At 41.8% G+C, this 72,089-nt stretch overlaps 1 protein-coding gene and 1 pseudogene across 20 annotated transcripts; both read right to left on the reverse strand.

Moving 5' to 3' along the window:
• Positions 1–322: 322 nt before the first annotated feature.
• On the reverse strand, positions 323–58,467 carry LOC128115851 (zinc finger protein OZF-like). Of its 20 annotated transcripts, none has more exons than XM_052746966.1 (14): positions 58,322–58,462; positions 55,255–55,315; positions 54,400–54,524; positions 48,431–48,672; positions 47,882–48,055; positions 46,781–46,941; positions 45,471–45,646; positions 36,491–43,852; positions 19,559–19,633; positions 19,082–19,193; positions 17,624–17,720; positions 4,419–4,545; positions 4,161–4,221; positions 323–3,610 (listed from the first exon to the last, which is right to left on the reverse strand). In XM_052746966.1, exons 12-14 carry the CDS (start codon positions 4,450–4,452, stop codon positions 2,143–2,145), a joined length of 1,563 nt encoding a protein of 520 aa, XP_052602926.1. In that variant the 5' UTR covers positions 4,453–4,545; positions 17,624–17,720; positions 19,082–19,193; positions 19,559–19,633; positions 36,491–43,852; positions 45,471–45,646; positions 46,781–46,941; positions 47,882–48,055; positions 48,431–48,672; positions 54,400–54,524; positions 55,255–55,315; positions 58,322–58,462; the 3' UTR covers positions 323–2,142. The 20 variants fall into 20 exon arrangements, 16 of the variants coding, with proteins under 16 accessions (XP_052602926.1, XP_052602920.1, XP_052602917.1 ...); XM_052746960.1 differs by lacking the exons at positions 17,624–17,720; positions 19,082–19,193 and adding exons at positions 51,960–52,124; positions 53,348–53,485; XM_052746957.1 differs by lacking the exons at positions 17,624–17,720; positions 19,082–19,193 and adding exons at positions 51,960–52,124; positions 53,348–53,489.
• On the reverse strand, positions 30,700–36,292 carry LOC128116051 (TLE family member 5-like; annotated as a pseudogene).
• Positions 58,468–72,089: the final 13,622 nt, after the last annotated feature.

Genomic DNA, 72,089 nt, shown 5'->3' on the forward strand with positions numbered 1-72,089 from the left:
AGTTAAGGAAAGTCACAAAAGTAAAGTTCTCATGAGTTCAAGCTGTATACAATGATAAAAACAAGCCACATGGGAGAAAAAAATGTTCCATAGAGCCATACAAAGGCTAGCTTAACATTTAAAGGAATAAAAACAGCAAGCAATAAGAAGTAATATGAAATATCCTCTCACTCCTTTTTGCTATATTAGGAGGGGCACAAAACCACATTCCAAGAATAATTCTATGTTTTGAAGAAACTGAGGTCACATGACCCTTGATTTCATTGCTTGGCATGTTCAAGCATTCAAAATTCTCCTCACATGACTCCATTCCAGGACAGTATTCTGACAACGCACACAAAAATTAATTTTATTTTAATTAAAAAATAACACATACATGAAGAAATCCTTTTTTAAAATATGGAGTTGCAACACATACAAACATATAAATACATACATACACATATACATGATTTTATATAAATATATGTATATCTACATTTACATCATTAGCATATCTGGTTCCAAGAAGACAGAAAAGTGCATCAAACATCCTAGACTAAGATTTGCAGGTATTTTTCACCACTGATGTGGGTACTAGGAACCAAACTTAGGTACTGAATGACAGCTATACTACTGACTCAAATCTACAGCTCCCAAAGATGCTACTATAATGCAAAAATTAAAGATGTCCCATTACTTCTTCTGTCTTTTATCACTAGCATGATGGAAGTCCCTGCTACAAGGTGAATGAAGAATTGAGTGGATTTCTATACCTCTGTGAATGGACTCTATACATTGCTTCTCATTGTCATTGTTAACACAAGGAAAAATTTAAGTAGAGATGAGTCCAAATTATGTTAGAGAAAGTTCAATAATGTGATATATGGTTTTTAAAGTTGATCACTTTTATTTCATGTGCAAAGATGTTTTGCCTACATTTGTGTCTCTGTGAAGGTGTTGGATCGTTGGAACTGGAGTTACAGTTGTGAGCTTCCATGAGTTATAGGAATTGAACCTGGGACCTCTGGAAGAGAAACCAATGTCCTTAACCACTAAGCCATCTTTCTAGACCCCCTTTTTAGTTTTTTGAGAAAGGTTGTCTCTACATAGATATAGCCATCCAAACTCACTATGTGGACAAGGCTACCCTCAAACTCAGAGAAATCCACCTGCCTCTGTCTCTCAAGAGCTGGATTACAAGTGTGCACCACTCCGCCCAGCAGAGAGATGTTTTAAATATTACCCATCTTTGAATCAGCCAATGAAAGGATAAGAGTTAAATAGGAACCATCATTATTTTCATGAACAATAATAGTTCTTAAAATTTTCCAATGTATTAACTTCAACTATGTTCTCAGCATTTTGGTTGAGTTTTTTTCTTCTTTAATTTTATCTTTTTAAAAAATTTTAATGGTGTATATACACTTGTGTCATGATGTTCATATTACCAGTCAGAGCACAAGTTACAGATGTTTGTTCTCTAGTTCTTCTATGTGAGTACTAGAGATCATACCAAGCTAGTCTCCTAAGCTGGTGTCCTAGTCATTTCATTATCAAACATTTTTATGCATGTGCTGGTGTAATGGTATGTGTATGCCATAATCCAAGTGTAGTATTAAAAAAAAAATTCTATGAGGAATATTGTTCTCACAGAGAATGAAATCAAGCTTAGCGGTAACTACCTTTAGCCACTGAGACAATTCTCTGCCATTCATTTGTGTTTCTGAGAAAGTGTTAGGAACAAGTATTTAGTCCTCAGAATAAATTACCATAATAAAAGGATGAAAACATGAATACCATTTTCATTTGTAAATAGGTTTTATTATTCAAACCATCCTATATTCCTATATTCTTGGATGACACTATGTTTACAATTTGAAAAAGAGACAATATTTTAAGATGGAGTGCTTCTACTAATCTTAATCAAGGACCAGTATGATAGCTCAGTGAGAAAAATATATGTGGAGTGTAAGGTTTTACCTTATTTATTAGCATCATGGGGTTTTTCACAATTGTAAATTCTGTCATGCTTTCTAAGTTGCTACAACATGCAAAGTCTCTACCACATTGCTTCCATCCATTGGGTTTCTCTACAGTATGACTTCTGTCATGCATTTGAAGATTACTTTTACATGCAAAGGCTTTACCACATTAATTACATTAATTGGGTTTCTCTTTAGTATGCCCTCTTTCATGCCTGTGAAGATCACTTTTACGTGTAAATGATTTACAACATTTTTTACATTCATAGGGTTTCTCTCCAGTGTGACTTATTTCATGCCGGTGAAGATGACTGTTCTGTGCAAAGGCTTTACCACATTGTTTACATTTATAAGGTTTCTCTCCAGTATGACTTCTTTCATGCCTTTGAAGATTACTGCTACGTCCAAAGGCTTTACCACATTGACTACATCCATAGGGTTTCTCTTCAGAAAGATTTCCTTCATGACTTAAAAGATGATTGTTCTTTGCAAAGGCTTTATCACACTGATTAGATTCATGGGAATTTTGTCCAGTAAGACTTTTTTCATGACTATGAAAATGACTGTTCTGTCCAAAGGCTTTATCACATTGATTACACTCATAAGGTTTCTCTTTAGCATGATTTCTTTCATGGCTTTGACAATTACTATTACGTCCAAAGGCTTTACCACATTGCTTACATCGATATGGTTTCTCTCCAGTATGACCTCTTTCATGCCTGTGAAGATGACTGTTACGTGTAAAGGTTTTACCACATTGCTTACATCGATATGGTTTCTCTCCCGTATGAGTTCGTTCATGCATTTGAAGATGACAGTTACGTGCAAAGGCTTTACCACATTGCTTACATCGATATGGTTTCTCTCCTGTATGAGTTCGTTCATGCATTTGAAGATGACAGTTACGTGCAAAGGCTTTACCACATTGTTTACATCGATATGGTTTCTCTCCTGAATGACTTCTTTTATGCCTGTGAAGATGACTTTTATATGCATAGGCTTTACCACATTGATTACATTCAAAGGGTTTCTCTCCAGTATGAACTCTTTCATCTCTTTGAAGATAGCCAGGTCGGGCTTTACCATGTTGATGATGTCCATGCCTTTTCTCTCTAGAATGAGTTCTGGGTATTTGATGAGGACTATGAGATACAGAGTCTTTATCACTTTCATTAGATTCATGGGATTTTGTTTCCAAATGAGTTCTTTGTTGTAATTGTAAAGAGGAATCAGATCCGAAGGTTTTATCACGTTCATTACGTTCATTGAGATCCTCTTCATTATTGGTTGTTTTGCGTGTTTGAAGATACCTGTGATGGTTAAAGCCCTTCATACGTAGCCCACATTTATCACTTCCTTTTCCCATATGAGTATTTTCATGTCTTTTAAAAGAACTGGAAGAACTCAGAATTTTACCATACTTATTGCGTTTATAACATTTTCTTTTACTGAGAGTCAGACTACGTGTGTAAAATGAACCAGTTGGAAAACCAGTTAATTGTAAACCTGTCTCACATTCACCTTGTCTTCTTATAGTGGGGACTGTTACACATCTTCTAATTGTTTTGGTAGAGACAGATGGACATTGCTTCTTTCCATATCCCTCACGATCACATGGCTTGTATCTAGAGTGACCGATGATATACCTATTAATGGGAGAATAATATACAGAAGGTTTTCACATTGCACTCACACAGTTGAACCTTTTTGTTATTCATAGAGATGTGGTATAGGGATTGAGGGCTCTCTGACAATAACCTTTTTGACTCTCACAAACTGCCCCTCTCAATAAAATATGGTAAGTCAATACAAGTGTATCAGTAACAATAGATTTAACATGGACGATTTGCTTAGAAAAGGTCTTGGACATATACTAAATCCCTAATCAATGTGTGTGACTTTTACAATACTTGAATCGTGTGAAAGTAAGTGGATGGACAGCTCTACAAAATGGCTCTCATGGGGCCATGATTAAAACTGCGTCATCTGTTAAAGTGTTGTTTCCTTGTCTTGTTTCTTAAAGGAATATTTTGTAAACACTGATCAGCTACCTGACACTGAGGTATATGCTGTTGTGAGAATTTAATAATCATCACAAAGTTGTGCTTATTTACACTGCTACTTTTCATTAAAACTTCAGGGCACAGTAAAATTTCATCAGAGGTGCACTTGCATCAGTTTACACATGAAATTTACCTTTTAAGTCTTCTAGAACTTTGACAATGTTCTTCAATATTGAGGTCTTCCCATTTGTAACCTAAAATACAGTGCCAGAAAATGTATATTACTGGAAATTGTGCAAAATTTAAATGACTATTTTCAGTGAACCTTAGAACAATGCCTGATTCATTTACTATATTCTTCCTCTTACACAGTCGAAATCACAGAAGAACATGTCTCCAAAAATGGCTTGGCACCTTAAGTTTAAAAGTGAAGGAAAATTCACATTCTTACCTATAGAAGTGAGGTTCCGGTAGGTTTCCAGCATCACTTCTTTGTATAGACTCTTCTGGGAAGAATCCAGCAAAGCCCACTCTTCAGGAGTGAAGTTCACATGCACATCCTCATAGGTCACTGCATCCTAAAATGTCCCATATATGTTCATAATTGAAATGGTGAGACTGACTGAATTGCAAATGTACACTTCATTGAGAATATATTTCCATAATTCTACATGGTCATTATATTAATTCCATATCACAGAATTTCAAATACAGTCATCAACTCATTTTACAAGGAAACATAAATGTAGGATAACACCTTCCATTTCTATGCCAATTGAATAGAATATGTCATTGAAGGAGAAATGCCTATCAACCTATACAGAGAGACATACAAACAGAGCAACACTATTGAGTATACATAAACAAGATTGTATCAAAATTATTAACTCCAGAAAATAATAGACAATATGGGTATGGTACTGCAAACCTTCTCAGGAGAAGAGACAGGTGAACCTCTGTGATTTCCAGGACAGCCAAGTATACATAGTGAGACCCTGTCTCAAACAAACAAACACACAAATACAAAAACAAACAAAAAATAGATAGCACTCAGGGGCTTGTTCAAAATTCCTCCAAAAAAGGTAAACATTCTGTATTTGTCTATCAAAAAACTGGAGTGACTCCATTTAAACTCTAAGACTAATATGACATTCCTACAAAAGAATGCATTTTTAAGAAGTTACTGACTGACAGATCAAAGAGTTCTCAAAAGCATCAGTAAAGTAAATGCTGATCCTAAAACAATAAAACAGCAGCAACAGCAACAACAACAATGAGGTCTATAAAGATGGGCCAACAGGTAAGAAAACCTGTTGCTTTTGAAAAGGACCTGGATCAATCATCAGCACTCACTTGGAGACTCACAACCATTCAAACCTCTAGTTCAAGAGAATCCAATGCTCTCAACTTATTTCAATAAACAGCAGGCACAGAAGTGGTGTATATCCATATATATAGGCAAAAGATTCATATACGTATTACAAAAATTTAAAATAAATCAAAAACATATACACAAACATAGGAAGAATGTGACATGCCTACAATCCAGTGATTTAAGAGATCAATAGTAATGTCATGAATGCATGCCATCTTGGTTTGAAAAATGATACCTGATGGGTTCACAACACACCCTCACGGTTGGGCATGTTTGCATATGCCCGGCGGACCTGGACACTTCTGCCTAGCCAGTTCCAGGTCAAAATAGCCATTTCCAGGTCAAGGCATCTCACATAACCAGGATCCGTGACTTTGCATGGTTCCGTAAGCGCGCAAAGTAGCCATGTGATCTACACGCATGCGTGGAGTAGTTACGTTGACCTGTGTACGCATCTATGCCACCCAGCCTTTATAAGCCGGCACCATATTCCCAGCTCCTTCTTCTTCTTCTCTACACATGTGTCTTCCACAGGCCTGGGCACTCTCTGTCCCTTTCATCTTAATAAAACTCTTATTAGCGGATTCTGTCGTGTTTCGTGACATTTCCTCGCAGGGTAAGAGCACCGCAAAATAACTAACAATACCCTCTATCAAAGTTCAGAAGACATGATGAAGGTAAGTCTCAGCACAAGAGCAAATGCTTGACATGAACAAAAATCCAATTCAATCAGCCAAAAATATAAACACAAAATATCAGGCCAGAAAAATGGATTACCAAGGAAAAGCAATTGTTTCTATTTTACCTTACATTATTTAGGGATGGTGTATCTAATAGTGGTGATGACATGGTTATATGAGAAGGGAAGGGACTGATCAGTTTCAAACACACAAACAAGTATGTTGAGGGTATAAACATTCAACGTCCTTTCCCAGGTTCCAACTTCCTCCAGAAAGGCTCCTCCTCCAAAGGGTTCCATTAGCACCCCAGTGAAGGCCACAAACCAGAGACAAATGCTCAAATACATTATCATTTCTGGGAGATTTTTTTTCATTCAACCCACATTTTGACACAGGTCATGATAGTACCACAGTCAACCCATAATGCAAATGCATTTATTCTAATTTCAAAAATCTCCATATTATAAAACAGTCCCAGCACTGTTTCAATGTCTAAAGTTTCTTCTGATACTCAAGGCAATCTCTTGACTGTAATATTTTGTAAAATTAACACAAATTATATACTCCCAACACACAATGGTACAGAATACAAATTTCCATTTCACAGAAATTAGCCAAGTTTGGACCAAGGCAAACCTGAAACCTGCAGGGCAAACACCCAACCCTGCAACTCTGTGTCAGACACCCGAAGCTTCAGTTTCAAAGGGCGTAGATGACTCTTTCTCACTGAAACTTTTCATACATCTCTCTTGTTGCCTACTTCCACTTCCGACATTCAGCTTTTCATGTCAATTATCTCAAAGCTTGGGTATCTCAACATATTGTGACCTCAAAATGCAACCCATGCTTCATTTTCATGGCTTTACGCAGTGCAGTCTGACAGTCTCCCCAGTGGAGCAATGACTCTGCCAAGCAGATGGCTACAACAGAGCTGAACCATAGAGGAAGACTTCATGACCTTTAAATGTTGCATCTTTCTTCTTTTAAGAAAAAGTACCACACAGATGACACCACCAATGGGGTTCTAGCTTGGAATGGACTTGGCCCCAGTATAGAGCAGCAGAAAGTTTTGTATGGAGTAGCCTCCAGGGACTAGGAATCACCTTGACTTTTCCTTTCATATTTAAACACTTTGCTGGGTGGTATAGGGCCCTTACAATACCTCTTCTGCATTTCCAAAGAAAAGCAGGTACCTTCTCCTTAATGGCCCCAATCTCCCTGATACTTACTGACTATGTTTCAGCACAGGACTGCAGTCCAAATCTACCTAATGTTGTTTTTCTTTCCAAACAAACAGGTTTCGTTAATTTCTGCCCCTATTGTGGCTACTTTTCTCTATGGATCTGCATTAGCCATCAGTAATAATCATGCCAGAGACTGACTATTTTGTAAGTCCATCACTCTTTCATCTATTCTTATTCAACTACACAGGAAGCAGACCAAATTCAGAGAAATAATATGCAAAAATATTACTGAAATAACCTATTTTAGGGACTGTTTTATTGCTATGAAGAAGCACTATGACCAAGGCAACTCCTGTAATGGAACACTTTTGAGGATTGATTAAAGTGAGAGAGGGTTAATCCATTATCATCTTGAAAGGATACATTACTACAGGCAGGCACGGGGCTGAGAGTTACATCCTGATACACAGGCAGGTGCCCAGAAAGAAACACTTGCCATTCACTGGTCTTTTGAAACCTCAAGGCCCACCTACTGTAGGTAGAGTTTTCCTGCCTGGCCCACAGTCAGGGCAAATCTCTCTCACCTGCCAGTCCCACAGCCGTCAGACCCGACCAAGTAAACACAGAGACTTGTATTGGTTTCAAACTGTATGGCCATGGCAGGCTTCTTGCTAACTGTTCTTTCAGCTTAAATTAATCCATTTTTATAAATCTATACCTTGCCACATGGCTCGTGGCTTACCGGCATCTTCACATGCTGTTTCTCATCGTGGCGGCTGGCAGTGTCTCTCTGACTCAGCCTTCCACTTCCCAGCTTTATTCTCCTCCTTGCCCCGCCTACACTTCCTGCCTAGCCAATGGCCAATCAGTGTTTTAATTATTGACTAATCAGCAACACATTTGACATACAGAACATCCCACAGCAACCTACAGTGTCATACCTTAATAAACAAGACTAACTTACCCCAACAAGGGCATAGCTCCCAATTTTATACAATTAGTTCCACTAATTTGGGACCAAGCATTCAAAGATAGGTGCATGAGGAGACTGAGAAAATATAAACCATGACAGGAGTATAACCTAAGTAGAAAGAACTCTGAAGGAACAGTGGATGATTTTTTTAGGGAAACAGAGAAAGAGAAAGAGGAAGAGAGGGAGAAGTAAGACAAAAGGATAAAAATATTTCTTCCAAAGGCGGGGGGAGGGGCAGATCCTCCGGCTGGGTTAAAGGACTTCTTAATATAACATTCTCTACCCCATCTAAGATGAAATTTAAAAAATCAAGGCCTCCAAACTCAGGTTTAAACACTGTCTGAGCTGGCTTGATGCAAAAGTTTTACATTCAGTATATTCAACCAATACACTGAAATAGGTGGATTAGAAAGGAGTGCTATGAGAGGAACCAGCTAGTAGGCTCAGTGAGTAAAGGCACTTGCAACCCCAGGGTCTGAGTTGATGTCCATGACCCCCTTTACTGATGAGGACTCTGCAGATGCCCAGGGTCTGGTCAGCTACCTGAGACTGTGCTGGTGTCTGAGGGCCATACTGATCTGGGTAGCCTGTGCCGCCACCAGGGCCATAGTGATGCCCAGGCCCCAGCTGCTGCCATGGGCCATGCCTGGGTCTGTGATCCTGCTGTGGCTGGGGTCTGTGTTGACGTCCATGGCCTCTGTTACCATGGTGGGGGTCACAGGAACCAAGTTTGTTGAAACCTGAGGGCCATGCTGAGCTGGCCCTGCCCCTCAGTGGCCCTGGGATAAGTGACCTGCCCCCTTGCTGGATACTGACTGCAGCAGGAGAGCTGCCCCACCCTCTGCAATAGGAAAGATGCCCTCACCTCTCACCATAGGTGTGCATCTCACCTGGGCAGCACACTAGAGCAGACCCTGTTGTCAGAGACACAGGTAAGCTGTCCCTGAGGGTGTGAGAAGGTACGGGCAGAACTGAATGCCCACCTCTGTCTGCAGTGAGGAAAAGATGCCCTTCTTCTCCCACCCCTTGCTATCTGCAATCAGGCAATAGATCTGGCCCCAGGATCATGAAGAGTGGGAGAACTATCCCTCCTCCTCACCAGCTTTAACATACAGAAGAGTGGACCCTGCACCCTGCCAGGGCAGCACACTAGAGCTAACCCTGTTGTGGGGGAATGCAGGTGAGCCATCCCTGAGGGCATGAGAGTAGGAGAGATGACTCCCCTCCCCATGCTCCCCCTTACAACAATACGGGGGGTGGGGCTTGCACCTTGCCTGGGTAAGACAGTGGAGCTGGTGCTGGTGGTGTGAGTGTGGAGAAGCCAGACCCGAGGGCCTGGGAGCGAGAGAACTGGCCTCAATCCTTGCTGCAGGCTGCGTTGGGTGAGCTGACTGAGGCTGTGCTGGAGAGCTCACCCAGGTGGTGACAGTTGGGGAAAGCTGGTGGACTGACCAGCCAAGCTACCATCACCCAAGCCCAGAAGCAGGGCTCTGTTGGCTCACCCCAACATCCACCTCATCAATGAACTGTTGCAACAGGTGATGGAGACAAACCAACAGATACAAAACTGTAGGATCCCCATGACACAGAATAACAACCGGATATCCAAGAGGAGCTCCAGCGAGAGTCCATTATCAAATGTGTAGCAGAAGCCAGAAGCCTCGAAAGAGACCAATGACCCATGGCAAGGAACACTTACAGGTGAAGACGAAGGGACTAAGGGTAAACTGTGTGGCTCAACAGGCCACACTACAGCGTCCATAATGAGATTTCTTTTTGTTTGTTTTGTTTTGGTTGTTTGTCTTCTGTTTTTGTTTTGTTTCCTTTGTTTAGTTCTTGCTTTTTCTTTCAAATTTTATTTTGTTTGGTGGGGAAGGTTGCAAAGGCAGATGCTGGGGGATGGGGAGATCAGTGGGATCAAGATACATGATGTGAAATCTGAGAAGAATCAATAAAAGTTAAAAGAAAAAGATACTTGCAATCAATTCTGAGAACCTGAGGTCGATATTCAGGAAGGAATTCACTCCTCCAACTTGTCCTGGCCTCCACACATCTACTTTGACATGTGTGTTCATGCACATCGCAATGGCCCAAATTCAGAATCTTGAAAACTCAAAATAAACAATAACAAAAATGCACCAAAATAGGGCTGGAGAAATGGCTCAGAGGTTAAGAGCACTGACTGTTCTTCCAGAGGTCCTGAGTTCAATTCCCAGCAACCACATGGTGGCTCACAACCACTTGTAATGAGATCTGGTGCCCTCTTCTGGCCTGCAGTCATATATGCTGTATACATAATAAATAAATAAATCTTTAAAAAAAATGCACCAAAATTAAAAAAAAAAATCCAGCAAAAGAGCTAGCTATGTAGTAGTACAAAAACTGACCAACATGGAACTCCTTTCATCACTATGCCGGGATGGCAGCAGCAAGCAAAGGACTCATAGCTAACTTTCCTACCAAATCATTAAGTTCTCTCTGCACACCTTCCTCAGGGGAAGTGGAAACAAATGAAGAGTTCTTCATGGAAATACATACCTCCTGGGCACTTTCTTTTGGGTTAAAAAACTAACTCTACTCTTAAGTTGGTAAAGAAAAGAAAATCAAAGAAAGACAAAAAGCAAAGAAATTTGTAATCAAGTGAATAATTTTAATATAGGGGCTGCTCAATCAACCCCTTAGCAGGATGCACCAAGGCCTGCCTCTGTGTATGGACGTTGTCTCAGGCCTGTTCAGGCAGTGCTTACACAGCATCCAGGCTGAAGACTGAGTCTGCTCTACTGTCACCAGCCCACTCCTGACCACATTTGTGACAGGAACAGTTTATTGTGGGCACTTCTCACCTCTGAGAAGCTGGGATCTCAAAAGCCACTGGGCAGTGGCATTCCCCCAAGGAAAGGTGTCGAGTGTCACACGAATCCTCCACACTGCTGTCCTGCAATACTTACCTATGCTACTGGGATCTCCACACAAGTGCTGTGTGTATGACAACCATCCATGGCCAACCTCCTACTGTCATGTAGTATACATGTGGGACAGGTGCCAGAGCATTTGCCTGCATGCCTTCCATTTGAAAGACCCCACCCTGAAGTCCTGAGGTTACTACCAGGAATCATAATCATGCTGCACTGTATTACAGCCTCTGTCTTCTGGACGGTTAAAACTCAGGACAGGCTACCATTTCCTGAAGGCTTTCCAAGTAAACCACTAAGGGACCTTTCTTGTGCGGCAGGTGATACCTTGATCCTTTTCCCAGCCCTGCTGTGCTCCTAGATCTGATTCTTTAACAACTGGGAATACAAAGTAGTGAGTGGTAGAAGGAACTGGTTTGTTTTTTAACATTATTATACATGTATGGGTACTTTGCCTGCATGTACGTCTGTCCTCCACATCTGTGAAGTGTCCTTGCAAGCCAGAAGAGGCTTATTGGAACTCCTGGGACTGAAATGACAGACAGTTGATAGCCACCATGTAGAGTCTGGGAATTGAACACAATCCTCTGGAAAAACCACCAGTGCTTTTAACTGCAAAGACATCTTTTCATCCCCAGTAGAAATGATCTTTAAACCAACCTGAAAGGGAATGTTTTGGCTGTTGGGAATAAAAAAAAAATATTATTAAGTCTCTGAATAAAGGGCTGGAGACATGATTCACTGGGTTCACAGCACTGGCTGTTCTTGAAGGGGAGCAAATATCAATTCCTTGCATTCAAATGGCAGCTCAAAACCATTTGTATCTGCAGTCCCTGAGGACCTGACACCCTCTTCTAGCTTCTTCAGGGCCTTGCATGCACATGCTGCACACACGTATATGTAGGAAAAATACCCATAGCATAAATAAAATTTAAGATCTTAAGAAACACATGATCACATCTGGATTTGAGGTGCAGAGGCACACATTGCAACTCAATGTAAGCCCCGCCTGAGCTAGAAGCAATGCTAGATCAGCCTGTTACACATTTAAAAAACCTGATTATTGAGTTTCTGTGAGGTGTGTAGTGGGGGCATGGGCATGTCATGGTGCTTTGGGGGATTAAAAGGCAACATTGTGGAGTCTCTCCTTACCGGTTTTATGTGGGTTTAGGGGATCAAATTCAGGTGGTCATGTGCTTCATACACCTGAAAACACTTTCACTAGCTGAGCCATCTCATTGGCCCAGCCTATCCAGTTACATGCGCCTTTAGTGTTGGTTGTTTGGTTGTGTTGTTGAGACAGTAACACACTGTGTATGTATTCTTGCTGGCTTGAAACTCAGCATAAAGCCTGGGTGACCCAGAACTCAGAGGACTCTGCCTGTCTCTGCCTCCAGAGTGCTGGAATTAAAGGGATTGTTAGAAACGCTGGGCTGTGAGACAAGAATTTATACAGTGACCTTGACACTCTAGTAGTCTTAACCAAAAATGGCCACAGGTAAACCTGAACTGTGAGGGTGATGTCAAGATGCTGGTACCCACTGTCTTAAAATCTTAGAGTCATGAAAAGCCATTTCAAGGTTGAAATCTGGAAGATGCCAGGATTAGATTTGTGTTTGGAAAACTATAACCCTATAGAGTTGATTGGGAGTTGGAAAGTGTCAAAAGTAAAGCCAAACTCTGGGGAAAATCATTAAGACAGATCTTAGTACACTATTGAAATGGGAAAAAAAGAATAAAATAAGACTGAACTTAGCCTGAAATTGTAGACTAGGAGAATTAAGGATATTAACAGGGTGTGAAGGCCCAGTAAAGTGAAGGAACTGAAAATGTATGTATAAAGGTGGTTAAAAAATGATGGGCTTGCTGTCCTCAGACTTGATCTTCCTATCCAGCTTCCTGATGGCTGGGAATTCTGACTTTGTTTGATCTCCAGGACCCACATAGTGGAAAGAAAGAACCAACTCACATAAGTTGTTCTCTGGGTTCCACATGGGGACTATGACATGGGCATACCCTTTCCCATACAAGCTAGTAAACAAATATTTAAAAATTAAAATGTATCTAGGTTCTCATAAGGAAAGCCACCCATTCCCTCAAACTTGGTAAGAATCCTGCCCCAGTTCACTTCTCCATTGCTGACATGTAAGGTATGCTCCATGCTCTGCTTCAGGATATTTGGTCACACTGTAAACCCCAAGATTGAGTTATTTACTGGAAAAATATGTTTCTAGTTGTGGCTCAGCTCTAGCACACACCTTTAATCCAAGAGACTTCTGCTTATTTTAAACAGGATTAAATAAAGTCAATCATAGGTCAAGAGGCAGAGCAAGCAACCAGTTGACAGGAAGTGAACATAGGATTATTTAGAAAAAAATAGAGAGTAAAAAGGAGTCAATAGGATGGAGAGACACACACAGGAAGGGGAAAGGAGGGACATGGGGTTAAAAAGGAGAGTTGTTTGAGATGGCAGAGGAGGAAGAAGTATTTTCTGAGATGTCAACTGAAGAGGAAGGTCAGCTGGGTACTTTCTCTGCCTCTGAGCTAGGAGGCTTTCATCTGGCTTCTGAGTCTTTATTGATAAAATTGAATGGCTGAGATCTGGATAAAAGCAACATTAAGCACCCAACATGGGACTCAAATCCTGTTTACAATATTCAAGCCCAAATCTCTAGGATTAAAGGTGTGTGCTAGGGCTGAGCCACACCACAACTAGAAACAGATTTTTCCAGTAAATAATGAAATCTCGGGGTTCACAGTATGATCAAATATCCTGCAACAACATTCCCCTAACCCTACCTTAGAATTCAGCTTAATGATCATCTGTTTCATTCAAGGCACCTAGTAACTGAATACTCAAGAAAACAGAGATCCAGTTCATCTATAATATGCAGATATTTTGGTGTTCGTGCTGGGTACAACACTCATGTTAGAGACCACTGTCCAGTTGTGTGTATTTATACCATCTAGATAGTGTATAAATATTACTTTTTCTTGTAAATACTGTCTAGATATATTTAGAATTTTGATAAGCCAATCCTATGGCACATGATGGAATGTTGTATGATGAAACATTTCAATATTAGTTTTAAAGTTGCACAGTAGTATTTGAGAACACAAAACAACACTGGGCCCAGTATTTCAGCATCATCATAACATTAATATTTCAACCTTTTATATATTAATTAATTCTTTATTTATTCAATTATGAGACAAGGTGTCATGTATCTCATGATGGCCTCAAGCTCTCTCTGTGGTCAATGATGTCCACAAACATTTGAATGGATTTGGTTGGTTGATGTTGTGATATATATGTGTATATATATCACATACATATGACAAGTTCTCTTAGTGTAGTCCATACTGGCCTATAATTTGTCACCTCATTGTTTCAACCTCCTAAGTGCTGGCATTGTAGCTGTTGACCCAGTGTATGCTACACAAAGGACCAAATCAAAGGCTGGTACAATGCTAAGCCAACACTCGACCTACTGAGCTTCAAGCCTACCTTTGATGTTTTATGTAAAGTGTAGATTTTTGTGTTTAAAAAAAGGAAAGATGTATTTATGAAGAAGATACAGCCACCAAGTGTAAGTAAAGTGATTCCCTAGTTAAAGTCATGTCACACCACTGCTACCATAACCACTGTGAGCTGTCTTAAAAGTTATGCAGAGGAGAAGGTCACCAAAACCCACAGTTGATTAATAGCTGATTGATCAGTGTGGGAGGCATGGATATATAATGGATATCCAAGTGAGGGCTCCTCTGAGTCTGAACTCTTTACTTTGTAGGATCTAACTTTTTCCAGCTAATGTCAGAAGGGGATTAAATTACAAACAGATAGGCTGTGTCAAGAGAACTGATGGTGTGAGGGAAATCATATCTAGTGTCTGAAGAATATGTAGATAAACTGTGCTTCAAGGACTGAAGGTGTAGCTTATTTGGTGGAGTGCTTGTAGCATGAAACAAACACTGGATTCAATTACTAGTACTACATAAAACATCTGTGATGGTGCATGCCTATTATTTCAGCAACTGACAAATGGAAGCAGGAAGATTGACATGTCATCCTGGAATACATGAAGTTCTAGGTCAGCCTGGAAGACATTAGACCCACCTACCCATACAAACTGCAGATTGGAGGGGGAGACTAATTTTCTCCAAAATCAGTCCTGTTAGCCATCATATCATCACAACACATATATTCAGCTCCCACTGTTCAGTCATGGAGATCAGGATCTTTCTTTCTACTGGTAAATACAACGTCTGTCCTGCCACAATGACTCATCCTTGTAATTTCAACATTCCATAGGCTGAGGCTAAAGGATTTTGATTACCAGGTTTTCTTAGGATACATAGCAGAAAGGTTTTAAAAGAAAGGGGCTGGGTGTAATAGAGAGAGAACTTTGTGCATTTGTAGAATTCTGTTTTAAAAGTGATCTGCAATCCCAGTACTTGGAGGCTGAGGTGGGAAAACTAAATTCAAGATCAGGCTGGGCTAAGTGTGTAAAGTAGTTCCTGGCCAGCTTGGGCTACAAAGACAATTCAAAGTATATCTCTGAAAGATAAAGCCTCTTTTAAAAATAAAGCAGTGGGCCAGTGATTTGGACTAGCAGGCCAAGATAAAGTTATTTGTCATACCAATATAAGCCAAAGGACCTGAATTTGAACACTGGTATACATGCGAAAGTGGAAAGAAAGAACAACCTCAGGAAATTTGTCCTCAGACCCCACCACATATGTGCCCTAGTGCCTGTCACAATGCAGGAGGACTGTGTTTACTAGCAGGGAAAAGAGGGAGGTAGGTCAGTGCTGGAGGCTCTAGCAGCCCTCCTGCCTCAGGCTCCCAAATTACTGGTCCTAGATGCATGCATCAGGAGACTTCTGAATCAACATTATTTATTAAACAGTCACACAACACAGAAAACTCTCTGCTACAACATGGAAATTGCTCAAATCAATCAGTTCCTTGGACATTTTCAGGATTTCTCCAGAATGTCTATACAGTCCTGCTTCTGTCAGCTGCCACTTGACCTTTCTGAAAGGTAGCTCTTCCTGTCCCTGCACCTTAAGGTCTCCTTCCTTCTTCATAAGGTCTGTTGGGGCCAGTGAGCTCAGTACCCTGCTTATGCTTCAGTATAACCTGAATGAAGACAAACACACTTTCCACAGTTATATTCTCTGTGACAGAAGTGATATTGAGGCTGAGGGACAAAAGGTCAGTTAGGCAACCCAGGCTTCCTTATAGAAGCATGTAGTGTGGAAGGACCCCCTGGACCTTCAAGTAAAGGAGAGATGTCTAACAGCTAAGTAGTGCTGCTAGAGCAGAGAAGCCAATACAGCTCCACTGATTGAAATGGAAACCACTTGAGGAGGAGCAGGTGTGGGGAGGAGTGGGTAATGGGATCTAGAAAGCCAGCTAAGGTTCCAGGATGGATCCTGATCACACTGCCAGGGGCCACTCAGACAGACCCAGCTACATAACTATCTCCCATATTCAGAGGGTCTAATCCAGTCCCATACAGGTTCCACAGCTGTCAGTTCAATTTTTGTGAGTTCCTATGAGCTTGGTTCAGTTGTCTCTGTAGATTTCCTCATCCATGACCTCCCTCGATCATACAATCCCTCTTCTCTCTCTTGCCCTGGACTCCCAGAGCTTGGCCTGGTGCTTGGTTGTGGATTTCTGCATCTGCTTTCACCAGATACTGGATGAAGGCTCTGTGATGACAGTTAGGGTATTCACCAATCTGCTTACCAGGGTAGGTCAACTCAGGCACCCTCACCACTATTGCTAGTAGTCTAATTTGGGATCATACTTGTGGATTCCTGGGAATTTCCCTAGCACCAGGTTTTTTCCTTACTCCATAATGTCTCCCTGGACCCTAAGAGGAACATACAGATCACCTTGGGAAGGGGGAACAGAGGAGATCTCCATGAGTAAACTAGGGATGGGTGGGTAGTGGAGGGGAGAGGATGGGGATGAGAACCTGAGGGAATGGGATGGTCAAACTAGGGGAGGGACGGAATAAGAGAGCAATGAAAGTTTGTTCTGTTTCTTCAATTTTTATTAACATTTATTTTCCATGCATGTGTATGTGTGCCTGTGTACACATGTATCATAAAGTGGGTGTGTCAATCACAGGACAAAATGTGGGTCCCTGGGACTGAAATCAGATCATCAGGCTTAGCACCTTTACCTTATGAATAGGTTTATGTTTTCAGATTGGGTTTCATATAGTCCAGGCTGGCCTCAAAATCAGCTGTGTCTCTAAAGATGACCTTGAGTAGGATGTCTTTGTCTCCATCTCTACCTAAGATTAAAGATGTGCCTCACCAAACCATGCAGGGGTTCATTTTTATTTGTGTATTAAGGGTTATCTGTCTTCTGGGTTTTTACTTTACAAGGTATTCTGTGGCACATTTAACTATAAAGTAACAAACATGAAAAATTAAAATCAACTAGTGTCCAGATTTTTCTATTAAAAAAAAGAAAAGAAAAGTGAAAGGTTATAGTAAGATTATCCTTATTTACCTGAATCCAAAGTATGGCTGGTGGTTGGGATACAACTAGATCCTTGATGTAACTCCTGCTTAGCCCAAGCAAGGCTCAGTGGTTCATTTCTAGCATCCTTAAAACAAAAGACCCACCCAGCAGTATGTGGACTTAATCCCAGCACTTAGGAGGCTGAAACAAATGACATTGCTTCAAATTTCATGCAATTCTGGGCTGTCTGTATACATGGGGAATCCCAGGTCATCCTTGGCTACAGTATGAAACTCCGTCAAAAGATCCAAACTGAGCCTAATGGTGCATGCTTTAATCCCAGCACTTGGGATGCAGAGGCAGGTGGATCTCTGTGAGTTTGAGTCCAGCCTGGTCTACATAGTGAGTTTCAAGACAGCTGGAGCTACATAGTGACACTGTCTTGAAAACAAAAACCAAGAATTAAAACTAAGCAAAACCAAACAACAAAAAACAAAACAAAATATGGGCTAGGGACCTAGCTCAGTTTGTAGAGCGCTTGCTTAGCATGCTTGTGGCCCTGGGATTGATCCCCAGCAGGACTCCTGTAATCCCAGCCATCTAATTTCAGCTCTTGGCAGGTGGAAGCAGGGGGATCAAGAGTTACAGAGAAATTTAATCAAGTCTGTGCTCTGCCTTGTTTATTGTCAGTCTGCCTTGGGGCTCTCTCCTTCCCCCACTCCTGCTGTGGGGGCAGGCAAATAGGCAGAGGAACTATGGCTCCATATTACAGGCTTGGGAACAACAGACTGGGACATGTGATGCTGCTCTGAGTTTGACTGGAGTTGGGCATTGAGTGTAAACATCCAAAGTAAACTTTTTTAAGAAAGTTATTTTTATGCAACCCAACTGTGAGTTGCCAGAGTCCAGAACAGTAGCTGTCCACCTGAGCTGTCACTGGCTGTGGGCCCAGTTGACAACTGGAATTAGAGTCTAAAATCTCAAAGGCCTCAAGGCTTCCATCACTGAGGGAAACACAAGAGACATCACTGGGTCCACAGCTGTTTCCAGGAGGAACTGTGAGAACTGTAGGGCAATTGAGTCTGCTTGTTCCTGCTGAGTACCCAGAGACAATCCTCAGAAAGAAGCCTACCTGGGTCCAGATGGGCTTCATTCCCAGCCAAATGGCACTGGTGGTGACCTTGGAAAGTCTCCAGGCAGAGGACAAATTCCCCTTGTGTCTGGATGAGCTGACAGACCCAGTCACCATCAAATGTGCACACAACTTCAGTCAGTCCTGTATCAAGGACTTACGGGCAGATCTACAAGGCAAGCTCTACTGTCCTGTCCGTTGACAGCAATTCCAAGAGGGGAATTTCAGAAGCAATGCCCAGCTTAGAAGGATGGTTGGGATTACCCAGGAGCTCCATAGCAGGAAGAGCAAGAGCAAAAGCAAGAGGCAGGAGACCAGGCCCAGCGATGTGAAGCACAATCAAGTCTTGACCCACTTCTGTGAGGACTACTTACAACTACTGTGTGATCAGTGCATCTGCCTGCTCTAGAAGACTGACATCAGGTGACATCCATTGCTCAGGCTCCATATCATCACAGAGAAAAGCTTCAGGGCTTCATCAAACCCCTTAAGAGGCAAATGAAAGAGGTTTGTAAAGGCAATATGAAGGCCTAGAACTGACTTTACAGACTCCATCTTAGGGAAGGGCCACCATTTTAGACCGCCTGGTGACTGGGGGCTGTACTCAGTTCCAGGAAGAATCTCAGGAATGTGCGGTGACAATGAAACCGATACCCTAGAAGCAGCCAATTAGTTTCAAATAGGGTTTCTTTCCAAAAGTCTAACCCAATAGTTTCAAATGTGGTTTCACACCAAAAGTCTAGACCAATAGTTTCAAAAAAATCGCCCTGCCCCATATCCCTTCATCCAATCCCAAAATGCCAAGGCAAGTAATTCCCAGCTGGTGGTTTTCCCTTTAAAAACTCTCCTACCTGTGAGCCTGCTGCTGCTGCCACATTTCTCTCCATCTGCTGCATTGGAGCATAGGGTAGTGGTCGGGTTCGAACCTGAAAATAAAAAGACCCTTGTGTGACTGGTGGTCTCTGGGAGATTCGCGACATGGGCATAATATTTGGTGTGTTGGCTAGGAACCCTCATGACCCCACGGACTCCAGACCAGAGGGCCTCTGACCAGCTGGTAAGTGTCTGTTTGTCTGTCCTGTCTGTCTGTCTGTGTTTAGTTTCGTGCGCACCTAAGTCAGTGATTGTGGTCAGGAACGGTTAAGGGCAGGCACGCCAGAGAACCATGATCACAAGGGGCTGGAAGACATTCAATAGTGGGGACAGAGAGCCCCACATCTGTTTATCTGGATGGCATTTGGACGCACAAGTGGGTCGCTCCCACATGGCAGCAAGCCATCACTCCATTTAACACCCTGCTTTCAGTCTTGTTAGTGCAAGCTTTTCTCTTGTGCCTTTGGTCTCCTTGGTATCTGTTTCTCTGTATTTGTGTTTCTAACCATGACGAACACTATGGGACAGACGACTTCTTCTCTGGACTTAGTCTCAACTCATTAGCGCGATATAAACACAAGTGCTCATAATCTTTTGATTCTGATTTAAAAGTCTAAACTTGTCACCTATTGTAAGTCGAAATAGCTGGCACTCAATGTTGGCTGGCCCTGGCCCTTATTGGGGCAGTGGAGGAGACTGTCTTCAGACCATGAGTGGGGTACCCCAACCAAGTGCCCTACATAGTGGACTAGAGGGACCTGGTAGAGGACCCCCCTTCCTGGATTAAACCATTCTTGCCCCAACAGGTTAAAGTCCTGGCCGCTGCTGAGAAAGACTTAGCCACCAAGGCCCCTTCAGCTCCTAAGCCAGAGGTCCTTCAAGAAGGCAACACAGAGGAAGAGATCTTTCTGTCCCCCCTTCTGCCCCCAATCCTGGTACAGCCATCCCACTACCAGCCCTCCTGCAAGTCCAGCTGGCTCCTCCTCCTCTGGCTCCGAATGCTGCAGTCCCTGGGGCAAGAGAATGACCAGTTGTTGGGACCCACAGTTGTAGGAGAGATACCCCTGATCCTGGCACAACAGTCTTTTCTTAGGGTAGCAGGACCTCCCAACCAGGATGGGAATCAATCACACTACTTCTTGCCCTTTGCCACTAGTGATCTTTACAACTGGAGAGCCCAAAAAGCACCCTTCTCTGAAAATCCTAAGGAGCTGATTAGCCTCTTTGAGACAATTCTCTTCACCCACCTTCCCATGTGGGATGACTGTAGGCAGCTTTTGCAGGTCCTCTTCATGACAGAGGAGAGAGACTGGATACAGACCAAGGCCCTACTGGAGAGCCCACAGCTAACCAGACTCTCAAAGATGCGGCTTTCCCCCGATTTGCCCTGTGTGGGACTACAACAGGGCTGAAGCCTCCTGCTCTATCACCACACTCAGTTGGCAGGTCTCAAGGCAGCCACAAGGCGGCCTGCAAATTTGAGTAGGGTCTAAGATGTAAGACAGGGAGCAGATGAAAGCCCAGCAGCATTCCTGGAGTGCCTCCAGGAGGCCTTCAGAAGGTATACGCCTTATGATTCTGAGACCCAGGAAAATGCCACTGCAATGACCCTGGCTTTATTAACCAGTCAGCTCCAGATGTCAAGAGAAAGCTACAGAGGCTGGAACACCTCGAAGAAAAAAAGCATTAGGGATTTAGTAGAGGTGCTGAGAAAATGTATAATGGAAGGGATGGTGAAGAGGAAAAGAAAATCAAAAGTGAGCGACACAAGAATCGGCACCTCACTAGTGAGCTGCTGGCCGCTACTGCAGAACTGAAGAGCACCTCGGACGACGGCAGCGCCTGGCGGCTGGAGAGGAGGCAGGCTACAGAGCCGAGAGGTAACAAAGGCCCCAGCTGGGAAAAACACAATGCACACACTGTAAAGAGGAAGGGCACTGGGCCAAAGAATGCCCCCCAAAGGCAGCTAGGGGCAATACTATAGTCCTTAGCCAACAGGATATGGACAGTGATTAGGGGAGACAGGGTTTGGCCCCCTCCCCAAGCCCCAGGTTAACATTGGAGGGGAGACCAATTAACTTAATGGTGGACATGGGAGCTCAGAACTCTGCTACTGAGGGCTGATGGACCCATGAGAGACAAAGAGACTTGGCTTTAGGGTGCCACCAGAGTCAAACCTTATTCATGGACTACCCAAAGAACTGTGGACTTGGGAACGGGCCAGGTAAACCACTCATTCCTGTTAATTCCAGAATGCCCATACCCCTTGTTAGGCCATGATTTACTGACCAAAATGAAAGCCCAGATATATTTCTCTAATGAAAGAGCTAAATTGCTTAATAAAAAGGGAAAACCCATTCCTGTACTGGTGACCAGGAATTTGACTGAAGAGTACAGGCTGCATCAGGTAGCCACTGAGCCTGATACCCAGCTGGGGAAATGACTATGGGAGTTCCCATCGGCCTGGGCCGAAACAGCGGGAATGGGGCTGGCAATGCATTGCCCCCAACCCCCCAACTATGTGGAAATAAAGTCGGGGGCAGACCCAGTCAAGGTCCATCAGTACCCCATTCCCCTAGAGACCAAGAAGGGCATCACACCACACATCAGGAGGCTACTGAACTTCAGTGTCCTCGGGCCTGTGCAGTCGGCCTGGAACACACCCCTGTTGCCCATCAAGAAGCCTCATACCAATGATTACAGACCAGTCCAGGACTTGTGGGAGGTTAGCAAGAGGGTGATTGACACATACCCCCACAGTGCCTAACCCGTGCAGCCTACTCAGGTCACTGCCCCCCAAACCAGCAATGGTATGCTGTCCTGGACCTAAAAGATGCCTTTTTCAATCTGCCTCTGGCCCCCTAAAGCCAACAGTATTTCACCTTTGAATGGCATGACCCAGAGGTCGGGATCAGTGGCCAGTTGACATGGACCAGACTACCACAAGGATTCAAGAAATCCCCTACCATCTTTGATGAGGCTCTGCATGAGGACCTGGGTGAGTACTGGGCACAGAACCCAGAAATCAGTCTGTTACAGTATGTTGATGACTTACTGATTGCAGCTGCAGATCAAGAAACCTGTCTGACCAGGACTGAGGAGCAACTGCAGACACCTCTGGGACACCTAGGCTACCGTGCCTCAGCCAAGAAAGCCCAAATCTGCAAGCAGCAGGTAACATACCCGGGGTATGTCTTGAAGGAAGGGCAGTGGTGGCTCTCGGACGTGCGGAAGGAAACAGTACTTCAGATCCCAACACCTACCATTGCCAGGCAGGTGAGAGAGTTCTTAGGCCCAGCAGGTTTCTGTCGCCTGTGGATCCCAGGTTTTGCAGAACTGGTCAACCCCTTACATGAGGTCACCAAAGAAGGGAGAGATTTTACCTGAACTAAGGACCACCAGTTGGCCTTTGACAAACTCAAAAAAAGCCTGCTCTTGGCTCCAGCACTGGGCCTGCCAGGCATGACCAAACCATTCCATCTATATGTAGATGAAAGCAAAGGGACAGCCAAGGGAGTCCTAACCAAACACTTGGCCCCTGGCAACAGCCTATAGCCTATCTGTCAAAGAAACTGGATCCTGTGGCAGCCGGATGGCTACCCTGCCTCCACATAATAGTGACCGTGGCCCAACTGATCAAGGATGCTGACAAGCTGATCTTGGGACAAAGTCTCACCATAATCAACACCCCATGCTCTTGAGGGAGTTCCCAAGCAAGACCCCTCCCCGACTGATAGCTGAGTAATGCCCGAATGACTCATTATCAGGCTTTTTTGCTTAACCCCACCAGAATAACTTTCCAGGTGCCCTCAACTCTGAATCCAGCTACTCTACTGTCTGATCCTGACCTGGAAGCACCGCTGCACAACTGATCCAGGATCCTGGCCCAGGCACATAGCGTAAGGCCAGACTTACAGGACACCCCATTGCCCAAGCAGAAGTGGCCTGGAATTGATGACAGCAGCTCCGTACAAGATGTCTGGAGGTATTGGGGGCGGCAGTCACCACTGCAGAGGAAGTGATATGGGTGGAGCCGATGCTAACTGGGATGTCTGCCCAGTGGGCAGAGCTGATAGCCCTAACTAAGGCATTAGAACTGGGGCAAGGGTGGAGGGTTAATGTCTACACTGACAGTCAGTACACTCTTGCCACAGCACATGTCCCTGGGGCAATATACAAAGAAAGGGGACTACTAACTGTGGAAGGAAAAACTATCAAAAATAAAGACAAGATCCTGGCCCTCCTAAAAGCCCTATGGTTACCCAAGACACTGGCTATCATCCATTGCCTGGGGCACCAGAAAGGGGATGGACCTATCCCCAGGGGCAACAATCTGGCTGACAAAACCACCTGGCAGGTGGCACTCCAGACTGATACAGTCTTTGCATGTGTACTGGTGGACCCAGAGGCACCCAATCTACCCAAACATCCTGGGTATACTAAGGAAGACCTTACCTGGATCAAGACCCTCCCTATGACTCTGTCTAGACGGGTGGTGGAGGACTGCAGACAGTAAAATCATCCTGCCTGACCATCTGGGAGAGTCTGCTCAAGATCCACCAATCCTCTCATAAGGGAACACAGAAAGTGCAGGACTCGGTTAGACAGTTGGGAATAAAAATCAGAGATGCACAACAAAAAATTGTAAATATGGTCACCAACTTCAAGGCTTGCCATCTCACCAATGCAGTGACCAACCCCCAAAATCCAGGAACTAGGGTGCTGAGAGTTAGCAAATCGGCCTTCCATTGTGACAGTAAAAGAAGCTGAGGCTCACTGCATGTTTATGTCTGCAACAAGGATGTTTCCACTTAAGAGCTCCAGCTCCTCATGCTCTGCAAAGCTCAACATTGCAACTAAGACATTCAGAGGTTCCGCTTTCACCTAGGAGTTTCAGGGACCTCGGGGGACCAAACAGTTTGGCACTAAATGTGAAGTCTGGCCACAGGTTCCCATCAACACACCTAACTCCAGCAAACCTCATACAGGCTCCCGCCACTCCTCTTCTTGTGGGGACAGCTATCCTTGCTCACCATTTCTTAGATTAGAGCTCACTCAGCTCTCCTCACAGCTCCCTGCAACAGATCACAGGTAAACACACAAGAACACCAGAACCTTCCTCAGCCCCTGGACCTCCAAGCTTGCTGCATAGCAGACCAGAAGTGCCCTCCCCCACTCTGGATGTTGGGTCTGCCTAGCAGGTCTAACTGGAGGTCCTGGTTGGCTAGTGAGGTCTGAATGATAGGAACAGTTCTCTTAGGGACAGAGTGCTGCCACCCCAGACATGGAATTATCCCAGATCTGCAGAGATTGGCATTGCAGTAAAACTTGTGTCTGAGCTCAAAAAACGTGGCCCTACAGTCTTCCTGCACTCAGAAGGCACTTCCCTTTACTCTTACTAGGCACTGTGCATACACAGACCATTTTTCAGTGTGCAGTGGAACAATCCTCCTGCCTCAGGGTTGAAAGGATACCCAACTTATCCAGGTCAAATTTAAAACACCTAATTGATATTCATCAGGCATCAGCAATTTCAATATGGCACACCTAGGATTAAACACATCTCTCTCAGCTGCACATTGGTAGTCAAAACAATAACACTTTACCAGCCTTCTGTAGTAGCACTGGCCTATCTTGCCAGCATTTGGAAGGTTGAGGCAGGGAATCAAAAGGTTAAACAAGCTTGGTCTATGACATCAAACACCAATAATTAGAGTTACAAAAGGGAAGGTAATCAGGGTGAGGACATAGGATGAGACATAAAACACAAACATGAACTAAGCAAGTTCATTAAGATCTACAGGTCCTATATGCTAACTGTAGGTATAGAATGGGACAGTCCAGCAGAAAGATAAATTAGCAATGTTGGCAAGAAGAACACAGGATACCTCAGGCTGAGCTCATAGTGACCATGAGACTAATAACAACAGATTCTCAGGCTGAAGAGTCAAGGGAACTTGACTCAATCAAGATGCTCCCTCTAGTACCTGACCAGACCTTGCCACATCTGCCTTAGGCAGGACACAAAAATAGCGTTCCTTTGCTGATTTCATCAGGGCCTCTGAGGAAGCCTTCAATACACCTGGCTCTCAAAAGTCCCAACTCCAACCTAAACAAACAAACAAAACACACATAAAATGGAAGCAAAAGGAGTAATGCACAGAAAGATAGGGCTTAGAAAGACTAGTAAAGATTAGAGATGAAAGCCACATAATAAGGAATAAGAAAATATTAATGACACCAAAAGTTGATTTTTAAAAACCATAATTGAGCCAGGCGGTGGTGGCACATGCCTTTAATCCCAGCACTCGGGAGGCAGAGGCAGGCAGATCTCCGTGAGTTCGAGGCCAGCCTGGTCTCCAAAGCGAGTTCCAGGAAAGGCACAAAGCTACACAGAGAAACCCTGTCTTGAAAAACTTAAAAAAAAAAAAAAAAAAAAAAAAAAAAACATGATTGACACACCTTTAGCTACATTACTGTTTAGAAGAAGGCGGACTCAAATTGCTAATTTCCCACATGAATTTCTAGCTGAGAGTGGTGGTGCACACCTGGAATCCCACCACATGGAAGGTTGAGGCAGGAACAACACAAGTTTAAGGTCTGGCACGGCTAAACATTGAGTTGACAAAATATTTCGGCAACTTAAACAGTCCCTGCCTCAAAATAACTTTTTTTATTAAGACTCAGTAGACACAGACTCTGCCAGCTCTGATTGGACCAAGAGCCAATCACCCCAGCCCCTTGGCTTTAGGCCCAGAGGCACAACCCATGCTCCCATACCCCCACAAATTGCAGCCCCATTCGCAGGCCAGCAGGCAGGCTTCCTGCAGGCAGGCCTGACCACCACCACTCCTCATTGGACCCTGTAACCTACAAGCCCCACTCCACCCTCCAACCCCACCCATCCTGCGAGACCACAACTGCTCCCTGAGACACAGACTCTGCCAGCTCCGATTGGACCATGAGGTGAGTCTTTGTTCTTTTAGCCAATCACCCCAGCCTCTAAGCTGTAGGCCCAGGGGCACAACATACCCCCACCCATTGCAGCCCCAGGTACAGGCCAGCAGGCAGGCCTGACTACCACCCCCGCACTTACAAGCTTCACTCCACCCCTCAAACCCACCCACCCTCCAAGACTACAACTGCTCCCTGAGATACAGACTCCACCAGCTCCAATTAGACCGAGAGCTCCGATTGGACGATGAGTGCTGATTGGACCAAGAGTGGCTCCCTGAGACATGGACATCATTTGCACCAATTGGAGGGAGAGATGGAGAGGCGCCAGTGCGAGAATACACTCAACAATATAAAGAGCAATATGGCACCATCAGAACCTAGTGGTTCTACATCAGCAAGACCTGAACACCCAACATAGAAGAAGAAAATAACCTTAAAAGTGACTTTAAGAAGAGGATAGAAGCCTTTAAAGAGGAAATGAAAAATTCCCTTAAAGAAATCGAGGAAAAGACAAACAAAAAAATTGAAAGTAATCAATAAATCCCTTAAAGAAACCTAAGAAAACCAAGAAAAAAATCAAATAGGTGAAGGAAACAGTTCAAGACTTGAAAACTGAAATAGAGTCAATAAAGGAGACACAAACCGAGGGAATGCTGGAAATAGAAAACCTGATCAAAGAAAATGTTAAAATCAATAAAGTCACAACACAAAATGTCCAGGAAATCTAGGACACCATGAAAAGACCAAAGCTAAGAATAAGAGGGATAGAACATTGATGCAAAAATACTCAATAAAATACTGGCAAACGGAATCCAAGAACACATAAAAAAAAATCATCCATCATGATCAGGTAGGCTTCATCCCAGAGATACAGGAATGGTTCAACATATGAAAATCTGTCAATACAATCCATCATGTACAAAAAATGAAAGAAAAAAACCACATGATCATCTCATTAGATGCTGAAAAAGCCTTTGACAAAATCCAACACCCCTTCATGACAAAGGTCTTGGAGAGATCAGGAATACAAGGAACATACCTTAACATAATAAAGGCAATTTACAGCAAGCCAACAGTCAACATCAAATTAAATGGAGAGAAACTCAAAGGGATTTCACTAAAATCAGGAACAAGACAAGACTTGTTCCTACTCAATACACACACACACACACACACACACACACACACACACACACACACACACACACACAATGGAGTATTACTCAGCTGTAAAAAACAATGATATCATGAAATTTGCAGGCAAATGGGTAGAACTAGAAAATATTATCCTGAGTGAGGTAACCCAGACTCAGACAGACAAACATGATATGTACTCACTCATAAGTGGATACTAGATGTAAAGCAAAGGATAACTAGCAATAGTGGTGAGAGTGTCTGAACTGGCCTACCCTGTTAAGCAGACTGATGAATACCCTGTCATCATAGAGCCTTCATCTCGTAACTGATGGGAGCAGATACAAAGACCCACAACCAAGCACCAGGTCGAGCTCCAGGAGTCCAGTTGAAGAAAGGGAAAAGATTATATGAGCAAGGGAAGGGGGGGTCAAGATCATGATGGAAAATCTATAGAGACAACTGAACCAAGCTCATAGGAACTCACAAACATTGAACTGACAACTGTGGAACCTGCATGGGACTAGACTAGACCCTCTGCATATGGGAGACAGTTATGTAGCTGGGTCTGTCTGAGTGGCCCCTGGCAGTGTGATCAGGATCCATCCTGGAACTTTAGCTGGTTTTCTGGATCCCATTACCTATGGTAAGACACTTTGCTTACCCTGGGGCTTGGTCCTGCCTCAACTGAATAGAATAGGCTTTGCTGTCCTTCCATGGGCAAACATCCTTTTGAAAAAGGGGAGGAGGGAGGGGGTAGGCAGAGGTGGGGAAGCGGGAGGAGGCATGAGAGGACGATCTGTGGTTGGTATGTAAAATGAATTTTAAAAATTAAATAAAAAAAAAAACTTCCCACAAAAGAAGAAAAAAAAGATTCAGTAGACATGCTGTGGGATGGTCTGTATGTCAAGTGTGTTGCTGATTGGTCAATAAATAAATCACTGATTGGCCAGTGGCCAGGCAGGAAGTATAGGCGGGACAAGGAGGAGAATAAAGCTGGGAAGTGGAAGGCTGAGTCAGAGAGACACAGCCAGCCGCCACGATGACAAACAGCATGTGAAGACGCCGGTAAGCCACGAGCCACATGGCAAGGTATAGATTTATAGAAATTGATTAATTTAAGCTGTAAGAATAGTTAGCAAGAAGCCTGCCACGGCCATACAGTTTGTAAGCAATATAAGTCTCTGTGTTTACTTGGTCAGGTCTGAGCGGCTGTGGGACTGGCAAGTGAGAGAGATTTGTCCTGACTGTGGACCAGGCAGGAAAACTCTAGCTACAGACAGATGCTGGCCAAGCATGAGAGGGGCTCTAGAATGAGTACCCAGTGTTCTCTACCTCCAAAATGACAACAGAGCAACTACAACCAATATACTGAAATGGGTGGGTTAGAAGGGCGTGCTATGACAGGAACCAGCTGGTTGGCTCAGTGAGTACAGACACTTGCAACCAAGTCTGAGGGCCTGAGGTCAATGCCCAGGAGAGAACCCACGCCTCCAACCTGTCCTCTGACCTTCACACGTGCTGTGGCATGTGTGTTCACTCACATCTCAAAGGTCCTTCAAATTCAGAATTTTTAAAAAGAAAACTAAAAACAAGAAAAACAAAAATGTATTAAAACTAAAAAAAAAAAAAAAAAAAAAATCCAGCAAAATAGCTAGCTACGTGTTGGTCCAACCATTGACCAGAACAGCACTCTTTTTGCCACACTGCCTGGATGGCGACAGGAAGCAAAGCATTCACAGGTAACTTCCAACCACGTTAGCATGTTATCTCTGCACAGCTTCCTCAGGGAAAAACAGGAAAAAATGAAGAGGTTTTTGAGGAATTCTTATCTCCAGCTCACTTTCTTTCAGATTAAACAATTAACTCTTCTGCATTGGGGAAAAAAAAAAGGAAAAACAAAGAATAAAAGGCAGAAAGCAAAGAAATTTGTAATAAAATGAGAAAGAATCATGAAAAACAGAGGTCTGACAAATCAAACCCTCGGCAGGAGACACCATGGTCTGTCTCTGTGGTGTGGACGTTGTCTCAGGCCTGCTCAGGCAGTGCTTACACAGCATCCAGACTGAGTCTCCTCTACTGCCATCAGCTCATTCCTGAGCTCCTTGTGGGCACTTCTCACCTCCAAGAATATGGGACCTCAACAGTAGGTTGTTCAACACACATCTTGGTAGTGGCTTTCCCCCACAGACTAAGGTGCTGGATGTCATGTGTGAGTCCTACACACTTGTTGGGGTCCACAGAGGTTTCCTAGTGAGATCTGAGCTTGCTTTGCACAGCAGGGCTGCATAAGGGGATGGATTGACTACATGCATGGTTACCAAGTGTTTGGAAGGATCTGCACTTGGCTGTGCTAGGGGGAGGTCTTTTGCTCATCCTGTTCAGAGCACTGGCTGTTCATGCAGAGAATCAAATTTCAATTCCTGGAATTTACATGGTAGCTGAAAAACATGTAAAATCTGTAACTGCTGTCCCAGAGGACCTGACACCCTCTTCTAGCTTCTTCAGGGGACTGCATGTATGTGGTGCACACATATACATGTAGGAAAAATATCCTTCCACATAAATAAAATTTAAGATCTTAAGAAAAGAAACATAAGATCACTTCTGGATCCATGGTGCAGAGACACACATCCCATTACATCATAAGCCCTGCCTAATCTACAGAAGGAATGCTAGGCCAGCCTGTCCCACTTTTAAAATACTTGGTTACTGTGTTTCTGTGAAGTAAGGGGACATGTGCATACCATGGTGCTTGAGGATCTCAAAAGACAACTTTGTAGAGTCCCTCCTTACAGGTATTTTTTTTAACCCTTTCATGTTTTTATTTTGAAGGCACAGCTAGACCCCACCCTCAGTACAGCAATCTCCCTGCTCACAGGGAGCCCAAGACGACTCACCAAAGCTAACTATATACAGACACTCGTGGGGCACTTTTGAACTTTATCTTTTTTCTTTCTTTAAATCCCCTTTCTTAGAAGACAAGCTATAGAATACGAGACAAAAAAGGAATAATAAACAAACCAACTTCAGATCCCTCACGTTTATTCAGGACAGGGAAGAAGGGAAGTCTGTGTGCGCCCACAACCACTGCAGTCCCCGAGCCTTCGCACAGCTTCCTCTGTCCCTTTTGTGGGCAAGGGAACCGGGCTGGGTGAGCTGGGGGTGGGGGTAGGTCTGGACCTAGCAGGTGTGCAGCGTGGGAAACAGAGAAGGGGGACGGGGACGACTCGGGGTGCACAGGGCGGAAAGGGACAGCTAGCGTTGCATCGTGTACATTCTGGGCCAAGATTGGTGGCTGTGGCCCGGGTAAATGTTGCAGGTGGGGGACTTCTTCCTGCTCCCTGTAGCCTGGGGTGTCCCTCTGGGGTCCCCTAGGCCCACGGTGCACAGCAAGAAGGCTGGAACGAGGATTGGGGGTGGAAGCTTGGGTAGTGACCGAGCTATGTGGCCCTCAGAACACTGAGTCCTTTCTGTGCCTGTCTCCCTTCCCCCTCCCCCTCCCTAGGAGCTAATACGACTTCTCGCCATCATAATTCTGGTGGGTGTCCCCATCGTGTCCATTCTTGTCCTCCTTATAGAGGTGGGTCTGAGAGCTCAGTGCCGAGTGACAGCAGGCTCGAGTAGCTGCAGCGATAGCGGCAGCTGCAGCGGCAGCGGCAGCGATAGCAACAGCAGCAGTGGCCGCGGCAGCTGGGACAGATGGTGAGCTTGGAGCTCCTGTCCCATAACAGGCGCAGTGACCTGCTTGGCTCTCTCAGTGGTTCCCAGGACCTGCTGATGATGCTCCTGTGACAATAAGGCAGAACCTGGGCACAGATTCCATTCAGCTTCTTCACAATTTCAGCCTGTTTACGCAGTCGGTATTCAATCCCTATGACATCGCGTAATACATGACGTAATGCCGCTGCATTTGATTTCTCGCTGGCCGACGTCTTTGATGCTCCGCAACTCGGGGATGCCGAGTGGCTGTGCTTTGTTCCCGATCGGCAGCTCCCCGCTTACAGCTTTTATTTATTTATTCTATTTTTTTATTAAGATAATTTTTTCATTCATTTTACACACCAGTCAAAGATCCCCCTCTTCCCTCTTCTTGCTCCTCCCCCCAGCCTCCCCCTCCCAAACCCCTTTGGGGGTTGAATACAGGTGGTCATGTGCCTTCTATGGCGTACCTCTCCCATACAAGCTAGTAAACACATAAATATCATTTAAAAATTAAAAAGTATCTATAGTCTCAAAAGGAAAGCTGTTCATTCCCTCAAACTTGGCAAAGGTATGCTGCACACTCTTCCACCCCTACCTTACAATTCAGTTTGCTGATCATCTGTCTCAATGAAGGTACCCAATTCCTCAAGCCCACAGAAATTCAGTTTATCTGTAACATGTAGCAATATCAGTGGTAGTGTGGAGTCGACCACACGTATTAAAGACCACAGTCTAGTTGTATGTATTTATGTCATCATATATAGTAAAAATGTTGTACCCCTGACCTACATCTCCGGTACCCTTGTTCCCATACCACAGCTGCCCTGAAACCCAAAATACCTAAAGACCCAACAAAGAAAGAAAATAACAGACCTTTCCCCTTATGAACATACATGTAAAACTTGTCAACAAAATATCCACAAACCAAATCCAAGAACACATCAAAAAGAATATCCACCGCATTCAAGCAGGCTTCATCCAAGACATGTAGGAATGAGTCAAGATACAAAAAAATCAAGAAATGTAATCCACCATATAAACAATCAGAAAGAAAGAAAAAAAAACCTATATCATCACCTCATTAGATGTAAAAAAGGCCTTTGACAAAATCCAACACCCATTCATGATAGAAGTTCTGCAGAGATAAGGGATACAAGGAATATACCTAATTAGAAAAAAAGCAATTTCCAGCAAGCCTATAGCCAACATCAAATTAAATGGAGACACTCAACGTTATTCACCTAAAATCAGGAACACAACAAGACCTCTAATCTCACCATGTCTATTCAATACAGAACCAGAAGTCTTAGCTAGAGCAATACGACAACTGAAGGAGATCTAGGGGATAAAATTGGAAAGAAAGAAATCAAATCATTTTTCTTTGCAGATGATGTGATAGGATACGTAAGTGACTCAAAAAATTCCACAAAGGAATTCCTATGCTGAAAAATACTTTCAGTTAAGTAGCTGGATACACAATTATCTCAGAAAAATTAGCATCTCTCCTATGTATAAATGACAAAAGAAATGAGAAGGAAAGCAGAGAAATAATACCTTTCAAAATAGCCTCAAATTATATGAAGTATCTTATGGTAACTAAGCAAGTGAAAGACTTATATAATAAAAACTCAAGTCTCTGTAGAAAGAAATTGAACAAATGAGAAATTAGAAAGATCTCCCATGCCCATGAATCGGTAGGACTAACACAGTAAAAATGACAATCCTACCAAAAGCAATCTACAGATTCATTGCAACCCCCATCAAAATACCAACACAATTCTTTACATACCATGTAAGGACAGTTCTCAACTTGAAATAGAAAACGAACAACCCAGAATAGGTAATGTAATTCTGAACAATAAAAGAACTCCTGAAGATCTCACCATTCTAGATTAGATGTTGTACTACAGGGTTATAGTAATAAAAACCACATGGTATTGTCATAAAAAGACATATTTATCAATGGAATAGAACTGAAGATCCAGACGTGAACCCACACACCTATAGACAACCTGTTTTTGATAAGCCAGAAATAGGAACTGGAAAAAAGACAGCTTCTTCAACAAATGGTGCTGGTCAAACTGGATGTCTGCATGCAGAAGAATGCAAATATTCTCATCATCCTGCACAGAACTCAAGTCCACATTTGTAAGAGACTGTATGACCATGCCCTGTGTAAACTGTTAGCTGCTGAGTGCTGTATACTGACACACAAGCCACAACCAAATGCCCTGTGTCTCAGCCCTCTCACCTGACTCAAGTGGGCCAAGCAGGTTTGCACTTACTAACATGAGAATTTCCCACTTGGAAATTCCACTGGCTCAAGCTAACCTCCACAAATTGTACACCTATCATTTTGGTTTTCCTTCATTCATATGTATCAATTAACAAATACAGGAAAAGTACACAGAAAGGCACTCACCCTGACCTATCAGATCCTTCTTTATAATAGACACCTGCAGCTCAATGACTTAAATCTCTAATCGAGCTATTGCCTATTAAGTTCAATCCACATGAGTCTATTTAATGGGTAATAGGGATTTATTAAAATATAAATTGAGGAAAAACACTCACGAATGCAGAACAGAGTAGAGAGATGAAGTTGTCCTCTGATCGGACCTGGAGTGAATCCACCTCGCAGGCAGGAGCAAGGAGAAGGGTCATGTGACCTTTCTCCCTTCCTTTATAAGAGGTCTTGAACAATATCAGGAAGCACCATCTCCTTCGGGCACTATAGCCCAAGGCAGAGCAAATACCACTACAATTATCTAGACTATTTCCTGTGCAAGTGTACACAATAAACTATTCCTTCTAGTCTGGTCTCAATAGAGAAGCCATTATCCACACACAAATCCTTTTCCTGTTAGTGCAATGGACAGCCCACTCTGTGACTCAAATGGGTACTTTTAGAAGTGTGTGTTTGACAAATCTTTAATCAAGAATTAAGGAGGTTGAGTCAGGAGGACAGCAGGGTCAATGCCCTGGGGGTCTGACCACTGAGATCAAGGCAAAGAAAATTCACATAACAAACTTTGTCTCAAAATATTTTTCTAAAAGCTTGAAAGTGCAACTGTTCAGGAATTAAAATGCCTTCCCAGTGAGATACCATGCCACACACTTAGAGATTAATTCAGAAAAATCTCTTCAGTAATGACAATTCTCCAACTCTGGCTGACACTCCAAGAGCAGCTGGCCAAGAACAGATTTGCTTACATATGTACACCATAGTCTTATACATTTCACATATGCTGTCAACCTGAAGCAATGCTGCTTACTGCCCTCCTATCATGGCTTGTGCAGCTTGCTTCCTCATAGAACTCAGGGCCACCTGCAGAGTGGCCCCACCCACAGTGGGATGGGCCCTATTACATTAATCATTAAGCAAGAAAATAAACTATAGGTTTACCTACAGGCCAGTCTGATTCTAGGTTGTATCAAGCTGACCAAATCTAACCAGCATACCTACTGAGTAAACGGCAGATTTTTTTGTTGTTGTTGTTGGTTGGAGTGGGGTGGGAGGGACTGGTTTTTCAAGACGAGGTTTCTCTGTGTGTAGCTCTGGATCCTGGAACTCCCTTTGTAGACCAGGCTAGCCTCAAAATCACAGACATCCTCCTGCCTCTTCTTCCCAAGTGCTCAGATTAAAGGAGTACAATACCAGCACACTGTTTTTTTTGTTTGTTTGTTTTGGTTTTGGTTTAAGAAAAATTATTAAGCAAACCCCAACTCTCTTAACACTCGATTTTCAGTGTATGCTTGTGTGGGCACACACAAAGTTTTTGTTGTTGTTGTTGTTGGTTTTGGTTTTTTGAGACAGGGTTTCTCTGTGTAGCTTTGGCGCCTGTCCTGGATCTCGCTCTGCGGAGGAGGGGGGGGGTGTAATAAAGGTGTGCACCACCACCACTCAGCTACAAAGTTTTGAAAATCTGTCAAGTTTAGGACTGGAGAGATCATTCAGCAGGTAAGACCAATTATCGCTCTTGTAGAAGTTCTGGGTTTGATTCCCAGCACTAACATGGTGGGTGGCACACAGTCATCCACAGATGCTGTTGCAGGGGATCTGGTACCTCCTTCTGTCTTATATGGCCACCAAATACACATGTGGTGAACATACTGTACATGGAAGCAAAACATTCATATGTATGAAATAAAATAAATGTAGAAAAATTAAAAGCACATAACTTCCTATCTCTTATACATCACAAATGATCCAGAAATACATAGAAAATGATCCAGAAATACATAGAAATGTGACAAAGGTCTGTAGCCAAAACTATACCTTTCTGATTGAAGAAATCAAAAAACTTGATTAAAGGAGAGAAATCCCATTATGTAGACAGGAAGCCTCAATATTATTTCACTACAGATTCTGAGCTATAGATTCAGCAACAGTCCAATAAAAAGTCTAACAATTTTTGTTATCACTAACAGAAAATTGATGAGAAAGGCCATAAGAAATAAAATAATTAATACAGGATTGAGAAAATAACAAACACAGTGATACCAGCTGATCTCAAAATTTCTCATACACCTGCAATAAAGACTGTACTGTCTGGGAAAGAACAAAGAGATCGACAGAACCTAAGAGAAAACGTAGAAATAACACAATATAGAGTCAATTATGATACATGAGGCCAGGAAACCCAGTAAATCTGGCATTACTGGACCACCCTGACATCTACATGCAAATGAGTTAGTGACAGAATTTACGCCCTGCGCAGAATTAACTGCAGACGGCTTCTACACCTGAATGTTCAGTGCCAAGTGCAGAAGACAATAGAGAAACCAGGGCTCTGCGAGAAAGCAAATATGCTTCCATGGCGACAATGAAAGCGTCGCATGCACTCCCTGCAGTCGTCAGCAACAACGATTTCCACACTTGGCCCCTGCTCCATTGGAGCAGCCGATAGTGTCATCATTCAGAGTATGCAGGTTCCCAGAGTGCCCCTGTAGTGGCAGGAACAGCGGATTTCACCGGACTTCAGAGGGACCTAGACGGACAACGGAGGATCCCAGGGAACATCACGTGACCTTGCAAGAATAGAGGGATTTAACAAGACACTAAATCCAGCCGCCAGTTTCCACATTCCCGGGAGAACCCCACACCAACTCACCATGGCATAGATTCCAAGCTCAGACAGTTCTCACAGCTTCAGGCAGCGGGATCACAGCCCAGCACCCAAAAACCAAGAGATCCTCCCTCAGCCCCAGGACTCCAAGCTGCTATCACGATGGACCGGAAGTGCCCTCCCTTATTATAACTGGTGGGTACATCTGGAGGCTGTCATTGGTTAGTGAGGACTGAGTGACAGGAGCTGCTCTCTTAGGGATAGAATGCAGTGAAGGGACACAGCACACAATGCTTGCCAGCCCTGGCTTCCACTCCAGGAAAAAAAAAAACTGTCCCAGACCTACAGAGATGGGCATTGCAGCAGAATTAATTTACACCTGGACTGCAGAGTTGTCTCTGCACTGTAACTGCACACAATAGGAACTTCCCTTTCTTCCTCCAGGGCGCGCGCGCACGCACGCGCGCACACACACACACACACACACACACCAGAGTCTCAAGCATACACGAATCATTAAACAATGTGCAGTCGAGTGATCCTCCTGCCTCACAGCTGAAAGGGGCCCCAGACCATCCAGGTTAAATTTAAATCACCTGATTGATGTTCGCTACGCATTGACAATTTCAATGAGGCACACCTGGGATTGCTCACACCTCTTTCAGCTGCACATTGGAAGCCAAAACACTAACACTTTCCCAGCCTTCTGTCTAAGGGTTGAAGTGCTTTTACTTCAGGTTGCTCATCTATTTGTGCTTGCTGCTGTTATTTAATTAAATGTCTATGCCTCTATGGAAAAACGTGTTTTTCATATCTGAATTGTACTGGTGATTTTATACAGCTTGAACTCGTGAGAACTTTACTCATGTGACCTTTCTTATCCCTCAGTTTAAATTGTCTGGGGCTATGACTAAAGGTGGCTATTAATGAGACTGTAGTCCACATCATTCATCCGCTCCTTTCTTCCAGGTTCCATTGCCTATAGTGGGGTCACAGTGGTGTGCCAACACAACCTGAAAACTTTTGTTTTTAAACATAGGGTCTCACCTAATCCTACACTTTTAGAATTAGAGCAGTGATGGCAAAATAAAGTGATGTAAATGGTGAAACAGTTTAAAATTGTGAATTTCACTTGTGTAAGTTGTATTTCAATAAGGTAAAAACACTATAATGAATCTTTATTTTTACTAACACTTTGTTTATAGATGCCAAGAAAAGAAGAAATTTGAGAGTAGAATTCCTGTGCCAGCAAGACTGCTTCAAGGTACTTGTATCCAAACCTAATGACTTGGGTTAATCCTGCACATTCTGCTCTGAACTCGAAAAGTTCACTGTTGTATACAGACCCACTTCCCAACTGGCTGCACATGTGAAAATGCATGCACCACCCAGAATAAATAAATACATACATACGTGAATGTAAAATCATCAAATTCTTAGCCCTGTGTTGAGTCATGACAATGCCCTTACTCCAGGTAAGTACTAATGGTCTTGACACACCAACCGCAATGTACCAAGATAAAACAAATTCTGAGCTCATCATTCAGAAAGGCTGCATTCTACCCTTTTAAATCCATTTGTTCATTTATTTGTACACAGGATATCACACTGTAGTCTAAACTGGCCCAGATTTACAATGTACTACTGACTGAGCTGTATTTCATGGAAACATCCTGCCTCAGCATTCTAAGTGAAATGACAGGTGTGAGCCAAAATGCCAGTTTCCATCTTTTTAAAAATGGACTAATAGCCTGAGGTAGGACTACTTCTAGATATTTTCAATTATTTATTTCCTAAAAAGAACTCAAAATGTCAATGACAAATTTGTCATGAACCCCTTTTTGGCCAAGTGTGATACATTAATATTGTGTGTGGAACAGGGGGATGTGCTAAGAGAGGCATCAAGATTAACATATGAAGGAAGACAGGATAACTGGATGTCAACATGTAGAAGATTGCAAACAGATTCACATCTATCACCAGGCACAAAACTCAAGTCCAAATAGATCAAAGACCTCAACATAAATCCAGTTATACTGAACCTGAACCTAATAGAAGAGAAAGTGAGAACTAGCCTTGAACACATTGGCACAGGAGACCACTTCCTAAATATAACACCAGTAGCACAGACACTGAGAGCAATTAATAAATAGGACCTCCTGAAACTAAGAAGCTTTTGTAGGGCAAAACATCAGCCTACAGAATGAGAAAAGATCCTCACCAACCCCACATCTGACAGAGGGCTGATCTCCAAAATTCATAAAGAACTCAAAGAAACTAGACAGCAAAATACCAAATAATCCAATTAAAAAATGGGCTACAGATCTAAACAGAGAATTCTCAACAGAAGAATCTCAAATGGCAGAAAGACATTTAAAAATTGATCAACATACTTAGCCATCAGGAAAACACAAATCACAATAACACTGAGATACCATCTTATAAACCTGTCAGAATGGCTAATATCAAAAACACTTGTGACAGCTTATGTTGAAGAGGATTCAGAGTAAGAGGAACACTCCTCCACTGCCAGTGGGAGTGCAAACTTGTACAGCCACTCTGGAAATCACTATGGAAATCACTATCAGAAAACTGGGAATCAATCTACCTCAAAACCCAGCAATACCACTATTGGGCACATACCCAAGGGATGCTCAATCATACTACAAGAACACTTGCTCAACTATGTTCATAGCAGCAGTATTTGTAATAGCCAGAACCTGGAAACAACAATCTAGATGCCACTCAACTGAAGAATGGATAAAGAAAATGTGGTACATTTACACAATGGAGTATTACTCAGCTGTAAAAAACAATGACATCATGAAATTTGTAGGCAAATGGATGGAACTAGGAAAAAATCATCCTCAGTGAAGTAACCCATACCCAGAAAGACAAACTTGATATGTCCTCACTCTTAAGTGGGTATTAGACACAAAGCAAAGGATAACCAGCTACAAACCACAACTCCGGAGAAGCTATGTAAAAAGGAGGACCTTAAGAGGGACAAGCATGGAGGGCTCCAGGAATGGGAAACAGTTAAGATCACCTGGGTAAACTGGGAGGGGGTGGTAGAAGGGAGGGGATGGGAGATGGGAACATGAGGGATCCAGATGGCTGAGTTGGGGGAGGAACGGAGAGGGAGGACAATGAAAGAAGTATCTTGATGGAGGGAGCCATTATGGAGTTAAGGAGAAACCTGGTGCTAGGGAAATTCCCAGGAATCCACAAGGATGACCCCAGCTAAGACTCCTAGCAATAGTGGAGAGGGTGCCTGAACTGGCCTTCCCTGTAATCAGATTAGTAACCACTCTAATTGTCATCATAAAATCTACATCCAGTAACTGAGGAAAGCAGATGCAGTGATCCACAGCCAAGCACTGGGCTGAGCTCCTGGAGTTCAGCTGAAGAGAGGGAGGAGGGATTATATGAGCATGGGGGGTCAAGATAATGATAGGGAAAATCACAGAAACAGCTGACCCGAGCTAGTGGGAGCTCACAAACTCTGAACTGACAGCTGGGGAACCTGCATGGGGACCAAACTAGGCCCTCTGAATGTGGGTGACAGTTGTGTGGCTTGATCTGTTTGTGGGGCCCCTGGTACTGGGACCAGGACTTATCCAGGGTGCATGAACTGGCTTTTCAGAGCTAATTCCCTATGATAACTTGCTCAGCCTTGATGAAGGGGGGAGGGAGTTGGTCCTGCCTCAACTTGGTATGTCAGTTAGTTTTATCCCCATGGAAAGTCTCACCCCCTCTGAGGAGTGCATGGGGGTTGGAGGGTGTTGAGGGGATGAGAGAGGGGGACTTGGCTTGATATGTAAAATGAAAAAAAAAATTAAATAAATAAAAAAAGAAAAAAGAAAAATTAATAAGCCAGGGGCTGGGGCTGGGGCTGAGACTCAGTTGGTAGATTGCTTGACTAGGATGCTTAGAGGCCTGGGTTCCATTCTCCGCATGGCATAAACCAAGTATGATTGCTAATGCCTCTCATCCCAGCACTCAGCAGTGGGAGACTGTAATTTGGGGTCACTCTGAGCTACATAGAAGAGTTGAAGGCATCCTGGGTTACATTAGACCCTGTCTCAGAACAAAAACAAACAAAAGAAACCATAAAATCCAGTTGGGAGAGAAAGACTGGAAAGCTTTTCCCACTTCGACCTCATGTAACAAGTGACACATATAAGAAAAGCCTGGGATAAAGTGGAAATGCTGGGTGTTATGTAAATAACCTATAAAAGATCAAGAGCTGGGAACATGGCTCAAGGAAAAGCACACTTACTGTGCAAAGCAGGACTCGGAATACATTGTATCCACTGAGTAGATCACAGTGTAGGTAGCAACAAGCAGGCCTTTAATCTGCATCCTAAATCTAGAAGGCACACCTTTATTCTGGGCCACACCTGCTGGAAGGACAGGAAGAAGTTTCTGCTTGAGGACTGCTTTCCCTTACTTTGGTGGCAATTTTGTTCCTTCACTGGCATTAGAGCATACTTCTTCAGAACTGAGAGATTTACTGAAGAGCAGCAGAGACAGACACTGATGGGCTGAGCAAATTCTGGATGATTGGACTTTCCATTCACACCCAGTGACTGTTGGGTTAGTTGTACTGTTGCCTATAGTCACTCAAATAAACCATTTTTTCTCTGTCTCTCTCTCTATATGTGTGTATTTATATATGTATATATATTCTATAATTTTGTTACTCTAGAGAATAGAGACTAATGCAGATTTTGATAGTAAAAGTACTTCTAGAACATCAGAACTATAAGGCTGAATCTTTAACTGTCAGGAATAGGCTTTTCAATTTGCCAACACCTACAACTGCCGAAGCCTCTCCAGGGACCTCAGTGAGTATCTAGGGCCCACTGTGTGAACTGTCATATAAACAAACTTAAGAAGATAAATGCAATTCATTTATCCTGTTCTCCACAGTGATCTGTAACTCCTTATTTATATTATAGACTTAAACAACTTACTAGTAAAGGGCCTACAGAAAGTATTTGTGCCATTAAATAAATTGAGGTTAATTATTTGTTTCACAGAGGTAATTGGCAGGTTGCATTAGCATGATACTTGGGATCCATAGATAATCATTATCAAACAGATCCATTTTTAAGATTTTTTTTAAAGATAATCCATGGGTATTGCCTAAAGTTACATCTGAAAATCCTATAGAGTCCTTTCAATGCTTTTGCAGATGACTCTTCAAGAGGACAAGAAACATATTGTACATATAAATTCCACATGCCCCTCAAAAAGGGTTATACTCACACCTAGCTGTACAGTTCAACTGTCTGAATTTGCTGTAACCACACAGCTATTAGACAGCCCTGACCATTGAATACTTTAATGGACTCTGCATACTGCACTCAATCAGAAATTGCAAGATTTAATCTACAACTATTTCTGTCCCTTCAGACATCTATAAAAAAAATGAACTCAGTATTTTTTCATAACTCATAATCATGCTCATTCTAATTTGCCAGATGCATAAACATCCACCAATGCCCAAGCCGATGGACTGGTCTTCTCCTTGCTCCTAGTTTTTTCTTTTTCAGGAAGAGAAATCCCACACCAGGCTGCTCAAGAATCTAATGAATCTTCATCAAAATGCAAATTCTTTACAGGTAAAATTCTCTTTGCCTCGTGAGCAAGCTCAGCAAATTATCAGGCCCCATCCTTCTTTTTTTTTTTTTTTTTTTTAGTTTTTCGAGACAGGGTTTCTCTGTGTAGTTTTGGTGCCTGTCCTGGATCTCGTTCTGTAGCCCAGGCTGGCCTCAAACTCACAGAGACCGGCCTGCCTCTGCCTCCCGAGTGCTGGGATTAAAGGCATGCGCCAACCACAGCAGAGTGTCCCATCCTACTTGTTCTTTTACTCTGCTGTCATAACTAATCGTTGGGGGTTAAATCCAACACCATTTGGCAAAAAAAGAAATTACCCATATCTTAGAATTTGGTCGTTTAAAATATATTCACATAAGTCGATAGCTTTTCAAATATGATCCTTGCTTCTGTTTACAGAGGTGAAACAACCTCCGATGCCATTAGGCATTTGTTATACAACTTCCCCTTTTGTCCCTACCACAACAAATAAAAACTGATAATGACTCTGATTATACCAGCGAACACTTTAGACAATTTTGCAGCTTATAGACTATTAATCATGTTACTGAAATCCCTTACAATCCACAAAATCAAACTACTGAGGAACTGTAATATCAAATACTTAAATGAGAAAAACTTAAAATGAAAAGGGTGTGTATATACTCACCAAAATTCCCCCATACTATGCTGCATCTACCTATCTTAACTTTAAATGTTTTCATTTTAAAGGATAATGCTTCTACTGCTGCACAAAAGCATTTCTCCCTACAGGAGACAGAGTCTAAAGAATATGTTAAATGGGGCTAGAGAGATGGCTCAGAGGTTAAGAGCACTCCTTGCTCTTCCAAAGGTCCTGAGTTCAATTCCCAGCAAGCACATGGTGGCTCACAACCATCTGTGATGAGATCTGGTGCCCTCTTCTGGCCTGCAGGGATACATGCAGACAGAACACTGTATACATAATAAATAAATAAATCTTTAAAAAAAAAGAATATGTTAAGACCTAAAGACAAAACAAAGGAAAGGGAATGATGTCCTACTAACATCAGGGTGAGGTTATGCTTGTATCTTTTCCAGATTGTTCTGACCCTAGACCATTACCCATTTTAGAGGAGTTGTCACATGTACTTTATGGCCTGCTGATCTCTATGCTATCTCAGAGACCACATTAGATTCTAGGACTTTTAGATATAGAACCCACCCTCATGGTCACATGGACTTTGTAGTCATGTTTCTCTGCAGTCACACCTTAAGCTCTGTTGTGCAACTGGAAGTGGAAAGACTATGGGAACTGTTGTTAGTATAGAGACCCGTTCCCAAATTCTACTGTGTTTAAATATGCCTACAATAAGATGCCTGGTATTAGACTCCCCAGAATCTGATCCAGGTTGACAAAGTCAATCTGAGCCAGGTTTTCACTCTCATCTCTTCCTGTAGTTGGCTTTCCTGACACCTGCAGTGACACCCTCACTAATCTCTATTGTTCACTTCTTTCTTGCTGGACAAAGCACAGAATTTTGTATGTTACTGATTGCACTTTCTCCCAGAGATAATTGTGAAGAACCTGAATTCTGGCCAAGAGAATATTTGTTGGAGTGTAAAGGCAGTATTCTGCCATAACTCTAAATACATCCTCTTGTTTTCAAGGAACTTCTGGCCAGTGCATTGTCCTGGCCTGGTGTCAGTTCAGCAAATCTCCTTCATTTCCCCCTTTTTGAATAGCCAAATTTTATAAAGTTATGTTGAATAGAGCTGCTCGATGTGGAGTCATTTCTTGATGTTGGGAGGTGTTGTTGCAGACTGTTAAAAATAACAAAGACAAGCAAACAATCAATATAAACATTATAGATAGGAAGGGCTTGTAACTTAAGTTGATGAAATGGATTTAACTTCCCCAATCCATTAGCAATACCCTTCAATATGCATAGCCAATATACTATCCATGGTAGTCCATGCAATGTTCTGCCAATATGTGATTATTTCATTTCTTGAGTCATATTTCCAAGATTTAATAAATGTTTTCTATCCTTGTCCCAAGGGAACAAGGTCCCATGCCAATGCACATGAGTAACAGACAGAACCGAGTCACATTCCAATCACATCTTAATGATAATTGTCTTTGTAAGCTAACAGTTTCATCACCTAACATAACCACAGCAGATTCTATATCAGTGATTTCAGTATGCAATATACTATCTTTTTCTAAATTAGAATGCCATCTTTGAATTTAATGTACATTTTGCATGCTTTGATAATGGACTACTTTTTCTTCATTTAATCCAATATATGATGAAGCATAAACATGGAGAAAGACTCTTCTCAGGCTTGATCCATCTGTACAGCCATTCAAACACCAATTTGAGCTGAAAGTACATAAATGCTCTGGAAGCTCAAAATGGTAGGGGTACTAACATTTAAACATGTATGTAAAGAAAAATTGGAACAAGATATATATCCTTAAGATTGATTTCAAGTAGTTTTCCCAATCATAAATAAATAAGGAAGATGAACACATGCCATAGTATTATGAGCTACATCTTTTTTTTTTTTTTTTTGTGCAAGGGAACATAGTTTCATTGTTAGAAGTATTTCTCCATAGATTCTCCTTCCAAGCCAAAATATTACCCAATGCTGATATTAGTTTCCATAGATATTTTTGCGTAGCTCCTCCTTCTAAATGAGGAGAGGTGGGGAACATCCTGGCTCTTGCCATACTAACACCTCAGAGCCATTACTATGAGTGGTGATGGTAATATTATTACAGAACCATCTGAATTCTTTGCCTTGCAATTTGGTGTGAGCAGAAACTACAAGGCTCCAACCAATGACACTATCATCAGAAGTATAACAAGAACTTGCACCACTGGTCCCCAACATTGTTCCCAATATATCTACTCACTTACCTCTGAGACAACAGGAGTGAGGCAAGGGAGAAAATGAGGTGGGATGAAAAGATCTCTAGTAATATTTCCTTTAAACCCTTTAGCTACTAAAATGAACATGGTCTTCTTCCCTTCATTTTTTGTTCCATTATGAATAATAGATAACTTTCCACTAGATTCAACTTTTAAAAAATGAACTTTATGCCCAAAAGAAATAGGAAATCCTTCTATTTCTATATCATAAGATGAAATTAAATTTAAACACTCTTCATTGGACGGCAAAGAACCTCCACTGTCATAGGATCCTTGAATCCAATTAGAGTCATTAATATATATTGGAATACTGGAATCCCCCCAGTGAACCACTGGGTTTAAGGGAGGGTTAGGAATAGAAGCCCAGGAAGAAAATATTTTTGCCTCACTTACTTGAACAGTGGTGATCACTAACATGGCCAAGAACAAGGATTCAGGTGTTTTATTTAGCCCCATATAATGAACCATCTCTTCTCCTTCATTGGCCAATTTTTTTCACCTACCTCCAGGTAGGAAAGGTACAGTTGATTTTTGGAATGTGATGGTATGGCAATTATTCAGGGAGTCTGACCCAAAGTCAGATGAGCCATTTCTTCAGGAGACAAATCAGGGTCAAGCCATGGTCACTTACTCATCTTTCAATTTCCACAGTCTGTCTGAAATCAACAATCACCTGTATCTGTGGAAACACAATCATATCCTTTTCACATTTATAACATTCCCATTAAAATATTTCCTTTTTTCCATGGAAGACATTCTTCCCCTACAAATAGGATGTAGTATATCATGCTCAATACTTTCTCCAATAATAGACTGACAATGAATTTTGGCAGGCATAAGATCATTATCATTATGATTCATAAAAGTTAGTAAACAGTGAGTCAAATAGAACGTTCACAGGATTAAGGGCTGTCTTTCCCCCTTTTGGTTTAATTAACATGCTTTTAATGTTCTGTTAGTTCTTTCAATTATGGCCTGTCCCTGAGGACTATAGGGGATATCAGTAACATGTTTAATATTTCAATGTTGTAAAACACTTTGTGACATATAAACTTGAACATTATCTGCCTAATTTGTTAAGCAACAGGCATATATTTAAAGCTTTTTAAAAATGTTGGGGGCTGGAGAGATGGCTCAGTGGTTAAGAGCACTGGCTGCTCTTCCAGAGGTCGTGAGTTCAATTCCCAGCAACCACACTGTGGCTCTCAACCACCTGTAATGAGATCTGGTGCCCTCTTCTGGCCTACAAGGACACATGCAGACAGAACACTGTATATATAATAAATAAATAAATCTTAAAAAAAAAATGTAATATAACTAATGAAGCCTTTTTATTACTTAAGGCAGTGCCCCATTGAAATGCTGAAAATGCATCAATACAATGATGTATATGTTGCATCCTTTCAAAAACTTTTCTTTGTTTTTAACAAGGGGTTTCCCTGTGTACCTCTGGCTGCACTAAACTCATGCTGTAGACCAGGCTGGCCTTGAACTCAGATATTCACTAGTTTTGCTTCCCAAGTGCTAGAATTCAAAGCATGAGCTATCACTGCATACCTACAAAAAATTTTAATGTTCATTATATCCATTAACAATACCTCATTCTATATATGACCCCTGGGTAGTTACCAGAAGGCAGTCAAGGCCTATGAAAAGTTTGGCAAGTTTTACAACATGAACTTGTTGATTTTGCCATTTTTTGGGTTAAGGGAATTCTCCTTCTTAAGGCTCATACAGAATGCGTATCTGTATGAAACTTGATAGTTTCAAGGAAAAAGGTACAAGAATATAACTGGTTAAAGAATCTACTAACCTGTTTCTCAAAATGTATAATCAGAGTCAGGGAGTGGAATCAGCTGAGACAGTGGCTTGCTGCCAGTATTACTGACCTGCGTTTGCTTCTAACATGATGAGAACCAATTCTCGAGTTGTTCTCGAACTGCCACCTATGCTCTGTGGCATGTGTCCTCCCCCCTGCAGACACACATAAAAGAAACGTGGTTATCTCTACTAGCACATGTCACAGCTGGCATTCTCTCATTCTAGGGTTTGGGTACAGGTAAACATTCAGGTTCTACCACAATGAGGGGCTGGGGGTATGGTCACCTGTGGAGCCTCTACCTAGAATCTCTAAGACAGGGAATGGGGGTGGCTCAAGTGGGGAGCCTTGTCACGGCTGTAGAGGCAACGGGACCTGACAGAATGGAGCTGATAAATGAGGCAGAGTAAAGTCTGATGCAACAGACAACATCATACAGAGCCCCAAATAAGTTATACTCTGAGGATTAAAAAGTGTCACCTCAGTAAAGTTCTCATGCGTTCAAGCTGTTTACAATGAGAAGGAGCTGCACATGGCAAAAGAAGTATTTCCATAGAGGTATGATTATTTAATACAAAAGCAAGAAATACTAAATAATCTCAGGGAAATTGATTCCTAACTGCTATCTATGGAAGGAATACAAAAACACATTCCCTTTTTTTTGGTTTTTTCGAGACAGGGTTTCTCTGTGTAGCTTTGTACCTTTCCTGGAACTCACTTTGGAGACCAGGCTGGCCTCGAACTCACAGAGATCCGCCTGTCTCTGCCTCCCAAGTGCTGGGCTTAAAGGTGTGCACCACCACCACCCGGCACAAAAACACATTCTAAGACCAATTCTGTGTTTAAAAGAAACTGAGGTCAAGCTAGGCGGTGGTGGCACCCGCCTTTAATCCCAGCACTCGGGAGGCAGAGGCAGGCGGATCTCTGTGAGTTTGAGGCTAGCCAGGTCTACAGAGTGAGATCCAGGACAAGCACCAAAACTACTGAGAAACCCTGTCTTAAAAAGCCAAAAATTAAAAATAATAATAATAAAATAAAATAAAAGAAACTGAGGTCACTAGACTCTTCGTCTTGATTTCTTTAGGGAATACTCACAAACACTCAGAAATCTGTTCACAGTAAGTACTCCATTCCAGTGGTGTCATCTCCCCCTTTGTATTTTTTAAATGCAGGATATCCAGGGTCGTTTTGATTTGAGATGTTGTAAATAAATGTAATTGATTTGAGATGTTGTAAATAAGTGTAATTGTCATTTCATGCATGAGCATCCTGAAAGCAAGCAAATTAAAGCCATAATGAATACTATTAGAACAGTGAAAGCAAGAACAGGAAATCAATATGTGTCCGGTACTGTCAGTTACCATTACTGTATTGATCAGAAAAATCTAGAGAACAGCTTGAAAAGAGAACCATATATAAGGAGTTCTGATATCTCAGAAAACTTAAGCCCATATTTTCCTTTAAAAGAAAAACAAATGCTATGATGTCCTATGCAAATGAGAAGTGATCCAAATACCAAGGAAAAACTAAATGCAGTCCCTTCCTCAGATGGATACATGAGTCCATTATGGTCTCAAGTTCCAGTCATAAACAGTCATTAGTAAAGATAACAGGAGCTGGAGAGACAAGTTCAGAGGCACTCACCACAGATGCACAGGTCAGAGAAGATAGCATCACCAGAAAGACTTTCTGGGGTGACATGGGGCTCTGTGTGTTCCATAGAATAACTTCTCCCTTGATGTTACAGGGCTTTAAAAATGGACCCAGGTGGGCAGACATGAATTCTGACGATACAGCTCTACAGTTGGAGGTTTGCTATCTTTCTGGTGATTTCTACAGACTCCTTGCACTAAGTCACTGTCCTTGATTGCACAGAGCTGGAGGAGCTAAAGAGAAATTCATAATGTTTCAGTAGACGCATGTGCAACGATAGACGAATACCCCTTCCCAACTGTCTTCAGTCAAATGGGCTTCCAAGTCTCAAACTGTTTAAATGACATAGACATATTTAAAGGCCATTCAGAATGCTCTGTGGACAAATGTTTGTGACCTCTCAAATATACAGCACATTTGAAAATAATGAACTTAAGAGTATACACGGAAAGTGCAAGCATACCCCTTTGTGCTCCACTTTTTATCCATTTATTTATTTATTTATTTCAGTTTTTAGAGTTTCTCTGTGTAACAGCCCTGGCAGTCTGTAACTCAGTTTGTAGACTATGCTGGCCCCAAATTCACAGAGATCCACTTGCCTCTACCTCCCAAGTGCTCAGATTAAAGGCATGCACCACCACACCCAGCTCCTCTTTTTATTTTTTAGTAATTGTTGTTTTAATGGTCTATGTGCTCTTTCAATTTTTTCCCTGGCCTTGAGGATTATATGGAATTCCTATAATATCATTGATACTCTGATCTTTAATGTAATATTTTTCAAAAACATGTATTTATTTATTTTTCATCCTGGCTGCAGTTTCCCCTCCCATGTCTCCTCCCAGTTCCTCTCCATCATTCACCCTCTTTTCCAAACCCCAATCCACTCCTCTTATTTCTACTCAGGAAAGGGCAGGTCTCCTTTTAGGATCAACAAAACACGGCATATCAAGTTGCCATAAGACTAATTTTTTACTGCTATAGGCTAGTCCAGTTTCAGTGTTTATAGTAGTAGGAATTCCCATAACAGAAAGAGTTTGGATGAGAGAAGAGCATGCTGCAGTACCATTTTCTGAGGATTGAGGTACAGCCCAAAGAAATTTAGAATGTGTATTAATACATACATAGAGGTACAGCATCCAAGGCACAAGAGCAAAGTGAGTGACATCCCTTTGCCATACTTCATGAGCACTTTTACCTCTGGGATCAATTCCAGCTATGTGACACGACAGTGTCAGGGAACACAAACAGGACATTCCTGCACTATTTGTCTCACTTCTCTGAATGGGAGGAGGCACTGTACATGAAGACATTATGGAAAAGTATAAATAGGGCAGATTAATGCATCAGCCTGCTGATTTCTTTCTGTAACAAAACCAGGGAGGTTAGAGTGTGCATGAGAATGAGTAATAAACAAAGGATGTGTGCAGGCTTTAACCAGAGGTGGCAGTAGGAGCTTAACAGAAAGGGAAGATGAAACTGAAGCAGACTGTGTTACTGGAGTGGTCCTACAACATAAGGAGATGGTAAAATGACATTAAAGAGTTTATGAATTAACCAGAATAGATTAATCAAAACAGACAGTTCCACCTTTTGGACTGAGGAAAAAGAAGAATTAAGACACTGAAGAATATTTGGACCACGAATCCCTCCTATTCCATTAGATAAGCTATTATTAATAAAATAAGTATCTGCCTATGGAATGGGAGGTTTGACAATTTTTATAATCACAAATTCAGCTCTCATGAGAAAAATCTCATAGCTTGCCAGTGGAAAATGATTTTGTACTCTTCTATAGCAATCTACAAATCAAATCTGAAAATCCATAGGGTTACACAAAACTTTTTCTTCTTTTTTCTTTTTTTTGGGGGTAGGGTGGGGGGGAGTAATTGAAACAGGGCTTCTGTTTAACCCTGGAAATCTTTCTGTAGATCAGGCTGGACTCAAACTCACAGAGACCCACTTGACTCTGCCTCCAAAGTGCTAGGATTAAAGACATATGCCACCACTGCCTAGGTGAGGTGTATAACACTATTTGAAACTGAGTCAGTTGTAATATAATACAGCAAGTATTAAATCCATGTAATTGTTAACATAAGTTCCTCTACTGATCTAATAATTGATCAAGAATAGTAATGCAAGCATTTGGTATTTTTTTTTTTTTTTTTTTTTTGGTTTTTTGAGACAGGGTTTCTCTGTGTAGCTTTGCGCCTTTCCTGGAACTCACTTGGTAGCCCAGGCTGGCCTCGAACTCACAGAGATCCGCCTGGCTCTGCCTCCCGAGTGCTGGGATTAAAGGCGTGCGCCACCACCGCCCGGCAGCATTTGGTATTTTATGGCTCTTATCATGTAAATAAATTGATTCCAGAGGTTTATCCTCTTGTGCTATAACACCTATAGGAGACAATTTAGTGGGGAAATTAGCTAAGTTGAAAGGCAGTGAAGGATCCACATGATACACAAATGTCTCTTTTAGTCTGGATTCAAATAGCTGCAGTTCTTCCCTTGCCTCTAGAGATAAGATGTGAGAACTGTTTGATGCTGTCTCTCCCTCTAGAGTTTTAAACAGGTTGGTTAGTGCATAATTAGGTGTTAAATATTTTAATTTTGCAGCAACTGACTTGAAATAACAAGTGCATTTCAAAAGACAGGAAATTGGTGAACAAATTCCTTTTCTCTGCATACCCTAGCTTGCCTGTGTTATAACACTGGCTTTTTCATAGGCTCTTCTAAGTTCTCCTCAAAAACTGGAGGGAATTTAAGATTACATTGTATATCAAATTCCTCACCCTGTGCTTCAGGGCCATTTTCAGGTAATGGACGATATCTATCTAAAAGAGGCTACAGTAAGGGACCTGGGACAGTTATCATCATCATCATCTTAGCTTTGGTGGTAAAATTTTTACTTTTGATTTTGCATGAACAGGGAAGATATTCTTTTTTGCCTCATTTACCAATCTTAAGGTTTGATCATCCATTTTTATTCATTCAAGGAATTTGTTATCTTTTCCTCCTGATTAATATCCTCCTTATCTTCCTTAAGTATTTCAATAACAGTCTGAATTAATGGTCAAGTGACCCCAAACTGCAAAGGAATCTTTTCCCTTGTTTATATGCCCTTTCAATATTCTTTAAGACTCTGTTCCATACTTCTTCATCTAAAGTTCCTTCTTCAGGAAAACAGGGATTTTAATCAAAAGTGACTTATAAGCAATCTAGTAGATGTAATTTTAATACTTATGTTCTTCCTTTTCTTAAAAAATGATGCATAAACTCAACATAATGCAAAGCCTTCACTGGTTTATGCTCTATTATTCTCACTCACTTCCTTCTGTGAGGGTCCCCAATCTCTTATCTCTTGGCTGATTTCAGGTCCCTGTTCCAGCAACCACTTACCATGACTCTGGAGGTAGGGGAGCTGGTAGAATCGAACCAATACAAGCAGTAAACTAAAGTCTTGTATAAGAAACAAATTTGTACAGAGTTGCAGACAATTTGTACTCTGTTGGTTAAGAAAGCTCACATGGGGCTGGAGAGATGGCTCAGAGGTTAAGAGCACTGACTGCTCTTCCAGAGGTCCTGAGTTCAATTCCTAGCAACCACATGGTGGCCCACAACCATCAATGAGATCTGGTGCCCTCTTCTGTCCTGCAGTCATACATGCTGTATACATAATAAATAAAGAAATCTTTAAAAAAAAAAAAAAAAAGAAAGCTCACATGAGTAAATTTCTCATGAGTTCAATCTGTAGACAATCACAAGAACTAGACATGCATGGAAAAAATATGTTTTTCTGTAGAAACATATAAAGATAGTCTAACATTTAATTCCTCCTAACACATAGGGGGAACAAGGATACACATTCCAAGAACAAACCCCTGTTTTTTTTTTTTTTTTTTTTTTTTTGGTTTTTCGAGACAGGGTTTCTCTGTGTAGCTTTGCGCCTTTCCTGGTACTCGCTTTGGAGACCAGGCTGGCCTCGAACTCACAGAGATCCGCCTGGCTCTGCCTCCCGAGTGCTGGGATTAAAGGCGTGCGCCACCACCGCCCGGCTCAAACCCCTGTTTTGAAGAAAGTAAGGTGATTAAGACTCTTGTCTTGTTTTCTTAGTATTCCCACAATACTCAGAATTCTCCTCACAGGGCTCCATTCCAGAAATGTGTTCTCACAATACACTGAATTAAATTTTCATTTTAATTTTGTAAAATACTGATGAATACACAAAGAAAGCCCTTTTTACAAGGCTGAGTCATATATGTATAGATATATAAATATATTTATTTTATATATACTATATAAAATATAAAAATATGTATATATATCTTTCCATCACTCGCATACATGGCACCCCAGGAAGCCACAAGACAGCATCAGATCTCCTGGATGTCGAATTACAGTTGGTTCTGAGCCATCTGATGTGCAGGCTATGAACCCAAACTTGGGAATGGACCAGAAGCAGTGCCACTGAGTCAACTCTCCAGCCCCAAATGTCACTATGATGCTGAAGATGTAGTTGCTCGACTACTCCTATCTTCTACCACTTGGAGGTGATAAAAGTCTCTGGTACATGATTATGGAAGGATTGAATAGATTTCTATCTGTGAATAGACTTTGCAAACCCTTTTATCATCATTGTTAACAGTTCTCTTGATGTTAATAACGACAACAAAAGGATTAGTTGAGTACAGTCCAGATTATATTAGGAAAAGTTCCATAATATGATATACGCTTTTTCTTTTTTTAATTTACATTGTTTTAGGACAGGAACTCTCTACATCGCCATGGTTGTCCTGGCGATGTGGACCAGGTTAGACTCAAACTCACAAAGATCTACCTTCTTCTGTCTCCCACTTGGTGAAATTGTAGGCATTCATCACTATACCCAGGTGAGATATGTTTTTAATGACCTACCTTTGGCCAGGCGATGGTGGCTCCCACCTTAAATCCCAGCACTCTGGAGGCAAAGGCAGATGGATCTCTTTTAGTTCATTGCCAGCCTGGTCTACAGAGCGAATTCCAGGACAAGCAGGACTGTTTCATAGAGAAATCCTGTCTTGAAGAAAAAAAAAAAAAAAAGACCTATCTTTGGATCAAAGAATGGGAGGATAATGTAAGATTTAAGAAGGAACTGTCATTCTAGTAATGCACAGTAATACTTCTCGTTATTCTACAAATTGACTCTGTTTTGCAAAGGCTTTAGCACACTGATTACATTCATAATGTTTCTCTACAGTATGACATCAAGATTCATGTGTTTGAAGACTACTGCACTATGAAAAGACTTTACCATATTGATTACATTCATAGGTTTTCTCAACTAGCATGTTTTCTTGTATTTTCGAAGACTATTGAAATGTGAAAAAGCCATACCACATGTATTACACTCATAGGGTTAAATACACACACACACACACAGATGACTTCCTTCATGCCTGCTTAGAAAACTAGGACATTATAAATGTATTACCATATTGACCACAGTGGTGAATGTTTTCAATTGTATGAAGTCTTTCATAAAACCAAAGAGAAGTTTGGAATGTTAAAAAATTTACAATGGGGTTTATGCTCATAGGGTTTTACTTCTAAATGAGTTCCTTCCTGTAAATAGACCTAAACATTTTTTTCATGTTTATTACATTCATAGGGTTCCTCTTCATTACGGGGTCTTATATATGTTTTAAGATACTTGTGATGATTAAAGGTTTAGTACATAGCTCATACTTATCACTTCCTTTTCCCATATGAGTTCTTTCACATCTTTGATGAAAATTGAAAAAACTCAGATCTTTACCACCATGCATTCATAATGTTTTCTGTAACGCTCCATGTGTAATATGATCCAGGAAAAACAAAAGAATTTCCACATTCCTTGTCCTCACAAGGATCTTTTCCAAAGTGAGTCTGTTCATGTATTCCCACTGAAGTTGGAAAACAAATTAATAGTAAATTTGTATCACACTTACCAAGTCTATGCATAGTGAGGACTACTACATATTTTCTAACTGTTCTGGAAGACACAGCAGTACATTGCTTCTTTTCATGCTGCTCAGGATCACATGGTTTGTATCCAGAGTGACAGATGATACACCTAGTAAAGGAAGAATAACAAATAAAACTTTTCATATTTCATTCAAACATTTAACTTTTTGTTCCTCATAGAGATGTGGTATAAGGGATTAAGGTCTTTCCACCAAAGCAACCTTCTTGACTTTCAAAAACTGTCCCTCTCATTAAACTAAGTCACTTCAAGTATATGAGTAATACTCCTTTAATATGTTTGATTTGCTTATCAAAATCTTGGACATACACTGATCCCCAATCAAGGTGTGGACCTTTTGCTAAACTTGAATGGTATGAAACTAAATGACTGAAAGTTCTTCAACTTTTTTTTTTTTTTTTTTTTTTTTTTTTTTTGTGGTTTTTTTGAGACAAGATTTCTCTGTATAACATCCCTGGCTGTCCTGGAACTCACTTTGTAGACCAGGCTGGCCTCAAACTCACAGAGATCCACCTCCTCTGACTCACAAGTTATAGGATTAAAGGCACTGTCCACCATGCTCAGCTGTCAACATGGTTATTTCAGGGCTATGATTAAAACCATGACATCTGCTAAAGCATTATTTCCTTGTCTTCTTTCTTATACATATGGTCGGCAAACAGGGATCAGCTATCTCACCTTGAGGTACATGGTATTAAGAGAATTTAAGAGTCATCAATACACGTGAAGCTGTGCTTATTTACACTGTTGCTTTTCCTGAAAATTCAAGGCACAATTTTTTTCATAGGCACATTTGTATTAGTTTTCATATGAAAATTACCTTTCACGTCTTCTAGAACTTTGACAATGTTCTTCAATGTTGCGGTCTTCCCATTTGTAGCCTAAAATATAGTACCAGAAAATATATGACATATTGAAAATTGTGCAAAATTTGTCTTACTATCTCTCCAGTGAACCTTAGAAACAACCATACTTTTCTTCTTTCACAATCAAAATCACAGGAGCACCAATAACCAAGAAACTCCTGTCCTCCTGTTTTTAAAAGAAGTGACTCACATTTATACCTCTAGCAATGAGGATTCTGCAGGTTTCCAGCATGCCATCTGTGTCTAGACTGTGCTTGGAAGGGTTCAGCAAAGCCCACTCCTCCCTCGTTACATTCAGGTTACTGCATCCGAAAATAATCCAAATATGTATATAAAAAAAAGGGTGATACTGACTGCATTGTAGACGTACCCTTTACTGAAAATAAGTTTATGTAATGTGTGCTCAATGCATTTAGTCCATGTCACAGAATTTCAAATGCAAACACAAACTCATTTTAGAAAGCAAACAGGAAAGAAGGATCATGGCTCTCATTTCTGGGTCCACTGAATAGGATATGGTATTGTAAAGTGAAAGACTATTAGAGATACACAGAGAGACATTCAAAGAGATTAATGCTATTGAGTATACATCAGCAAATTTGTATCAAAATTATTAACTTCAGAACATAATGGACAAAATGGGCAGGGTGGTATACACCTTTAATCCCAGACCTCAGTTGGCAGAGGCAGGTGAATATCTATGGTTTCCATGCCAGCCTTGTGATTTCCAGGAGAGCCAAAGCTACATATTGAGACCCCGACTGAACAAACAAACAAAAAACAAACTATAAAGCTAATATACTTCTACAATGCAATGCATTTGTAATAGGTTACTGCCTGACAGATTAGAGAATTCTCAAAACTATTGGCAGAAACTGCAGGACTGCAGGTAGCTCCTGGAAGGAGGAGACAAGGAAAGGGTCACAGACACCACCTGTGCACAAGGAAGTTGTGGAACTGCAGGAAAGAGCGGAAACAAAGAGAAGTGTCTTCTTGACAAGAATTTCAATAAGGGTGTCTCCAAGCAGAATGAAAGACTTGTCTGAGAAAATTTCCCAAATCTCAGAGAGACATCGCTTCCCATGTGATCAGGGATGAGAGCAGGGTGAGAGGAGATTTGTGGGACACTGGTGTGGATTTGTAGTAATAGCTGACAAGGCAGGCTGTTCCAGAGTGACATTTAACCAGTAAGTAGGGCAGGAGGGGAGAGAGCAACTGAGGCTTTGGGGAAAAGGCAGATAGTGTCTTTAGTAGGTGTCCATGTGGGCTTAGAGAAAAATCACACTCCACACACCAATCCTTTGACTTACTGCACTGGAGAGACCACTCCATGACTCAAATGGGTAGTTTCAGGACTGTGTGGTGCTACAACCCTTTAATCAAAGAATTGAGGAGATTCAGGGGGACAGAAACACCGAGGCCCTGTAGGCTACACCCTGGGATCGAGGCGATCATAGAACACCCTCCTAGAGCTAAAATAAAGAAAATTCTCTTCAGTAATTACAAGCCTCTAGCTCTACCTAACATACAAAGAGGAGCTGGCCAGGAACAGATCTGCTGACTCATATACACAAAATGTTGCTTACTGTGCTCCTGCTATCACGGCTTGTTCAGTTTGCTTCCTTAGACAACTCGGGAGCACCTGCCCAGGGTGGGACCACCCACAGTGGGATGGCTCCATTACATCAATTATTAAGCAAGAAAATACCCTATAGATTTTCCTACAGGCCAGCCTGACTCTAGCTTGTGTCAAGGTGACCAAATCTAACCAGCATACCTCCTGAGTCATCTCCCAACCCCCCTAAGGCAGATTTTTAAGCAAACCTCAATTCTCTTAACATTTGATTTTCAGTGTGTGTCTGTGTGCGCACCCACACAAACTTTTGAAAATATTACATTTACGACTGGAGAGATGGCTCAGCAGTTATTGCTCTTGTACAAGACATGAGTTTAATTGCCTGCACTAACATGGTGATGCACAATCATGCCTACATCCCATTGCAGGGCATCCAATGCTCCCTTCTGTCTTCAGTGGGCACCAAACACACAGATGGTGAACATACATACATGCAAGCAAAACACTCATACACATGAAATAAACAAATGTTGAAAAACTAAAGACACATACCCTCATATCTCTCATATGACTCTATAGATAAAACAGCCAGAAATACAAAGAAATGTGACAAATTATCTGCAGCCAAAACTACAACTGTAATTAAAAGAATCAAGGAACATGATAAAAAGAGGGAAATGTCAGGAATGTAGACAGGAAGCCTGAGTCTTATTTCAGTACAGAATCTAAGCTATAAATGCAATACAAGTCCAATAAAAACGCTAATGATTTATACTATGAACAACAGAAAACCGATGGGGGGGGAAGGCATCAGGAATGAAAAAATGATCAACACAAGATTGAATAAATACCACACACCGTGACAACATCTGACTTCACAACTTCACAGACACCTGAAAAAAAGTCTGTACTGTCTGGGAAAGAAGAGATCAACAGAACCTAGGGGAAAACTTAGACATAAAACACAGTTAATATATAGTTAATCGTGACACATTACAACAGGAGACCTAGTAAGTCTAGCCTTACCACCCACATGCAAATCTGTTAATATCACAGACTTTACGCCCTGCACAGAATTAACTGCAGACGGATCCTACACCTGAATGTTCAGTGCCAAGTGCAGAACTTCTAGAAGACACTACAATGACCAGGGCTCTGCGAAATTTGCCTGCCAGAGCGCCAAGCAGCGCATGCGCGCACGGTGAAGTAGCAAAAAGGCGATATCCACACACAGAGTACTCCCCCTACCCCATCCCCATGTCATGCGCAGGTGCAGACTAAAGGAGGAAGTTATTCAGAGGTCGTCAGGACTAGGAGCAAGGTCAGCAGGGACCTCTGGGACCACCCGGGCACCGCGTCAGGCCGCCGGTTCTCACTGCCTCCGGAGGACCCCACACCAGCTCCCTCGGCTCCTCCCCGCGTAGGGACGGCGGTCCCTCACTCACCATGGCGGATTCCGAGCTCGCCCGCTCTCCTCAAAGCTCCCGGCAGCGGGTCACAGCCCAGCACACGGATCAGGAGAGTAGCCCACACTCAGGGAGTCACCGAGCCTGCAGCATGGCGGAACAGAAGTTTCCGCCCCTATTCTGGCTAGCAGTCCATCTCGAGGTCCTGATTGGCTAGTGATGCCTGAGTGACAGGGACAGCTCCCTTAGAGAGTTTCCCAACGGCACAGCGGTTAACAATCCTGAAGTCCACTCCAAGCACAGAACTGCCCCCAGACTTGCAGAGAATGGCACTGCAGCAGAACTTGGGCCTGCACGGCAAAATCGTCCCTACACTTTTCCTGCAGCCAGTAGGCACTTCACTTTCTTCCTCCTGGGCGCAGGGTGTTAGGTTTCAAACCCCAGTCAACCAGCTAAGGAGCCTATTTTATATATCAAAGCAATTTTATGAGAATGAACCTAAGCTCAGATGTTTACCCAGTAGGGCCAGAGTGAGTGTCTGGTCTGGCAAGACCAACCCTGTCACCAAACCCTTTGTAGTGCCATGGCAGCCTGCAGCGTGGAGTGAGGGGCTCCCACCATCCAGATAGAAATCAAACAGGCCCCACTAGAAATCAAACAGGCAGCTTGAATCTTTGCATGGACCAGGCATGTGCTGAGTCAGACCTCAACTCTTACCAGGTTCCTGGGGGCTGAGGACGCACTTCTGGGGCACCAGTCCCGTTTTGCTATGAAACTGAGAAAGGACAAAGGAAATCTACCCATATCTCGGCTAGCCATACCTCAGGCCAGGCTGTGAAAAACGTGCTGTGATTTAAAGAAAGAAACGTTGATTTAACAATATGCACCAAAAATCTGTGGTCTCTTAAACTATTATTCTGTAGAAAAAGTCCATCAATGTAAATATAGGATTTTATTCAACTAATCCCAATGAGATCAAAGTGAGTATTTATACTTAATCATTCCATATTTACTATAGAGCCTCAATATTCTGATGACTAAATTATGCATATTTTACTGCTCACTTGATATATGAGTCTGCAGGTTTACTTTTCTCTCAATTCTGCATCGTTAGTGAAAATTAAGTAAACCAAATAAGAAAAAGTGTTTTTACATCACGCTCCTGTTGTTCATTTTCTTTGTCAGGGTCTCACTCAGTACCCCTGTCTGGATGGGAACTCACTATGCAGACCAGGCTAGCCTCAAGAACATGAAAATCAGTTTGCCTCTGCTGCAGAGTGCTAAAATTAAAGGCCTGCAAAACCATGCCTGACTTGTATTAATTCTGCACATTTACTCATTAAATAACAGAAGCTAGGTGTGGCACACAACTGTACTCTGTACTAAGTACACTGTGTGAGGAGGATCACTGTGAGATTTAGGCAAGCCTGGGTTATAAGCAAGGCCCTATTTCAAATGAGCAAATGACAGAGCATATGCAGAATCTGCCATGCAGCTTTTGGGACCATTAGTGTCAGTCTTTGTCCTGGAGTACACTTGGATCTATGGCACCCTGGCCTTTGCCCCAAGTCCACTGTCCATTTTTTGACATCCCTGTCTGGAACCTGTGACGGTGCTGAAGCAGCAGCCAGCAGCAGTGGCAATGGCATGAAGAATCCCTGTCCAGCTGCTTTACTGCTGTGCTCCACTGCTCTGTGGAGGAATTTTATCCTCTGTCCTGCCTGCAGGCCTTCCACTGAGAATTCTTTAAAGCCACACGAACACTTGACTGGCATGTTCAGTCTGGCTCACCATATGATTTCTGGCTCAGTTATCTAGTTTCTTGGGGCTACTCATTTCTACCTGGACTTGGAAACTAGCAGGTAGAATCAGATGCTAACGGTGATTAAGAAGTGACTGGACAGTCACTGACAGCCTCTGAATGGGCCTGAGGTGCACATGAGTCTATTGTCACAACTTGTAAACAATTGCTAAAAAGATCAGAAAGCAAAAGGTGATGGGTGGCTGAATCACCTTAGCTCCTGGGGGAGTCACTGGCCAGGTGCATGGTGAACTGCAGACCCTTAAGATCCCATATTCTCAGAGGTGAGAAGTGCGCACAATAAATTGTTCCTGTCACAAAGGAACTCAATAATGAGTAGATAACAGTAGAACAGATTCAGTCTTCAGTCCAGATGCTGTGTAAGTCCTGCCTGAGCAGGCCTGAGGCAAAGTCTGTACCAAATAGATACTTTTTGGTACATCATGCTAAGGAATTATTATTATGAATTTCTTTGTTTATGTCTTTCTTTCTTTGTTTTTTTCTTTTCTTTCATTGCCAACTCGAAGTAGAGTTAATTGTTTAATCCAAAAGAAAGTACCTAGGAGATAAGTATTTCTGTGAAAACTGGTTTTGTTCCTGTTTTACCCTAAGAGAGCTATGACAGCCTGACAATGTTCTGAAGGAATTCTGTTTTGGTCAGTTGTTGAGTTACCACATAGCAAACTATTTTGCTGGATTTTTTTTTAGTTTTAGTGCATTTTTGTTTTTCTTGTTTTCATTTTTCTTTTAAAAAAATTCATATTTGAACCATTGAGACATGTGTGAACACACATGCCAGAACACATGTGTGAAGGTCAGAGGACAAGTTGGAGACATGAGTTCTCTCCTGGGTTTACCTCAGGCCTTTACTAACTGGTTACAAGTGCCTCTACTCACTCAGCCAACTAGCTGGTTCCTGTCAGACCACTCCCTTCTAATCCAACTATTTCAGTATACTCATTGTAGTAGCTCTATTTTCATTTGGGGTTAGACAATACTGGGTATTCATTCTAGAGCCCCTCCAGGGTTTGGCCTGGGTATGTCCGCAGTGTTCTGGTGGAAGATCCACCTCAACTCCCCTCCCTATCTCTTTCCCCAAACCCGCCCCTTCAAAGTCCACCAAAACCAGCTCCTCCCCCAGAGAGGCTCAAGACCACAGGATATATAAGCTGCATCCTAGAAAACAGACTTGTGGTTCTTCCGGTCTCTTGATCGCGTCTCCTCTCTGAGGGGCTGGGGAATCACCCGGGAAACGCTTTACCCATTAAACCTGGGCATTTCCAATTCGGTCTAATTCGGTTTAATTTGAATTACTGCATCAGCGGAGAGGCCTTCAGGGTGCAAAGACTTATCACACAGAGTCTTAATAAAAAGTTAGAGACAGGGACTGCTCAGGTTGTTCAAATATTTTGTCAACTCGGTGCATAGCCATGCTAGGCCTTCAACTTGTGATGCTCCTACCCCAGCCTCCCATGTGGTAGTATTCCAGGACTGCACTACCACTATCTCAGCTCTAAGTTCATGTGGGAAATTAGCAATCTGAATCTGTCTTCTTTTAAAAATAATATACCTTAAGGAGTATCAATTATGTTTTTTAAAATCACCTGTGGTGTCATTAATATTTTCTTATTCCCTATTATGTGGATTTCATCTGTAATCTTTAGAGTCTTTCTAAGCCCTATGTTTCTCTCGGTCCTGTCACAGACTGAGAGACCAGCTCCCAGTCTGCTCCAGGGTAGCAAAAAGAAGACCTCAGAGTAGCAAGAGTTTAGGAAATATTCTTGTCTGAGGGCCAGACCTTTTCTATCTGAGGGGAAAAATAAAGAAACACAGAGGCTTTCTGATGGTAACTTTCACTACATCTTGAAAAATCTCTCTGAAAAACCTCTCTTCACAGCTTCCTAATTAGCTCTTCATCCCTTCTCATTCTCTACTGAGCGGCTTCTCTAACTCACTTTCACTGCCTCCACATCTCTCTCTCTCTCTCTCTCTCTCTCTCTCTCTCTCTCTCTCTCCACCTCCGTTGCCCTGCCCTCCTTTGCTGCTCCTCCTCACCCACTCTACATCGCTCCTGCTCTGTTCCACAACCAAAATCTGGACAATTATAAGTTACACTTTCAGGACCTTACCCATTCTCAAAACACAGGATAAGTCACGTATCTTAGGCTAGTAATGTCACATTGACCCATGCATGTAGCTCTAAGTTGGTGAGGGGTCCCAGACAGTAAACCTCTCATCTACCAGGACAAAGGGCTGTAGAAATCGTTCATGGTTGCTTCCTGCTAATATGGGTGTGCAGCTGGGGGTCCTGAAGGCTGGAATGCAGTAGAAACTGAGAAAGAACAGGCTGTTTCAGGCTCTGTGAGACATGCAAGCAACTTAGGAGCAGTCTCTGCTGGAAGGTACAGGCAGTGATTGGGTCAGTCTGTAACCTTTAATTGATTAAAAAATCTGCTGGAACAAGTATATATTAATAGCAAAACATGAAGTTAAGGAATTTTAAAGAAGAAACTTCTCTTGGGTGTACATTGGGAATTTTTTAAGTGCAAGGTCCTGGTAGATGAGAAAGGTGAGTTCCAATATTCAGAGAGAGAGAGAAAAAAAGAGGTGCCCCTTTAAAGAAATAGGCTGGTAGGGAAACAAACCGTAGTTTGGTAATACTTTTTTCAAGTTTATCTCGGCCTGTGGGCATTGGTGGGTTAGGTCTCTTGAAGTCTATAAAAACTTTCTTGCTGGGTGGTGGTGGCGCACATCTTTAATACCAGCATTCGGGAGGCAGAGGCAGGTGGATCTCTGTGAATTAGAGGCTAGCCTGGTCTACAAATCGAGTTCCAGGAGAGGCGTAAAGCTACACAGAGAAACCGTGTCTCGGGAAGAAAAAAAAAGCAGCAAAACCTTCTTAAAGAGACAAAAATTCCAGATAAATTAGCATTATTATTGTTTGTGGTTATATAATAGTGATGATATTTTGTCAGAGCCAGATTAGTAGTTTATGAGGATTTTATTAATCAATGTTAAAACTATGAACCTTTGGGGCTGGAGAGATGGCTCAGAGGTTAAGAGCACTGGCTGTTCTTCCAGAAGTCCTGAGTTCAATTCCCAGCAACTACATGGTGGCTCACAACCATCTGTAATGAGATCTGGTGCCCTCTCCTGGTATACAGGCAGAACACTGTATACATAGTAAATAAATAAATCTTTAAAAAAAAACAAAACAACAACAAAAAACTATGAACCTTTTTAGTCTCAATATAAAAACAGAACAGCAAGAGAAGGAAATCTGAGACATGTTTCATCCTTTTAATGAAAAGTTACTTTGAATCCTGTTTGGTGAGCTATCCTCTATAGTTGGAATTCGATACAAGGCAAATTATTTTTAGACCTGTGTGGGGCGTTTACCCATCCACCCCAACAGTTCCCCAGAGTTTTCTTGAGTGCGAGCAGCAGGAAATATTAGATAGAAGGATTTATTGCGGAGAATATCGCGGAGATAAACAGATAGAAAATAAAGGATAGCTTCGAGAGGGCCTGGAACCTTTTCCAACGGCCCGACTGTCTCTGTCCCAGGGTTTTTATAGAGACGCCAAGGGGTGGAGCAAAAGACCTCCTCCCCCAGCACAGCCAAGTGCAGACCATCTCAGACACCTGCACTCAGGCCCGTGGTCCTAATCATCCTCTATGTGGACCTGCTGGGTAAAGCCACGAGGAACCCGAGAACGGGCTCCCACAGGTCCCCCTTTCTTAATATATAAAAAAATAACTATTAATGGCTTACAGCAATCTCCATAGCTGTTACACCTCCCAATATGGGAGTAGAGGATAATAAAGATGGTATTTCTCTTTTGAATTAGGTCCAAGGTGACCACAGCAGTCTTAGCTGCCTCAAGCCCTTTCTAAACCAAAAACTCTTAAGGCGACTACAAACTTAAAGAATACCTTAGCTTCATCATTACCATTAACAGGTTAACATAAATACTGCTATATATTAGTCACAATTCTCTCAGTCTTACAACTCAAAGCAAACTCTTAACAGAACCATTTGAATTAGCATATATGGTGCTAAATATAGTTAACAATTTTCTCCGTCTTACAACTTTAACTCAATCATTTGAATTTTCTTGCTAACAGAACATAGGAAAAACTTCAATGTATTCACATCAAACTTAAATATTTCCTTAACTCCACAAAACCAGGGTGCATTAATATCAATAGGGTAAATATAATTTCTGCAAACATAATTCAACCTCATAACTCCTTTTCTTTATAATTTTTTAAACAAAATCTCAAACCTAGTTAGAGGAAACCAAACTTATACAACTCCTACAAACCCATATTGAAAAGCAATATTTTCAGTCTAACCATTAACACTTTGAAAACTTTTAGCAAAACATCCAAAAGCAGTTTCTTAATAAAACTCTTTACACTTTAAAAGTAGTCTCTTAATATACCCCATTTGCATTTCTTACTAACAAAAACATGACATTAATCCACTCAAACAACTTTTGAAATTAGACTAAGGAATATTAACTCTCCCCCTTTTCTTTATAATTTTTTAAGCAAAATCTCAAACCTAGTTAGAAAACCCAAACTTTTCCATTTAAACAGTTCCATTTATAACACAATACCAGTTCTGTAAACAGTTCCACAAAACAATTCATGAATCACCAATTAATAAAGCATATATGCATACACAAAACTGCATCTTGATTCTAGGTAGAAATAAATTTCTTCATTTAAACAGTTCCATTTTTAACCCAATTCCAGAAAACAGTTCCTAGGTCATTACTATAAGTAAACTCAAAATTGTCCCATTGCAATGAAATCTCTATTGTTTATTTCATTTCTTAAGTCTTAAAATTTAAATGATAAATTCTGGTATGAGCCTTCCAAATATGAAGAAATCCATAACCAAAATCTTTTTGTAGTTTTATCTCATTTTAAGTTCAAAAAGTTCAAACAAATAAATTTTGGTATCAGGCTTTCACTTCCAAATATGAATAGACGTTTTTCAACCCAAATTTTTTGCAGTTAACAATTTTCGTTCAAACAAGCGTCTCTGAACTTATTCTCAAACCAGAGACCTTTTTAGGTACAGTAGCATTCTAAACCGCACTGTTTTTGATGTTAGCTCAGGTTTTTCTGTGTTGCGTCGATTTTCCACGGATCTCAGCTGTGGATGCCTTGTGCTGGTTCTGGTGTCCGCCATTCTTAGCTTCTTAGCGGCTTCTGGAACTTTTGAAAACCGCTCAGACTGCCTGCTTTGCAGTCTGCTAGGACACTACCTTCTGTGTGTCTCAGGTTCTTTCACCATATACATTAAGAATAGACTCACACTTAACATATACACTTTTTTACAAACTCACATATAACATTTTTTGCCTTGCAAAGCATTTAGACTCACATGCAACATTTACACTTTTTTATAAACTCATATAACGTATTATCATCTACTTATACTCCTTAAGGAAACTATAGAACTACTTTAGCAAATATTTCTTATTACTTCTTATATATTTCTTGTATTCACTCCATCTTATTCTTATTTAAACTTACATTTACAACTAGCATCTTTACTTCTTACAAGCTTATTACTATATGTCTTAAGACTACATTAGATACTTCTTGCAAGCTTATATTCTTAAAGGAACTCTATAGATCTATTTTACAAACTTATATAGGGCTACCATTAGCATATATTTAACTTAGCAAACACCTAAAGATTTTTTAACACAGACCTAACAAGAGAATTTTTACAAACTCACATATCTTATTTTCATCTTTTTCTATTTCTTACTCTTAATTATTATTACTATCTCTATTAGAAAGATTTTCTTAACTAGACAGGAAGTACGTACATCATTTCTAAAGTTTAGAGTTTATAGTCAGCTTTGCTATAAAACACTGGGATTTAGTGAGTGTTGTTGTTATAGAATTGTGATAGTTGTTGCTAGGGGACTGTAACATTCTCCGGACGAAGCCACACTCCAAAGTTGCCAGTTCTCTCAGCCGTTACGGACTGGCAGAGATGCACTGTCAACGGTAGACGGTTTTTAACTAGAGGCTGTCCCTTCACCCAAATTCATAGTAGTTCCCCCTAAGTACTTCAATTCAGACAAACGTTTCTATTACAGAAGTACTTTTGGTTCTTTCTACTGAAAAACTTCACTTCATGCTGAGCGTTAAATTACCATATTTAGCTGCTGTAAAAGTCTTTGGCAAATACTGCACAGCTATTAGGTGATATAAAGTACTTTTCTAAAGGAGCTAGTAAAGCCAAAAGTGGCACAGCTCTGAACTGTATTTCCGCACTGTTTGCATTAACCAGTGACAAAACCTCAGAAATACTAATTGAGCCACTTTCATTCTGGTTCCTTTATAGGAACATCATTGGAGCTGACCCTTCCTTAGTTCCACGCTCCTTACCAGACGCTCTGGTAACCACCGAGCTTCATTCTCCTCTTGTGAAAAAACACAAACATGTCCTCGACCCCATATTAACACAGGATCGGGACCCTTCCATAATCCCGAGCAGGGATCTTTCCATTTCGAATTACCCTCAGCTAAAGGACCAGGAAGATTGGAGTGAGCTCTAATATGGCCCACAAAGCATGGCAGCTTTCTTTTGTGGAATAGTGTCTTGGATTTGTTGAAACATTTTGACTGGATTGTTGTTAGTTCCAATATTTTTACCAAAACTGTTACTATTCAAAAGAGTTAAGAACATAGATGTTCTTTCACGAAACATATCCTTCATTAGCTTACTCTGAGAAAAAGCATTTTCAGGATTTAGTATTTTCACCTCATTAGCTTTAACTCCTGATGTTATTATTAGCAGCTGTAATATTTAGCATTGATTTTTTTATAAGGAACTTTCAGGTGAAGCAACTCTTTTGTAAGACAGCTAGATTTTCTGAAGTTTGTTTCCCATCTATAAAGCAGTCATTTATTTTTGAATGCCTGTTTCTTATCCCCTTAATTAGATTTGCAAAGGAATCACTCATTGCAGGCTGTTTGTTCAAGAGGTAAATATTTTAATTTCACATAAGTTTCTTCATATCTAAGACAACGTTCAGTGTATAAACTGCTCTCTTGCTTTCTTGAGGATTTTAAAGTTGCTTGTTTGCTCTTAAAGGTAGCTTTTTGTCATCCAACTGCCGCAAAAACTTTGTGCAGCTATTAGGGTAAATAAGGCATTTTACCAACAGAGCCCCAAACCGCGAAGCACCTAGTTGCGTATCCTTTCAATTTTTCATTGGAACTGACACTTAAACTCTTAGATGATTTTCCTCCTTATTCTTTTAAAAGCTGTATTTTAAGTTTACCATGAACGTATTTTCGAGCTGACAAGTGTTTCAGGGCAATGTCGCCATCTTTAATGGAAAAACTACCTTTCCCAGAATGCATTTCCCTTATATCAGTCCATAATATTATCAGTCCCTTAAATCAGTCCTTTATATCATTTACCTTATATCAGTCATTTCCCATAGTTCTTTTTTGGTCTGAGAGTCAACTGGTTCTCTTTTACCAGACTTGCTTACAAATTCTTGCCCGGAAGGTTTGAACAAAGTTTTTTGCTTTTACAATGGGAGATTTGAACAAGCATTTTACATTTTCAGCTTTGGGACATTGGGAGGTTTCTGGTCTCTCCTCAGCTGGCTTTAACAGGTGTCTCTCCTTCATTTGACACTGGCCCCAAATCAGAACTGCACCTGCCTCATTAGCGCGCACTGAGGCTGGCATTTCTGATAGCAACTTTCCTTGGGGCTTGTGTTTGTTTTAGCCAGTTAGTGAAAAACATTTACAACAGCTTTTCCATAGCTCTTTCAGAGACATTTTCTCCCACTGATCTCATTTTGCTTTTTCCTTCCCCTCCAGATGCAGAGCTTCAGGTATCTGTCTGCGGCTCTGTACCTCTGCTAGCTGCTTTTGGGGGTAGGGGCTTTTTTCCTCCCCGAATCTGCCTCAAATTCTAGCAGCTTTTTCAGGTCACATTTTCTGGGGAGGATTATGTCCCTTCTGTTTCTTCGGAGTCTTTTTCCCAGACAGTTCCCAGTTTGGTCTCAATTTATCCCCTCTACCCCAGAAACAGTTTCTGACACTACAGTGACAGCGTTTTTGCTTCTGAAGGTAGGGCTTTTTTGTCCGTTTGTTTTCGGGGTCTGTGTGGTTTGTGTACAGACTGAAAATCTAACAAGGGAGGTTTTTTGTCATTTCTAAACCCCCATTAGGACAGGTGTTTTGCTTCATCAGGCCTTCACCTGGCCCAGTCCCCCAGTGGGTTGCATTTGCTTGTCTGGGTGCTCAAGGACAGAGCTTATACCAGAGGCAATCACCCCTCAGGGCTACACTCTCTCATCTCACGGGAGTCAGTTGAAACAAAGCTTTTCTCAAAGAGATGCTTTCTCTGACAGAAAAGAAAGCTTTACTAGTTCTGTTCTGCCCTGGCTTGGGCTCTTTCCCCAGACAGCGTTCTGACTCAGCAGCACAACTGCTTCAGACACAGATCAGCTTTACTGTTTTCCCAGAAAGGTCCTTACTCTGATAGGAAAGCTTTTTCTCAGATTTCTTTTTGCAGCTGTGGACCTATCAACCCGGGACTTGTAGCAAAGCGGACAACTATGCTGTTCCCACCGGCTTTAGCTTTGGTTGTTCATTAGCAATCTTCCCCTGGGTCCTGCACCTTCCTGCCTCAGCTCTGGGCTCCAGGAAGTTTACCACTGCAGGAACCCTAGTATCCCCGAAATGCACCCCAACTCAGATGCTGGCCAGCCGCCTCTGGGTTTTTGGTCAGAAGCGAGGATACAATGCTAACAATTTGCATCGCTTCAAGGGGATCTTTGCTTAGGACGATTGGGAGCACTTTTTCATAGCTCACTCAGAAACAAAACCCTTGATGCCTCAGCTCAGCTGTAACTGAAAAGCTTGGCTTTTTTGCTTTTCTCAAGGTAGTTTCCTACCCTTTTGGGCTCTTTATAGCTTTTCACCCACACTCTCCCAAGCATTTCCCTCAGGGTGCTCTGACCCACTGTCTTTTACTGGCTTGAAGAGACAGAGCTTAGAAGAGAGGTTTTTAGGAACTTGTCCCTGCCTCCTGCTTTGCAGGGAGGATTTTTAAAGCTTGAAAGAGAACTTGGAGAGGTTTTGCCATTTTAAGAGGTTTGTTGTTTTCCCTTAGAGCTAATCACAGGTGGTCCCCATACTTATATCTTCAGGTGATTCTAATTTTTGTCCTTTTGAGAGAAAGTTTAAGGCTTTAGTTTTTAAGTTTAAGAGCTTTTGAGAAAGATGAAGGTTTTTTAGAGATTTTTTCCCCCCAAATTTTCCAAGAAAAGCTTTATAGTTTAAGAGAAAGATTTTTCCCCCCAGGAGAAAGACGAACTTTCCCCAAAACTTCCCAACTTTAAACTTTGGCTTTTTACACCCCCATTTTGGGGAGAAATCACTTTCTCCTGCCGCTTGGACTTAGCATTTCAGCTGTCCCCAGGTCAAAAGCTTCCATAGGAAACTTTTTCTTCCCCATAAGCTCAAAGAAGAGTTTTTACTACCTGAAAAGCCCAAAGAAAAATTTTTTTCCCAGTTTGCGTTTATAGCCCCCAAAGTTAGAAAATTGGAGAGTTTCTCTGTCTAGTTGCCTTACTTATTTTTTCCTACACAATCTTACACTTCTAAGTTTTTCCTATACTATATTACTACCCTATGCCTTATACTTATTTTTCACAGATAGAAATTGAGAAAGGGATAGAAGATAGAAAATTTTGACAGAAGAGAATTTCGCTGCAGCATCGGACATCCTTCCAGTCCGCTTTCCTTTTCTCTCGAGGATAAAACCCCTGCCTCTCAATATATATAAAAATATATATATTTCCATAACACCGGCATGCCTTATCCACTGGCAGGGCTGAACTCAGCACTTTCGCCAAAAACTCTGTAATAAAACTATTATTTTCCTTTATCTTTAGTCCCTATTACTTTGTCTTTAGTCCCTGTTCATTTATCTTTAGTCCCCCCTTTTTTTTAGTCCCCCTTTTTTTCTTTAGTCCCCTTTTTTTTCTTTTTTCTTTAGTCCCTGTTCAGGCGCCATTCTGTGGGGCGTTTACCCAACCACCCCCACAGTTCCCCAGAGTTTTCTTGAGTGCGAGCAGCAGGAAATATTAGATAGAAGGATTTATTGCGGAGACTATCGCGGAGATAAACAGATAGAAAATAAAGGATAGCCTCGAGAGGGCCTGGAACCTATTCCAATGGCCCCAACTGTCTCTGCCCCAGGGTTTTTATAGAGACGCCAAGGGGTGGAGCAAAAGACCTCCTCCCCCAGCACAGCCAAGTGCAGACCATCTCAGACATCTGCACTCAGGCCCGTGGTCCTAATCATCCTCTATGTGGACCTGCTGGGTAAAGCCACGAGGAACCCGAGAATGGGCTCCCACAGACCTGGCAATTGGAAATATAATCTAAATGATTGAAAAGTGTAATTTGTACAAGACCCTGGCGGTAAGTAAGAGGCATGGCACAGTTTTGTCTATAGTAAGAAGCTCAAACATTTAAATGCCTGGGGGCTAAGTAAGGAATTGTTCATATTAATGATTATCATGATATATAGTTTTGAATACATAGAAAACTATAAGGTGATTAAGCATTAATTTGCATCCTTACAATTATCTTTAAATAGCTTATAATTTAAGTAAGAGTTATCTATAACTGTTTACGGTTTAAACTAGTAGCTGGATGACTAGTATTAACTATTCCTTAACACAGAGGACACACAAATTCAGACATTCAGGACCAAACATACTGTGTTCACATTTTCATCCATACCTACAGAGCAGACAGACGTTTTTTACAAGAAGACAAATAGTCTTTCAAATGAAACAGCCCACCACAGGCAGGTAGAATTTTAGCTTGGTATGGGGGGAATCAGAGATCAGAGCAGGCTGGAACAGCTAGAGGGAGAGACACAGACAGAGAAGCAGGAGATTGATTACAGGCAGTTAGAAGCAGAGAGAGTAAATGTTTATTCAGTCAGATCTTTGAGCCTGGAAATGGTCTCTATAGGGTTAATCAGAACTGTAAATAGCAGTGATTTTATAAACAAACAAAAAGCTCTGAATAAGTTACATTTACCCAGAAAGAGAAAGAGACATTTTTATAGTGGGGGGGGGCAATTGGAGAAACACCTCCAGAGTGTTGGTTAAAAGTGAGTGGGGGAATCTTCTTTAGAATTTCCAAGTAGCCTAAGTCATACAGGCAGACAGTGAAACTGCTCTGTTGTCTCTCGCTATTGCAAGCTGAATTCCAAGCCACAAGCAGTTAGCAAGTTAACTCTTTCCTTTCCAGTGAATCATTCCAGCGAAAGCTCTGATTACAGAGCGATCCCAGTTGCTGGTGTTTGTGAAAGCGTGGCAAACTCCATTAATTTTTATTTATGATCTCAGGGAGTCTTATATAATGATTTATAAGTAGGCATACCAGATGAAGCCAAATAAGATTACAGTATCTTGCTGCCCTTTTTTAAGAACCCGAACGAAATAGCAGCGGAGTTTTTTGTAAAGGAGGGAGTAAACCCTCTGCTGCCTGTCACAGTAGGTCCCCTTTGTTTTTCTTTACGTTTCTTGGGGGCCATTTGGGATGCATGGTTAAGCGATGCAGAGGAAGGCGTTCAGGGGTGTGATACTCTATTGTCTCCTCTCCCAAATCATCTTCCTCCTCACATGTTGATTTTTTTTTTTCATGCCTGATTTATCAGAATCAGAGTCAGAGTTGTTTGCTTTGGGATTTGTTACTGAAGGATAAGCCATTTCCCCATATAACAGAGGTGTTCCCTCACGGGGAGGGGGGACAGTTGGTCCTAGATCTGGTTTGTGCAAAGTTGCCACATTATTAACCAGTGCTTTTCTAAGTACATTCCAAATGGCAAATGCTCTACAAGGCATATCCATCCCTTTATCCTTTGTACAGTAATTTGTAATATTTTTACCTGTAGCATCCCATGTCTTTAAATCTAGGGTC

This window comes from Peromyscus californicus, unplaced genomic scaffold, assembly GCF_007827085.1.
Source record: "Peromyscus californicus insignis strain IS unplaced genomic scaffold, ASM782708v3 Scaffold_1__1_contigs__length_55948999, whole genome shotgun sequence".
Taxonomy (NCBI): domain Eukaryota; kingdom Metazoa; phylum Chordata; class Mammalia; order Rodentia; family Cricetidae; genus Peromyscus; species Peromyscus californicus.

Bases quoted from the DNA above. Each gene is read 5' to 3' on its own strand.
- LOC128115851 (XM_052746963.1), bottom strand. The intron at 4,546-19,558 runs GTAGGAGAGTTT...GGGACATTTTAG, and splicing joins CAGCAGCAGCAGGCTCACAG to GATGCAGTGACCTATGAGGA. The intron at 4,222-4,418 runs GTAAGAATGTGA...ACTGTATTTTAG, and splicing joins CCGGAACCTCACTTCTATAG to GTTACAAATGGGAAGACCTC.